General features: G+C 37.0%; 9 protein-coding genes across 13 annotated transcripts; 6 read left to right on the top strand and 3 right to left on the bottom strand.

Moving 5' to 3' along the window:
- Positions 1 to 11,225: 11,225 nt before the first annotated feature.
- On the top strand, positions 11,226 to 15,320 carry LOC125188553 (probable serine incorporator). Of its 3 annotated transcripts, none has more exons than XM_048085486.1 (7): positions 11,226 to 11,361; positions 11,538 to 11,778; positions 12,286 to 12,525; positions 13,049 to 13,160; positions 13,559 to 13,679; positions 14,257 to 14,497; positions 14,838 to 15,320. In XM_048085486.1, the coding sequence occupies exons 2-7, from the start codon at positions 11,595 to 11,597 to the stop codon at positions 15,134 to 15,136; spliced, it is 1,197 nt and encodes a 398-aa protein (XP_047941443.1). In that variant the 5' UTR covers positions 11,226 to 11,361; positions 11,538 to 11,594; the 3' UTR covers positions 15,137 to 15,320. The 3 variants fall into 3 exon arrangements, with proteins under 3 accessions (XP_047941443.1, XP_047941440.1, XP_047941441.1); XM_048085483.1 differs by having other exon boundaries at positions 11,227 to 11,361; positions 13,559 to 13,733; XM_048085484.1 differs by having other exon boundaries at positions 11,271 to 11,361; positions 11,544 to 11,778; positions 13,559 to 13,733.
- A 366-nt stretch (positions 15,321 to 15,686) lies between these two features.
- On the bottom strand, positions 15,687 to 19,098 carry LOC125186506 (ubiquitin receptor RAD23b). Its single transcript, XM_048082877.1, has 12 exons — positions 18,905 to 19,098; positions 18,169 to 18,330; positions 17,976 to 18,014; positions 17,794 to 17,885; positions 17,670 to 17,714; positions 17,412 to 17,589; positions 17,208 to 17,330; positions 17,082 to 17,132; positions 16,879 to 16,926; positions 16,693 to 16,802; positions 16,079 to 16,163; positions 15,687 to 15,984 (listed from the first exon to the last, which is right to left on the bottom strand). Exons 1-12 carry the CDS (start codon positions 18,968 to 18,970, stop codon positions 15,868 to 15,870), a joined length of 1,116 nt encoding a protein of 371 aa, XP_047938834.1. The 5' UTR covers positions 18,971 to 19,098; the 3' UTR covers positions 15,687 to 15,867.
- A 5,735-nt stretch (positions 19,099 to 24,833) lies between these two features.
- Positions 24,834 to 28,313, top strand: LOC125188371 (very-long-chain aldehyde decarbonylase CER3-like). Of its 2 annotated transcripts, none has more exons than XM_048085169.1 (12): positions 24,834 to 25,152; positions 25,272 to 25,367; positions 25,459 to 25,679; positions 25,755 to 25,984; positions 26,083 to 26,302; positions 26,399 to 26,526; positions 26,614 to 26,864; positions 26,961 to 27,068; positions 27,144 to 27,350; positions 27,474 to 27,584; positions 27,660 to 27,833; positions 27,920 to 28,313. In XM_048085169.1, exons 2-12 carry the CDS (start codon positions 25,281 to 25,283, stop codon positions 28,073 to 28,075), a joined length of 1,893 nt encoding a protein of 630 aa, XP_047941126.1. In that variant the 5' UTR covers positions 24,834 to 25,152; positions 25,272 to 25,280; the 3' UTR covers positions 28,076 to 28,313. The 2 variants fall into 2 exon arrangements, with proteins under 2 accessions (XP_047941126.1, XP_047941127.1); XM_048085170.1 differs by lacking the exon at positions 24,834 to 25,152 and adding an exon at positions 25,156 to 25,174.
- Positions 28,314 to 28,563: 250 nt separating this feature from the next.
- Positions 28,564 to 29,742, top strand: LOC125189333 (fasciclin-like arabinogalactan protein 14). The gene has a single exon (XM_048086620.1). It carries the CDS (start codon positions 28,588 to 28,590, stop codon positions 29,740 to 29,742), a length of 1,155 nt encoding a protein of 384 aa, XP_047942577.1. The 5' UTR covers positions 28,564 to 28,587.
- Positions 29,743 to 31,493: 1,751 nt separating this feature from the next.
- LOC125189332 (fasciclin-like arabinogalactan protein 3) lies at positions 31,494 to 32,618 on the top strand. Its single transcript, XM_048086619.1, has one exon. It carries the CDS (start codon positions 31,494 to 31,496, stop codon positions 32,616 to 32,618), a length of 1,125 nt encoding a protein of 374 aa, XP_047942576.1.
- A 247-nt stretch (positions 32,619 to 32,865) lies between these two features.
- LOC125188373 (ABC transporter I family member 17) lies at positions 32,866 to 34,765 on the bottom strand. Its single transcript, XM_048085171.1, has 4 exons — positions 34,588 to 34,765; positions 33,835 to 34,158; positions 33,304 to 33,491; positions 32,866 to 33,208 (listed from the first exon to the last, which is right to left on the bottom strand). The coding sequence occupies exons 1-4, from the start codon at positions 34,604 to 34,606 to the stop codon at positions 32,954 to 32,956; spliced, it is 786 nt and encodes a 261-aa protein (XP_047941128.1). The 5' UTR covers positions 34,607 to 34,765; the 3' UTR covers positions 32,866 to 32,953.
- An 11,114-nt stretch (positions 34,766 to 45,879) lies between these two features.
- On the top strand, positions 45,880 to 49,680 carry LOC125188356. Of its 2 annotated transcripts, XR_007170730.1 has the most exons (4): positions 45,880 to 46,173; positions 46,370 to 48,283; positions 48,827 to 48,904; positions 48,986 to 49,680. XR_007170730.1 is itself a non-coding variant. In XM_048085146.1 (2 exons), exon 2 carries the CDS (start codon positions 46,789 to 46,791, stop codon positions 48,052 to 48,054), a length of 1,266 nt encoding a protein of 421 aa, XP_047941103.1. In that variant the 5' UTR covers positions 45,880 to 46,173; positions 46,370 to 46,788; the 3' UTR covers positions 48,055 to 48,507. The 2 variants fall into 2 exon arrangements, 1 of the variants encoding a protein (XP_047941103.1); XM_048085146.1 differs by lacking the exons at positions 48,827 to 48,904; positions 48,986 to 49,680 and having other exon boundaries at positions 46,370 to 48,507.
- Positions 49,681 to 61,037: 11,357 nt separating this feature from the next.
- LOC125189331 (E3 ubiquitin-protein ligase RSL1-like) lies at positions 61,038 to 61,907 on the bottom strand. The gene is made up of 2 exons (XM_048086618.1): positions 61,876 to 61,907; positions 61,038 to 61,452 (listed from the first exon to the last, which is right to left on the bottom strand). The coding sequence occupies exons 1-2, from the start codon at positions 61,905 to 61,907 to the stop codon at positions 61,038 to 61,040; spliced, it is 447 nt and encodes a 148-aa protein (XP_047942575.1).
- An 874-nt stretch (positions 61,908 to 62,781) lies between these two features.
- On the top strand, positions 62,782 to 63,672 carry LOC125189330. Its single transcript, XM_048086617.1, has 2 exons — positions 62,782 to 62,931; positions 63,180 to 63,672. The coding sequence occupies exons 1-2, from the start codon at positions 62,864 to 62,866 to the stop codon at positions 63,670 to 63,672; spliced, it is 561 nt and encodes a 186-aa protein (XP_047942574.1). The 5' UTR covers positions 62,782 to 62,863.
- Positions 63,673 to 70,137: the final 6,465 nt, after the last annotated feature.

Raw genomic sequence — 70,137 nt, 5'->3', positions numbered from 1 at the left:
ATTCCCCAGATCAAGTACGCAAACATCCAACAAAGTGAATAACAATCAACCTCCGGAACAAACTCCTCAAAACATAGAATCAACATAAATCAACACAGAATCAACACCATCATAACATGAAATAAAATTCATAGATAAACAGCAAGTAGCAAAACGAACAAATCGACTTCGAAACGGCGAAGTTCGACAGAAATCAAAAACATAAACGCTGTAAAGTAAATGATTGTATCTTCGCCCTCCTTGAGGACGGTGTTGCACAGATTTTCCCAAAGATTAGACCTCTATTCTACCCCAGAATTCCCATTTCCCAAGTACGTGTGTGTGTGTGAGCTGAGAGCTATCGTCTATATCATGTGTGTTGCATGCTCCTCCTTATATAGGCGTGAAAGTGGGTCCAGCAGAGGCTTTTTGTGTGAATTGTCTTCTTTGCCCTCAGCTTCGGACTCCCCTCGTCTAGCCATTTTCTTCCTCGATTTTGCTCATTTTTCGCCTTCTTCCTTCGCTAGTCCACTTCCTTCAATTCTTCCTGGACCTGGAGAATTTCCTTCACACGCCTGGCTTAAACAATGTGTTAGACCCAGTAAATGGTGACTTTTCATCATATAACCGATGCATGAAATTAGCCTTATCACCCGTACATGTTTAAAGAAACATAGAATGCTCAAACATAGAAATCCTTGAAATAATACCATTTTCATAACAAGAATCTAGCAACATAGAGTATTTGTTTCTAAATCATCCTTGTACTAGAATTCTAGAGCAAGTGCCAACAACACCAAGCTTTCATCATCTTTCTCAACACTAAGTAATAACCAACCATAGCCACTACCCAATGAGAAAGAACTCAAGATGGAAATTAGATAACAAAGAGATAAAGAACTCAACTTTAGGAAGAAAGGTCGTGCTGCTACTGCTGTCACGAGGCAGCCACGCTGCTGTCACACGGGGGCAGCCACCGCTGCTGTTGCTGTCACTCGGTGGCAGCCACACACGTTCACACGCCGCTGCTCTCACGCACGCACACCCACCTCTTCCCTCACAGCCCAATTATTAATTTTTTTTTCATAAAGTTCAATTGACATTAACACTGTAAGAGGCTTGTATGTAGGGCTGGCAAATCGTGCGTGTCGGGTCGTTATCGTGTCGACACGATAACGACACGAAGACGATAACAACAAACACGAACACGACCCATTAAGAAAACCTCAAACACGAACACGAACACGACCCGCTACCCTCAGACACGAACACGACACGAACACGACACAAACCCATTAACGACACGAACCACTTCGGGTCAACACGACACGATAACAACATGTATTGAAAAATGAGATTGTAAGAGTCATTTAATAAGTATTGAAAAATAAAAATAATAAGAATTAATAATATTAAAATATTATTTGTTGACGGATAACACGAACACGACACGAACGTGCATTGTTAACGGATAACACGAACCCGACACGAACACGACACGAAATTTTCGTGTCCTTAATGGGTCGACAAGATAAGGACATGAACCCAATAAGCTCTGACCCAAACCCATTAATTTCGTGCCGGTTCATGTCGTGTTATCGTGTCGTGTCAAAAATTGTCAGCCCTACTTGTATGATACAATAATAAATAAATAAAAAAGACTCAAAATATTTAGGGAGCCACGAACTTATGATAATATGGCTGAATGTTGTACTTTGAATCTTATAGGACTCTTGAGAAGAAAGAGATAAGTAATACTCCTAAAATACATCTCAAATATCAAATAAAAGATCCGCTTCATAATAAATACAACATTTGAATATTGACACAAGATTTTTATCAATATTGTTTCCGTGTGTTAAATAAAAAGTGGAAATATATTTTATAATATTGATGTGAAAGAAGTTTTTCTTTTTAAAAAAAAATTACATCTTTTATAGAACAAATGAAAAGTGTGAATCTACTTTTGAACAAATGGACTACTACTCTACTACAAGACCGGCATAAGATTCACACAAGTAGTCGACACTGACGTCTTTCTTAAACTAGTGTTAACACCCGTGCTATGCACGGACCAAATAATTTTCGACTAATGAACACAAATTGTAAACAATAATTTTTTATAATCATTACATATATTTTATTTAAAAAAAGAAAATGATCCTGTAGTCCTACTCTTAAAAAAAGATTTTCTATTTGAAACAAAATTTAATACATTTGAGATTTGTGAGAAGAAGCCAAAATTGCTCACACAACTTAGATCGGAAGAGATTGGGAGCGTGAGAAATGAAGATAAAATATTTTTATAGGCTGGAAAATAGTAAAAAAAAAAGAAAAAAAAAAAAAGAAAACCGTAGTTCAGGCTATATCCGCAATGACGGGTTATAGTTCGGACTATACATAGGGCATGTGTATGGGGCGAGGCTTAGGACGTCCATCCGCAATGTCCGGGCAATAGTTCGCCCCATTGCATGCCTGCATAGTCCGGGCTATTTTCCACTCCATTGCTGATGCCCTAACTATTTAGATTTTCAAATATATTTCATTTTATCCAAAAGTCTCTAAGATTACATACCACGTGGTAAATATCAAAATCTTATCACTAAAATAAATGACCTTAAATAAGGGTATTTTATCGAATCATAATATACATTCTAAAATATTTAAATAGTAAGTAAATAAGGTATTTCATCTAATGATTACCTCCAAATAAATTATGGTTATTTTTAATCGTTAGTCTCACACGACGCCATTGAAAAGCCTTGATACTTTGTGTGTGTGTGAATATTCAGAAATAGAGAATAACAGGTTCCCTAGATACAGCAAATCCACTAGATCACGCGGTCTAGGAACTCGTTGAACGCGAGGAATCCCAGTCGCCGGACACACAAGGAACTGCTTTTAAAAACCCTCAACCACTTTACTAAACATAGCATAGGGAAGTAGGGATCGATCCCACAGAGAAGGATGCGTAATACTCATGTTCAAGAATTTGGGTGTGTTTTTGGTGTTGGCTGCTGCCACGCATTTTCTTGGGTTGAGGAAAATCAAAATTAACTTGACTTGGGAACTTTTAAAAATTCTTAAACTAACGGCTAGACCTAGGAAATAAAGCTACTATGGGGACCATGTCTGAAAAAAGCAAGGTACGAATGAAAAGTTGGCAGAATAACTAACTCTCGTACTAACTGACAACGACATCGTCTTCTACAACCAAATTGCATAAAACTTCTTAAGGAAAGCAACATAAGCAAAATTAAAACAGAGCAACTGACTTGAAATCAAATTAATGCATAACAAACGAAGAACTAAACAGATCTGCATACTCTAGACGAAGTAAAATAGAAATCAAGAAGAAAAAAAAGAATCTATCGAACAACTATCTTTCCACACGTCGAATCCAACCTCAGACGCTAAATCCACTCCGGATCCAAGCGTCCGACATGAACTCCAAACAACAGAAACCCTCCATCACGTCAGATTTAAGCCAGGAACTCCGAATACTCAAACAACCACAGATCTGTCACCAAATTCCATATCAAACACCTCAACATCAAAATAAACAGAGATCGACATAACATTTGAAGAAATAAACTAACAACAGAGAGATCTATGCAAATTGACTTGAACTTTAACTGCTAAACGCAGATCAACAAACGGTAAAACAAATAAGCATCATCATCATCAAGGTCGACTCCCAAAAGTGAAGTTCGACGGTAAAAAGAAGCAAGACAACTGAAATTAAAAGTAATTGTATCTTCGCCCTCACTTGGACGGTGTTGCCAACCACGAAATTTTCTAAAAAAAAGTAACCTTCCGTTCCCGACTACCCCAGATCCATTCCCAAGTGTGTGTGTAAAGTGTGTGAACTAAGAAGAGTGAAAAAGTGATGATTTCTTGCGTTGCATGCTCTTCTATATATAGGCGTTTGAGTGGGGCCCAACGAGGTATAGATAAGACTTTGATGCCCTCAGCTATTGACTCATCTGTCACGCCAATTTCCTTGTAATTCCTGCTCACTTTGCTCCTTTCCTTTGCTAGACCATCTCCTTCAGTACTTCCTTGATCTAGCGATTTTCTTCACACACCTGGCTTAGGAAAAGTGTTAGACCCAGCAAATTATAACATTTTTTTTCGCACATTACCGATGCATGAAATTAGCCTTATCAGCCATATTATCATTTTTGTCCACCTCAATTATGCAAGTAAAACCTTCATTTACATTGATATATATCTCCAGCCGAGAATAAATTATTCTTCCATCAGACAATAATAATGAAATTGCATGTCATCGATTTACATAACAGTAATTTTTATATATAATATAAATTTTATGTTTGACGCCTTAGCAAAAGAAAAAAGATGCAAAAATCATACACAAAAATAAATTTAATGTAATTGCAAGTAAAATCACCATTTACATTGATATAAATCTTAAAGCGAGAATAAATTATTCTTCCATCAGACAATAAAAATGAAGCTGCATGTCATCGATTTACATAACAGTAATTTTTCTCAAATAGTTGAGTCATTTTTCCATTTCGGGAAGTTTCTTCGTAGTTGAGTCATTTTCATATATAGTAATTATTTTCTCTTTCTTACTTTACTCTCTCTTACTTTTTTCTCTCTACTTTATTCTCTCCACCTTTTCTCTCTCTTACTCATTTTATCTATTTATTCAACACACTCAACATCCCTTTCTTAAACTCCATGCCGAAAAATTTTGCCTCAACTATAGTGAAACGGAGGGAGCAATAAATTTTATGTTTGACGCCTTAGCAAAGAAAAAAGATGTAAAAATCATACACAAAAATAAATTTAATATTTTAATTAAACCCTACATGTCTGCCGCCTTCCTCACCCCCCTACCCGTTTGCTGAAGGAACTGGCAGCGGAAACGCTCACATAAATCAATTACATAATAATTCTGATCTATTTAGCAGATTATTTAGACAAATTCTATTCGCACAATTATCACATGTATCATGCTCATAACTCAAATAAAACATGCTTTAAATTAATTGGAACCTAAAACATGCTTTTCTACGGTTTAGCCATTATACCTTGATGATTCTCCAAAGAATCGAAGATAGCTAGCGCCTTCTCCACGCGAAGATCTTTAGTACAAAACCACGGATCTTCTGTCTGGTTCCCGGACTGTAAACTGATATCAGGGTGGGCTGATCTCACCAGTATACTAGGACTTAAATAAAGAAGACGGAAAACCTATCCCCCGAAGGAGAGAAAAATCGTCCTCTACTAGAGAGAGAGGGGGACGAAAATTTTGAGTAAAAAAAAGTGTGTTTTCTGTCTCCTTTATTCTCCTATTTATATTAAGTCACATATTGCGCCTAGACAGGGATCTATGGAAGGCTTTGGATATGGGCTCCTCCAATTAGCTTTTTACTAATTAAATTAAACCCAATTTAATATAAGCTTATAATTGGAATATTACAAGCAGCCACTACAGAAGTAATATTGCACTCCCCATCCATATCCGAAATTATAAGTACTCCGGGTTTCCATTGCTTGATATTTATTTCCCGCGCTTAAGATTGAAACATCCATTAATTAATTATTGTCTGCTATGGACTTAATTAATTAATATCTTATTTATTCCAAGAGAGGACTCAGCAAGAAAATCTTATTTATTATTCATAGAGTAATTAAACTCCAACTAGCTAGGTTTCGAATAATAAAACCTTATTTCAAGCTTCTCTTGAGGATGTTATCAAACGAAACTCACCTCGCGCACGATTCAACATAATAGCAATCCTAGCACCGCTAGATATTAATTACCACTACCCAATATATCAGGCTTATTGGGTTGCGAAAAACCCGCACCATTTGGTAAGTCAAAGTAGCGCATAATCAATACCGTATGCTCAATGCTAACGTACATTGATTAAGAAATAATAATTTACAAGACCTCGTCTTTTAGTAGATAGCATAAAGACTGTCTCATTTGTTAGATCCATTCAGTGCAATACCACACCAACGTCATCTTATTTCAGTAAGACTTAGAAATAATTGGACTGAGATTGCAACCTTTCACCATAGGTAGTCTAAGTCTATCTGGGTTGTGAAATTCTTCTTTTTCTTTGTTCAGGAACTGACCGTGTTACCTTAAAGTGAACGACGCCCACAACCGGTCTACTAAAACAAAGACTTAGACTTTGTTAAGTTACTTATACATTTAAACATGTAATAAACATCCATTAAATGTAAAACATAACAACATTATGACAAAATAATTTGTTTATTCATTTGGAAAATAAAATAAGAGTTTTAACAGTATTCAATCACTCGAAAGGTGATTTCTAGTATACAAACTCTAACATTTGCCTAGTCTCTCGCCAACGCTAGTTCCCCCCTGAATCGCTGGCACCCCAGCCTGCCTCGCCGGCGCTTGTTCCGCCCTGCCTCGTAGGCACTCCTTCCGCCTGCCTTGCCGTCCACACATCGGCCGCCTGCCTCTCCTTCCACCATCCTGCTTCGCCGCTCCCTGCTTCACCACAACCGGCCAGGCTGTTTAGAGTGTCCACAATGGTGGCCCTCTTGGGCATGCCCAACAAACTTGGCCCTGCCCATGAATACTTGGCCACTACAATATTGGCCCTCCGGGCCACCAATTAAAATTATTTTTTTTTGCATTTTTTGTTATATTTTTTTAATTTAATTAGAATAAAAATTATTGGACTATAATAATTACAAAAAATTTAAATAAATTTTAAAAAATTTGATAATTACAAGTAAATACATTTATTGAAATTAGGGTGTGAATTGAAATTACAATCCTTAGTTAAAAAGTTGACCAATGTAATAGGGATTTAGTCTTAGAGATTGATTTGTTTCCTAAATTAATGCTAAATTAATGTATACAATTTTTCTATATCTCTCTCCATAACCATCGTCCTCCTCTCTCTCCATATCACTTCATCTTCTCCAAAATTCCTCTCCATAAATTAGCACAAAACTGAAAAAATTAAAAAAAAAAAAAAAAAATCTCACTTGGGCAGGGCCGCGCCTCTCGCTTCCCTGCAGTGGCGAGCTGCACCTCGCGTCCAAGGGCCTCGGCCTGGCCGAGAGCTCGACTCTCTCTCGTCCACCCCCCTGGGCCGCACCATCTCCTCGCCTCCGTAGTGGGGCGCCGCGCCTGGGGCGACTCCGAGCCAAGGGCCGCGGCCCTCCCACTGTGCTCTTATTACCACTTTCTTCACATCCTCTCAATTCAATTTTCTTATTGTAATATGATAGTTGTTGTAAATGCTATAGCAGTATTTATAATTGCTAAACTTCTTTAGTAAGCTATTGTCTTTCTATTGGATTGGACAGCCATTTCGCCCAATAATGATGTTTTGATTCTCAGCATAATTTTTTTGGAAGGTAAACAGAGTCCTCTATATACTATCCCTGATGCTTTTCCATTACTTTTCAGCAACATGCCTCGGATATGGAAAACTTTTCTGTAAGAGCATTTCATGTGTTCCACTTCAGTAAAATCATTTGTTTTATTAATAATTTTTAATTTCTAATTCAACATTTTTCGCCCAATAGATGCGTTTCCCGCCTAAATGCATCATAGTGGCAGTTTGGTGAATATCCACACAACTGCTACTTTAGATAGTTATAGATAAGATCAAACAAACTTTTGTGGAGGTTAGACCGATTAGTTTAGAGCATCCCAAACGCTAGGGGGCGGGCCGCAATTTGCGAGTCCCGGCCCGGGCCATGCGTTAGACGGAGGAGAGTCACGGCCTGGGACGGTCTCGATGTCGCAGTTGCTTCCCTGGGCCGCTCTCGGGATCCGGCCCGGCAAAGGGTTAAGCGAGACGGGACGTGACACGATGCGGTCCGGCCCGACGTTATATGGGGTTCGGGTCGGACCGGGCCTGAAGTTCAATTACTATATATATATTTTTTAATTTGAAAATTTATCTATAAATACCACTCCATCCATTTTCATTCTTATTCAATTTCATTTCTCTTTCTCTCTCTCACACTATAAAATTTGAAAAATGCCTCCTTGCTGTGAAGGTCAACGAGCAATCGAAGCTCAAATGGCTTTAATGTTAGAGTTGGCAATGCCCACAATCCAGGAAGAAATCAACAACGAGTTGGAACGTTTCCAAGCTGCTATTCAAGCGTGGAACGAACAACACGTCCGGGTACCACGTACTCGAATGTATATCCACTGAGACCGTGAACAAGCTGGTTTGCGGCTTTTCACGGATTATTTTTCTAGAGATCCTCGATGGAGTGATCAGATGTTCCGCCGTCGGTTCCGGATGCGGAGGCCTCTATTCTTGCGCATTGTCAATGCAGTTGTTGCTTGTGACTCGTACTTCGTGCAATGCGTTGATGCTGTCAGGCGGCAAAGTGTATCGACTTTGCAGAAATGCACATCCCCCCTACGCTAACTCGCTTACGGAACAATTGCAGATATGTTTGACGAGTGTCTCCATGTGAGCGAGCAAACTGGATGCGATTGCCTAGCTAGATTCTGTCGGGCAGTGGTCGAAGCGTTCAAGGATACATACTTGAGAAAGCTAACGACCGATGATGTTCGCAAATTGGTGAACATGCACGAGCAGACCCATGGCTTCCCGGGGATGCTGGGCAGCATCGAATGTATGCACTGGCAGTGGAAGAATTGTCCAATGGCTTGGAGAGGACAATAAACTAGCCAACACAAGGGCACACATCCAACGATTGTGTTGGAGGCCGTTGCCGACCAACGATTTTGGATCTGGCATGCCTACTTTGGTGTCGTTGTGTCAAACAACGACCTCAATGTGTTGAACGAGTCTCCATTGTTCAACGACTTGTGTGTCGGGCAAGCGCCGAACGTAGAGTTCACGGCCAACAACCGTCGGTACAGTATGGAATACTATCTGGCAGATGGGATCTACCCTCGATGGCCCCGTGTTCGTGAAGACCATCACATGTCCGACAACAGATAGAAGGGCATTGTTTGCCTAAAAGCAAGAGGCGGCTCGGAAAGATGTAGAGCGTGCATTTAGAGTCCTCCAAGCATTGGGCTATGGTGAAAGGAGCGGCCCGTGGTTGGCACCGTCCACTGATCGCCGACATCATGTATGCATGTATCATAATACATAACATGATTGTTGAGGATGAGGGAGAAAATGTCACTTTGTGGAGCGAGATCCGCTCTCCAGCACCAGCAGTAGCTACACTGTCACCGACCCGCTCGTGCAGGGTGTTTCTCTCGACGTGCGCAATGTCATAGCCCGTTCAGCAGTGATGTGCCAAGAAGAACAACACACTCGCCTCCAAGCGGATCTAATTGAAGAAATTTGGACATGGACCAACGTTCTCCAGCATTGACTTTATGTTTTAATGTTTTTTTTTTTGGTTTTGGGAATTTTTAAATTTCAATGTTGTAATTTTCTATTTTTCGACTAAACAATGAATTTTCCCGGTTTTAATTGTTCAATATATTCTATTTTATGAGTAAAATAGGTTGGAGTTGTGAATAGTGCAATTTAATAGTTGTGGCCCGAGTTGGGACCTGCAGGGTTAGAAGAGTTGTGGCCTAGGGCCCAAATATTGGGGAATGATGATGTGAAGAGGACTTAGGGCTTGAATTTGGGATGGAGCTAGGGATTCTCTTAGCATTTGAACTTCAAACAGTTGGGTTAAACTTTAGTGACCGAAACGTTAGGTTGACCCTTTCAGCAGGAACTAATTTTGCCATTTTGATAATGTCAAATACAAGCCAGAAAATGACCATATACTTTATCATGAGAATTTCGGTCTTTTATTCCATATAGGAGTATTTTAGATGACAAGTTTGTGTATAATTCATTCTATATATAATTGGGCCAAATAACATATACTATTGTTGTGTTATACTTAGGGGTGCTTAAACGGTTCTCCGGTTCTCGGTTAACCGAAATCGGAACCGAAATCGGCCGGTTAATTGAGTAATCGGAACCGGAAAAATTGATTCCGGTTTCAGTATCGGTTCCAACTCTTTAAATAAAACCGGTTCTGGTTCCAAATCGGGACTGACCGGGAACCGGATTATAATTCAATTTTATTTTTTTTAATTTAATATACTAATAAATATAATTTAATTGAATTAATCTTGAATTAAAGTAAAATAATTTAAAACATTGAGTGATTTTTAGATTTAAACAATGTTAGATTTGCAAGCTCTGTTTTGTGAAGTATTTAAAATGATTGCACCGTGATACTTTGAATCTACAATTATTTCCACAATCCATTTTTTATGAACTATCTACAATGAGTAGGACATCATAAGTTGTTTTTAATTTCCAAAAGAACTTTTACAACTACAATATCATTTTATATGATAGATATTTAACTTTATAACAAATTTATGTAACAATTCATTTAACATGCGATTTTAACTTGTTGGTGAATAATTTATTAACTGTTCGTTATAAATCTCAATAGTATTGGAAATTTCATTGAATATTTGTTTAGCCCAAATAAAGAGAAACTAAAATTCAATTTTAAAACTCATTTTTTAAAAAAATTGCTAAAGTTTAGAACTCCTATTTTTGCATTATAAATTGCTAACATAAACTAGTCCGACCTACTACACTTGACATCACTTTTATCAATATATGAATATTATTGTATTGTTGATTTGTATTTTTTGTGTATTTATTTAAATTTTTAGGTATTGCAGTATTTGTTATATTTCTAGATGTTAGATTATTATTTTTCTTAGTATTGAACTATTTAAAATTATAAATAAATTCGGATTAAAATTTCACATCGGTTCCGATTCGGAACCAAAATCTACTGGTTCTTAACTGGCCGGTTCCAAACCAGAACCGACCGGTTTCAATTCCGGTTCCGGTTCCGGTTCTAAAATATATGAAAATTTAAAATCGGTTAACCGATCAATCGGTCCGGTTAGAACCAGAACCAGCGAATAAGCGGGGCTAGTTATACTAGTAGTAATAGACTTCAAATAGTGGAGTACTATAATTTATAAAGTGGCGATGTTTTATGAATTTTGCTCCGCGGAAAAATGGGAGAATTAGATAACTATCATAATTTCTTCTAGTGTAGAATTAATTTATTTCTTCTAATGTAGAATTAATTTAGATTTGGGTTTCAAATTAAAATATCTTAAACAATGAAAGCTCAATTTCGAGAGGCTTCTATTATTGCATCGGTCATCCCAAGGCACTCTCTGTTTTTTGCAAAAGGGCCCGTTCTGGGGTCATCTCAGAATAACATAGAAGTTCCGGGGTCCTATGTATTATATAAATACATAGTACATGGAAAACATGATTTGGGGCTATTCGACGTTGATCATATTATTCTTCTCTGCAGCTGACACGCGTTTTCTCAATCTTCCATTCCTCCTCGCCCGGTTAGGTATGATCGAACCATTCAATCTGCGTGTGCTTAATTTCTGGTAGTAAAAATTTGTTGAATTATCCGTTTGGATTTGAATTTGATTGAATTTGCCTAGGGTTTTACGATTCCGACTTATCTTGATTGATGCTGACGAATTGAATTCATGTTGATCGGTCAATTTGATTTTTTGGTAGCTGTAGGGATTACATATATTTGACAAACCAGTTGATCATACATCGCATAGAAGCAAGATGTGGGCTGCTTCATGCCTAGCATCATGCTGCGCTGCTTGCGCTTGCGACGCGTGCCGGACGGTCGTGTCAGGGATCAGTCGGCGCTCGGCTCGCATTGCTTACTGTGGTCTCTTTGCGCTTTCGCTGATTGTCTCGTGGATTCTTCGCGAGGTTGCTGCTCCCCTCATGGAGAAGATTCCTTGTAAGTGCTTCCTTTGTGTCATTGGATTTTGGGAACTCAATTTGTTTTGTATTATTGAATTTTATAAACTCAAGCTCAACACTCTGTGCATTGTTTTTTCCCCTTTTGATATGTTTATGTTGATAAATTGTGATTTTGAGTCAGTCAGTTAAGAGTTTTCAAATTACATGTAAGCAAAAGTTTTATATATAAATTCGATTTATCCATCTGGGTTCTTGTGTCGTCCATGTTTTGATGTTCTAGCTGTACTTCTGTTGGGAAATGATAAGGGAAGTCCTTAATATAATGGGTATAGATTACTTCCACTGCTCTGTGTTTCTTTTAATTTTGGAAACTTGAGTTAATCTATTCTGAATCAAATGGAGCTTAACGGAGGGATGAGCTAAACAAAATTTTGAAGGTTTTTGTAAAAAATGAGGAAGAAGGGCTACATTTTCTGTTAATATGTAGTTTTTTGTTACTTCTTGTGATGCAGTGTTATCTGACAGTGTTGTAAAAATTTTTAAGGGATCAATCATTTTCACCAAACTCCAGATAGAGAGTGGTTTGAGACAGACGCAGTATTGCGAGTGAGCTTGGGAAATTTCTTGTTCTTTACCATGCTTGCCATTTTTATGATTGGTGTGAAGAACCAGAAGGATCCTCGGGATAGTTTGCACCATGGGGGCTGGATGATGAAAATAATTTGCTGGTGCATTTTGGTGATACTGATGTTCTTTCTCCCCAATGGGATCGTGAGCTTCTATGGTACATTTTATGTTTATGGATCATATTATGTATATGTTCCCATCATTGTGCTCTCCACAAAGGTCAAAATTTGAATTTTCAACGCAATTTGAATAACAGACTTTTCTTGTTGCCTTGGATGCACATTGTTATTTGGACTTAGAATTGAGCTAAGAGATCCAAAAAAATTTATTAGAATATCTAGATGATCCTATTGCTTAATATTGTGACAAAACTTGTTTGTGTTGATAAACATTGTCTCTATTTTGCCGAAGACCTTGCTTAAATTCTTTTGAATTCTACCTACAAGTGGAAGGAACATGAACAAGAGGAATTGTTCCTATTGATTACGGAAGTTCTGTTTATAATGATACAAAACTATATGATTATAATTTCTATTCTAATTAATGACACCAATGCAAATAACATCCCTGAATCACTTTATCACTAGACTCAACAAAACATCTAGGTAAAGGAAACCAGTAACATAATAGCTTGTCTAGATGTGATATTATTCCTGATTAGTTTTGAATTATAAATGCAGAGTCAATTTCCAAGTTTGGATCGGGATTGTTCCTTCTCGTTCAAGTTGTACTTCTACTCGATTTTGTTCATGGATGGAATGACAAATGGGTTGGATATGGTGAACAGTTTTGGTGAGCTATTCATTTTGTTTATTTGCATACTGATACGATTATTATTATTATTATTATTATTATTATTTAGTTAGTTAATTAGTGATTTGCCATATCTTTCCATATAATTAGGATATTTATTTCTTGCTCATTAAGTTAGTTTTAGTATTATAAATAGGGCTATTGTTATTCTCTTCCGGCAATCAATCAGAAATACAATTATCTTTCTATTTTATTTTCACGCTTTTCTTTCAATTCTGTATTGTTCTTGGTTTGATCGACGGGCAAAGCTCCCGCGACTACCTTTTATCCCTCCGACGATCGCAATCACGACGCCGGAATCTTGTTAAGGGAATTATCCCTTAACACATACCTATAGCAAATTTGTTTCACTCACTGTTGTTTTCTGTGCTTTTCAGGTTTGTAGCATTACTTGTGGTCTCACTTGTTTGCTACGTGGCATCCATTTTGTTCTCAGCCCTGCTCTTCTATCTTTTTACCCCATCCGGAGTTGATTGTGGACTCAATACCTTTTTCATTGTGATAACATTGATCTTCGTTTTTGTGTTTACTATTGTCACATTGCATCCATCAGTAAGTTTCTGAATTTTATGTAGTTACATTAACCAATCCTCTATAATCAAAATGGTGATCATAAACTATTGCTGGGATTGCATTGCCCTGGGAAAATGTTCAACTGTTTATGCTTTACAATTTGGCCATAGACATATCACATCTGTTCATTACTTAAGATGTAGTGTTCATATTATCTAGACTCTCATGTTGGCCTCAGATATATAAGGGAGACATTGTTCGTCATTATATGATTTCCTATATTGTGTCTTTCCAAAAGCAATTTTTGTTTGAAACACGAATTTCTTTTGGATTAACAATGTTGGCTTTTGAGTATGTCAATTGTGTGGTTGCATGCCGATAGTAAATAAATCATCACATCACTTCATGAATTTGTGCATTGTTATGCTAACTATTCTCCTCATCTCTAGTCGTCTCTCTGTTGCTTTGCATGTTAGTATAGAAATATTATCTATTATAGTTATTGTTTTCAGTATGCAAGATTGCTATGATTTCTGATCTTAATATGCTCTGAATGAAATAGGTAAGCGGAAGCATTCTGCCATCTTCAGTTATGTCTTTATATTGCATGTACCTCTGCTACACTGGGCTTGCTAGTGAACCTAGGGATTATGAATGCAATGGTCTTCACAAGCACTCTAGAGCAGTTTCAACCAGTAGTCTTGGCCTTGGGCTGCTCACAACAGTTTTATCTGTTGTATATTCTGCTGTCCGAGCCGGATCTTCTACAACGTTGCTTTCTCCTCCAAGCTCTCCAAGAGCAGGTTAGTTAATTCTTATATTCATTCACAATAAAATCATGAGTGTTTTTCTACTAGTTGGCCATTCTAATAATTCACATGAAGAATTGTTTCCCATTGGAGTTATTTCCCAGAAAAAAGAACTGAACTTCTACACATTAGAGTAGGTTGCTAATTGTAAATGCCTTTTTCCCTTTCTAGCCACAAGGCATGTTCCAATGCATTTCTCTTGCATATTTTCTGAACCTTTTTTCAGTGGAAAATAAAGTGACTCAGGGGGGTAGACAAGTGGAAACAATGTCTAGGAATTCACTATCTTTTTTTCCTTGTTTAAATGGTTCATTTTTGGTTTCATCATGCTTAGGTTCTGGAAAGCCATTGCTACCATTGGACAAGGCAGACGAGCATTATGAGGAGAAAGAGAAAGAGAAAGAAAAGTCTGTTACATACTCGTATTCATTTTTCCACTTGATCTTCTCCCTAGCTAGCATGTATTCTGCCATGCTGCTGACAGGATGGTCAACCTCTGTTGGAGAGAGCGGGAAGTTGGTCGATGTAGGTTGGCCGTCCGTCTGGGTTCGTATTGTAACTGGTTGGGCTACCGCTGCGTTGTTCATCTGGTCCCTCGTTGCACCAGTCCTCTTCCCCGACAGAGAATTCTGATGAAACCAATGTAATCCAGACGGATGTAAGCGTGTAGATTAACTATGACTTGGTTGTGCTGATTTGTCGATGGAACTTGTACTATTTGGTTGTGCTTTCATGTTGCTCCAGATTTTTATTTTGTTTGTAAATAAGTACCAAGTATTTGGCTTTAAATATATGGAATGGAAGTATTAGAAAGTCTTGTAGCGCCCAATTTAAAACTGCAGTGCTATTATCATCATTCGTTTTGTCATACAACAGAAACGATGCATCAAGCTATCGGCATTTCGCCAAGTTAATACAAAAATGTCCCAATCCTTTCATACTATGACTAAACTAATCAGGAAATGTATATTTTTAGCCACGTTAATGCATTCCAGCTTTTATTCAAGTTTTGTTGATCATAATTAGAATTTAATTAGCACGGTCCAGATGCAACTAAGTGTGCCTCGGATGGAGTAGCAAAGCTCGGTTCAACATATACAGTCGGCTGTCAAATCCGGCCATCAAACAGCGAAAAACAATTTTCTTTTAGTTGATCCATTGTCAAGTATGCTAGGGCGGGAGAAGCAAGCAAACAAGCTTTAGTTGATCAGCATTATTAATAAATTGTCAATCCACACCCTCAACCAACACCAAACATATGTAGTATATCTCTCAAAATGTTGCGACTATAACAAGGAAAAATTCTTTCAACCGTGTTGTGGTTAACTTAAAAAAAAATCTTCAATCTAAACCTGTCAGCGCCTTCAATCTTCAAAATCTCCAGCGTTTTCCAACAAGTAGTTCACTGCTAGTTCTTCGTTGCGGTCACAAGCTAAAAATGCCTCGATCACAAGAGCTCTATCGAATCCCATGGCTTCCATCTAGAAAATGATGCCAGTTTAGTAATGTTACTATGCAAAATACAATTCTCAAATTAGTATATAAAGGAGCCAAGGCATTTGGCATGTTTCATACTCTTTCGATTGCCTCCTGTTCGGCAGGTGTGACACTGACAGCGTGTGGCATGTCCTGGTCCTGGTCAGCTTGATCGAATATATCCCTGTAACATTTTAAAGACTCAGGTCTACATGCATATGTATAAGGAGATGTCCACATCAAAACACACAGGTTACAGCAAGAGATCATGTTTGAAATTGTAGAATGCATAAACTTTTATATGCAAGGAAATCTTACAGCAATATAGAAATCGACATGTGAAAGAGGAGGCCAGGGGAAAACTAAAAAGTGAAACACTTACGAAACTCCATCCACAATGACGGGGGATATAGCAAAACTGATGACTGGAACTACCTCCCAACACTACCAAATATAGCAGAACAAATAGCTCGAAGCATATCAAGCAGATTTTGAGAGGAAAAGAGAGGCGATTGGAAAAGTGGTGTTTAGAAGGGAACATTACTCACGATGCAATATGATGATGTAAAAATACTAATTGCAGGCTCCTCACATAGTACCAGATATCACAGATAACAGATCAAAGCATAGGTCAAGCAGTAAGACATTTAACGTTAATCTTACGGGACCCAAATCCCGCATGCTGATTTATATAGCAATATCTTAGTACTCACCCTTCAGAACCATCAACAGGTTCATTAATTAATTGGAGGAACTCCTGATGGTTTTCTTGTATGAGTCTCAAGAGTGAAGGGTTTTGCTTTCCCAGCTCCTGAAGCATGGGCTGTAAAAGAAATAATTCTAGCTCTAAGAAAAAGAAATCATTTACACAGATAAATATAAAGTCACACAAAGGCAACCTGTAGAATTTGTGGATTAGCTTGAACTAGTGAACGCAGTGCTTGAAACTGGATCAAATCAGAGCAACTTTAGTTACATAGCTCAAAAACATTTAGGATGATTGAGAGGGATAGACAATGCGTTAGATAATAGGATCTCAAAAGCATTTCAGGAATGTCAACAGATTTTAAAGGATCCATTCCATGGTGAAAAATAAACTCACCTGCTGGTTGTTCCTGAGGAAACCAAGGGATCCAGCACCAGCAATAGCCTCCTGGAGGTTTCCAATAGAAGGTGAGAAACACGAGAAAAACAAGAAATATGAAGCAGCCTCAGGATGATGAAGAACCTGAGGAAACAAATTCAATGGAGACGAGTTTGGTCCTCCTAAAGCTGGTGGACCAGTTGCATCTATCAAATCTACTGGAGGTTGAGCCAATGGAACATCGACTTCTGTGCTCTCAGGGATTCCCTGATAGAGGAAAACAAAAATTCAGTAAAAATTCCAGCCACCATAGATAATCGTAAAACATAAAGATAAATCAAGCCATACCGAATATAAGTAATCGACAGCTCGCTCTGGATTATTGTATGCGGCTCGAAGAGCACGTCTCACTGTCTCTTTGTCCCAACTACCACCACCCATATCAATGATTTGTTGAATAGTGTGGTCAAGATTATCAGAAGCAACTAAACTGGAAGCAGCTTCCTCGTATGATCCAGATTGGTTACTGTAACAACAATACAACCATTGCTACCATATATCCAGAAAATTTAAACAAGCATGTAGAAAAAACACAAAGTACCATACTTTTCTAACGGAGCAACAGAAGATGGTCCGGTGCTCTTAGGATCCCTACATAATGAAAGTAACATGATAAATATGTATATATAACCATTATTAATGTAGCAAATTCTGATGTTTTACAACTCACGGTACAGATGGTTGAGCTTCAGCTACAGGAGCAGGAGCAGGATTACTAACTGGCGCAGCTTGATTACTAGATGGTGCAGCAGTGGAAGCAGGCTGCAGAAACAATTAAGTTGTTAACTGTCTCAAAACACAACCAACAATAAAATACAGAGGGAATAAACACGTGCATTCCAAGGTTAACACCTGAGAAGATGTTGACGCACTTGAGCTCAAGCTTTTGCTCTGTATTTGTCAAAAAAAAAGAAAAAAAGAAACAAGGTGTTCAGTGAGGCTCGTATACCGTTTTTTCAAGAATCATATGTTGATGGCACAGACAGCACAACTACTGCAGTATTACAATATGTGCATAGCATAAAACCTAAGTCGAAGTGGTTACCTTGCTTAGCATTACAACAAGAAAGCCATCTTCAGAGACCTTGTTATCAGCTAAGGTACTTTCATCTTTCAACACTTTCCCATTATAAATCAGTAACTGCTGACCACATGGATAATTATCTTTTCCTTGCACATCTTCAATACATTTCTTAACAGCCATTATCTAGAACAGATGAGTATCCAGATCTTGATCAGTCGACAACAATGAGGCAGAACACTAATATAACACGGTAATCAAATAGAAATAACAGATCCATATCACCACAAGTAAAAACACATTACACATCCACCACAATTGCAAAAAAAAATCTCACAAAAAGTTGAAAACTTCAGAGAGTTAATGCACCAAGATGATAACTTTTTTCTAAAGACAACCCAGAAAGATTCACTAGACATCAAAAATTAAAAAATACTCTAAAAACCAAATCCCTTTAACAATTTCAACTTCTATCAATTAGAATCTGAATAAAGCCAATTGACATAATCTATGACTACTAATTTTCCTCTGAATTTCTTTGGCAATTGAATACGAAAGGGTCATCAACAACCCCACATTGTCAAATATAATTTCAAAAAGTAGGGACAAAACCTCAACAACAGAACAACGGCTAGTCCTCAAGCTAAAAGTGTGGAATCAGATGCAGACCCAAAAAACAACTTCGAAATTTAAATTAAATTCAACACTAAAAATGCAATTATTATTGACGTTGGGAAGGGGAGAAAGAGATGTTACTGACGGTATCGGTAGCATGGACGCTAATTTGAAAGTGGCTGCCTTTGAGAGTTTTGACGGTGAGCTTCATATCGGCGAATTCGAACAATTTTAATCTGAAAAAATGTTAGATTATTGAGAAATATACAAACCCTAGAAGCACACTATGGATCGAGAGAGGAGAGAGAAGTGAATTGAGATTTGAGGGAATGAAAAAGTGCACCAAAGAAATCTTGAATGTTTTCAAATCAATTTTACACTGAATTTGGCACGTCCGCTGCACGTGACTTGCATTTTTTTTAATACGAGTATTTTATTTCAATTTAGTTGTATTTACCTTTTTCCCCGCCTAATCTTAATTTTGTGATTGTTTAAAACCAATTTCAATGTTGAACATATTAGTAAAAGAGCATAAAACACTGGAAAATAAGGTTAGTTGCAAGTTTTAATTAAGTGGTTGTGTCTCGCTTTGATTATATTTTTTTTTGCTAAATATTTACTTCTCTTAAATAAAATGAAGTAGATGGTGTGTGGCTGATCCAAGACATAAAAGATGATTGTAATATTTATTTTTTCAAAATCCATTTTCGAAAGTTATAAGGAAAGTGAATGTAATCATTGTATATTTGTATGTATACTGAATGGACATAAAGCCCAGAACAAGCCCACTCACTCACTTCCCTCATGAAATTATGAATACTGGTTTTTGTTTTCAAATTCACAACATGTCCAAGCTCAACCTTTGTTGTTGTTCTAATTCGCTGGAGCTCCTTAGTTTGCAGTACAATTCTTACGAGACCAAGTTGTTTCATAACGACATGCCAAATTATGAGCACTACTCAAAAGTTAAGATGTGTATCTGGTTTTGGGAAGACAGGATTCTTCGACTCAACTATCTACATTGTTTTCATGTATGTTTTGTTTTTTGGTGTGTTAGTTGCAGTTATTTTTTGATTAATTACATTTGTCTTCACACTGTAAAGTAGAGCAAGTATATGAAAGAATATTCTCAATATAAACTAAAGTAGCATTGTTGAAGGCAAGACAAATAGAGATAATAATGTTTCCTTCAACTTGCTAGTATTCTCATATCGCAGGAATATACAAAAATAAAAAATAAAAAATTGATGACGTTTAGATTCTTATTTATTTAATTAATTCTCATTCTCTGTATGAAAATTAATTCTAATTCTCCAGATGAAAATGATATCCACCCTCCCTAATTTATAGCTCATTTAAGAAAAACGGCATATTTCAAAAAAATCATATGACATAGGCTTAATTGTAGTAATATGTTTGTGTGACTATCTGTGTCTAGTTAATCTCGATGAAAACCTGAAACTTAATGAGTACTACTATATAATTGAATTTGACTTTTTGGTATATAAAAAGTATAGCAACTAATAGGCTGGATTGCTCGAAATATAGATGAGGTGGGCACAGTCCTATATATCCTACGGAGTACTTATTTTATGGTTAAGTCGTAGTAGTATAGTACTCCCTCCGTTCCGTTTTAGCAGTTCCATTGACTTTTCTGCCATCTTTTTGTAAAAATGATAAAAAAATAGTTAAAGTGGAGAAATGGTAAAGTAATAGAGACAATAATGTAGATAAAACTTTTCTCTATATTATTCTTTTTCTTAATTTATCATTTCTCCTCTTTAACCATTTTTTATAATTTTTATAAAAAGATGGCAGAAAAGTCAATGGGACTGCTAAAGCGGGACGGATGGAGTACTAGTTTATATTAATATTTTACGAGTGTAGGCATGCATTTATCATAATAAAACTAATTATCAATACCACATCCAATTGGAATATCAAATAAGCTTAATTTTTGTTATAATAAAGAGAAAAAAAGGCCTATGCTAGTATAGAAAGTCGGACAAAATCGTAACAGAACAATTTTCAATCAATACATCAAAATAAAGCTTCCTATAATCCAATAACTAAATCCAAGAAAAAGGGGACTTCTCGTATAATCAAGTTGACACAAACACATCAGCAAACAAAACTATTAGCAATATCCTATTAGGGCTGGGGAAAAATACCGAAAAAATGATATATCGCTCGTATCGTATTGAAAAATATCGAAAAATTATCGAATTTTCGATACGATACGATATTGTATCGTAAGTTTTCGATACGATAACGATATGAATTTCCTTATATCGCGATATATCGTTTTATATCGAAAATACGATATATATCGAAAATTTTCGATATATCGATATATATCGATATTTAACGATATATCGAAATATCGATACAATAACGATATGAAATTTTTTATATCAAAACTTTCGATACGATAACGATATGAAATTCTTTCATATCGATATTTTCGATACGATACACGATACAACGTTTTCGATACGATATATCGTATCGACCCACCCCTATATCCTATAACTAAAATATGAAAGCAGAACATGGAAGCATTGCTAACTTGCCAAACAAAAAAAAAGGGAAAAGATAGCAACTAGGTTAATCCCTTGAATCATTTATCAACGAAAGGGGGAACTCGAACACCTGCTTTAATCCGGATCTAATAGGAAAATAGTACAGTAACTCGCAGAACTATAGTATATGTCTTCTATTGCTTTTCTGTTCTTATTATACCACCGTTTTTGAAAAATAGAAATATTTGAAATGACATGAGTTTTTATATACAATTGGAAAAAAAAAATGGTAAAGTAAGAGAGAAAAAGAAAAAAGTAATATATGAGAGAGGAAGCGGATAAAAGTGAAAATAGAGTTAATGAATTGTGAAGTCCACTTAATAAAATAGAAAATTTATAAAATTTCTGTTTAGAAACAGAAATAATTTCTAGTTTTAAAAGACGGAAAAAGAATAAGATTGATAGATTGAATGAGATATTAAAATTAAATGGACCGAGAGAAAAGTGGGTAATGTGTCCAATCGCCAAAATGATAGACACGCAACAGATCATTACACTACTATGATTACATCTTTTAATTAATAAATCAACTGTTAATGTTCGAAGGTTACGTGCATGAAAATAAACCGATCACACTAAAAATGAAGAAAAATAAACTAATGAAAGATCGGGCACCACGACTACGAATTAAGCAAACTAAGAAATCAAATTTGAATTTCGGTCAGTAACAAATAACAATGCAATACTCACTCCGTTCCACTAGAAATGAAACATTTATTGCTTTTTGGCATGAGATTTCATGCAGTAAACTTGTAACAACCTAAATCTATAATGAGATATTCTAGGACGATTCATCTTGCTTGCTTCCAAGTTAGATCTCTATCATAAATTTTGTTAGATTAGATAGAGTGTTTCGATTTATGAGTATACGCCATGTCACATAGTACTTGTGTCACCTACGAAATTCTATGTAATGATATTTTAAAGGATAAAACATATACAAAAGTAAAAGTTTTCCACATGCATCATCTTTTACTGGAAAAAGTGAAAGATATTTGATTCTTAAATCACTCCAGTTGAATATCTACAAAAATAATATTTCCTCATGAATCGTTTTTTAATATCTTTGACAAGTAGATTACGTGGATTCACATCCTTGTCTCAATTTCATCTATTGATAATCGGAGCCATTTGGAAATGATGCTGCGATTTATATGCTATAAAATTTTGTATAATTTACAATTTCAAATGCGTCGAATATAATTGTGAAAAAAAATTCAGTATAAAGAGTTCTAAAATTTTCCAATTTTCCCATAGTTATAATTACCTAAACTTGTTGAACTAAGGTAGTTAGAGTCCAGTTGTGCCACTCATATATCTTGTGAGCTCTAAAAAATCTAAGTATATAAATCTTCTTTTTATCCACTTGTCGACATAATATATTTACTTTTCCATATTTTTTAAGGATTTTCTTATTCTTGTTATATACTCCAGTATTTACATATCGAATGACAAAAAGAAAAAATTTAAGGGAGTAACACACTGGACATAAAAATAAATTTAATACAGTACTTAAAAGAAAAAAGAATACCATAAAAAAAATCACGTATTTACGAAAGTATAATTATGAGTTGGCTAACTGTGTGGGTGTGACATTAAAATAAATAAATAAAAGTTTGATTTGATTTGTGAATGTGAGCCTTGTTTTCTTAAATTCAGTTGGCAAAGAGGAGAAGATTAAAATCGCTCACAGTATTAACCGTAACTGTTAGTATTTCTTAATTCAATAATAATTATAAAACAAAAACCTCAATTTATATCTCAATTATATATATAAATACTGGTGAGGGTGATGTAAAACAGAATATGGTTAGGACAGCATGACTTGACATGATATAATACGTACAGTTGTTTTAGTATTAATTAGCTTTAAGTAGTTGAGAGGATCAAAAGATGGGAAGTGGGAATATACTAAAACAATTATTAATGTTACTTTCGTATGTGTTTAATTTGTTGAATGAGAATTGATAAGCCATGGGTAAAGAACTCTATAATTATGTCTTGTATATACACGTAACCATGTGCTGCATGTGTAGGCAATTATTCGATTTAATCCTAGACTATTTAGTTTGTACCAAGAATATTATTACGAACTTTAATAATATTCGCACAATACTTAAAATAATTATTAATATTGTACCAAAACTATCCTTACTTTTAAATTATGTATTTTCAACATTATTATTACGCTTTACCATTACCTACTTAAGATTCACAGTTGACTTTTAATTTATTAATTTTAGTCAGTTTTTTATTTAGTTTAAATTTAGACACTAACATATTAAATTATTTAATTATGCATTTTATTCAAATTATTAAAATACTTTGTTTATTGAGATCATTTTAAAATGGAGTAAATTAATTTTTGATTTAACTAAAATTATTAGTACGTTATAAAACCAAAATTACTATATGGTAAAACCTAAATTATCACTCCCTATTAGTACTATTTTACTCAAATCGTATATATTTCAAATTAACTTAAATTAAATACTTTATGATTTAGTTATAAGCAAATTTAAAATTGTCTCATTAGGATTCTGTTACTTTAACAATTTGAATAAGATATATAAATGATAAACCAAAGAATTAATCTGGGTAATGACAGTATTTTATAAGAAAATACTAAGATACTGACCAAAACCAAATTCCAAATGTAAGATATCGACATTGATAGTTACTTAGTTAGGTCGGTCAGAACTTTATCAATTTCCGCATATTCTATGTTTAGGTAAATTTAGGATGATTGTATTTGGTATTTTATGTTTATATTAAATAAGTTGACATTTCGAACACTTAATATTTATACACGTCCTTTCACACATATTCAAGTACAGTGGGCAATGATCTACATTTCATATCATCATTCAATGAAACAAATAAATAGGGCAGCGTAGCAATTGCTTTAATAAATGTGTTAAATACATTAATCAATTGCTACAAATGCCAGCTCATCAAATCTCAAATCGGATCACGACACGTACTAAGTACTAACACAATTGTATGTCGAATTCATCGAAATAAATTAGATTGAGACACATTTATATATAGTGATGATACATGTATATTTCAAAAATGAATAATAGTACAATAAAAAGAAATCTAATTAAATTATAAAAAAAGAGTGAGTATCCCAAGTTTATGGGATTGTTAGGTAAGAAATCGGTTAAGACACAATAACTATAGTAATCTAGTCCCAACCCTACAAGCCTTAGGCACCACACAAAATCTATGAACAAGAGAGCTTCAACATCACAAGTATCGCCTATGTTTCATGACTTACATGATTAATTTCTGACATATTATTTAATGTTTGCTCTGAACAAAGTGATCTCATTAATCCTAGAGAAATCTAATGTCAAAGTTGTACACAATGAATTAATGGGAACAAAAAAAAGAAAAAAAAAGTAGTAGAGTAATTGAGATGATGATGATGAAAGCAAATAGACTTCATAAAAGGATTAGGACGGTTACACTAAGTCGTCCACATCTCTCAACTACAATCTGTAATCCACTAACTACAAGTTTAGAACTCCCATAAAAGCTTAATGTCTGTGCACCCAACCATCTCAATTTCTTCTCACTCACATTTAATTTTCTTTGATTTTGTGGTGCCAACCCCCAGCTGTCAACTGTTTAATGAGTTATATCTCGGCATAGATCATAAAATAATCTGTTAGTTTCTGCATATTGTCAATGTTTCAGTAGGTTCAATTACTGTGGAATTCAAGAAAAAAAAGAAGAGGAATTGTCTATATATATATGTACGTGTGTAATAAGGCCTCTATAGCTTTGAGACTTCAAGGAAAAGGTGAAATGATATTTGGGAAAATGTACTTGTATATTAAATGTACTTGTTTCCTTGTTACAGTCCAAGATTCATTTATTACAATCCTCCAAGATTCATTTTTTTTCAAATGTTATTTTCAGACAGCAAACATGGCAAGTGAGAAAGATTGCAGTGTTTCATGTAGGAATGAAGCTTCTTTGTTTTCTTGGCCATGGGAGAATTTGGGTACTTTAAAGGTAAGAACTTTTCATTTCTGCAAGAATTTCACTGTTTATGATTATTGTCAAGAGTTTGATTTTTGTGTTTTTTTTTTATCTATTTGAGCAGTATTTGTTGTATGCTCCATTAGTTGCAAATGCCCTTTATGCTATCTATAGAGGTGAGATCAAGAATGAAGCTTGGTGCTTGCATATTCTCATCTTATTTGGGGCTAGAGCCCTTGTTCATCAGCTTTGGGGGAGCTATTCTAGCATGCTTTTCCTTAATCGAAATCGAAGAATCGATCAAAAAGGCTTGGAATTCAAGCAAATCGATGCAGAATGGCATTGGTATAATACAATTCTATCAAATTAGGATAAATTTGGTTTCTTGTGCTTAAATCTTGAATCTTGATCATGCAACAGGGACAATTTCTTGATGCTTCAAATGATTGCTGCTTCATTACTGTGCTTGAGTTTGCCTTTATCCGATTTTCCCATCTTCGATTCGAGGGGGTTTTTGTGGTGCCTAATTCTCCACATAGGAATCTCAGAGCCACTGTATTACTGGCTGCATAGGTTGTTACATTCCCCTGCTTTCTTCCAAGACTATCACTGGCTCCACCATAGCTCAAGAGTTCTCCATCCTTTCACATGTTAGTAAGCATACGAGACAAGCTGCGTTGCTCGTGTCCTTTATCTTTGATTTTATCAAGAATGAAAATGTATGTGGCTGATTTGTGCTTGTCTGCAGCTGGACATGCTACATTCTTGGAACATCTGCTGCTTTGTGTAGTTGTAGGAATCCCGACTTTGGGAACGATCTATATAGGATACGGGTCGATAAGCTTGATGTATGGTTATCTTTTGGCCTTCGATTTTCTTCAGTGTTTGGCTCATTGCAATGTTGAAGTTTTCCCCAGCAAATTGTTTGATAATTTCCCACTGCTCAAGCATATCATTCGTACACCTACGTAAGTCCATCATGTTTTCTTTGTTGAATCCTTGCACATTTTGAGCTTCATAGTCTTGCTTGTCTGATCAAAACCATTTTCATGCTCTTGCTGCAGATACCACAGTCTTCACCACACCGACATGGCGACTAATTTCTGCCTCTTTATGCCCTTCTACGACAATTTATGGAAGACGACGAACGCCCAATCATGGGAGCTCCAACGAGAGATAAGTTCAAGAAAAAGTGAGGTTTCTTTTTTATCACAAAAAGTAAATGAACACTTTTATCAAAAATAGTTCTTTAGAACTCAGAAAAAGTGGAAATTTGCAGAGAGCAGAGTAGCAGATTTTGTGTTTCTTGCACACGTCGTTGATGTTATATCAGCGTTACACTCTCCTTTCGTTTTCCGATCATTCAGCTCAATGCCTTTCACTATAAAGCCCTTCTTGTTTCCAATGTGGCCTTTTACCTATTTGGTGATGCTTGTTATGTGGGCAAAGGCTAAAACATTCTTGTTCAGCCTTTACTGTCTCAGAGGTAAACTGCATGAGACATGGATCGTCCCGAGATTCGGTTTTCAGGTGAATTTTGGTCCCCCTAATATACATATTTCAATATTGGCATTTGGCAAAGATTAAGGAAAGTCCCCTGATGTTTTTTTCAATTATTTTTGGCAGTATTTCTTACCTTTTGCAACAAAAGGCATAAATAATCAGATAGAAGATGCTATCCTTAAAGCAGATAGGCTCGGAGTTAAGGTTATTAGTCTTGCTGCACTAAATAAGGTGAGCCTTGTCCTAACGTTGGCCTCGTCTCTTGACATCGTGGACACAAGGGTGATACATTTGTTGTTTTGATAGAACGAGAGCCTTAATGGAGGAGGGACGCTCTTTACCACCAAGCATCCCAACCTCAGAGTCAGAGTGGTTCATGGCAACACCCTCACAGCGGCTGTGATCCTACATGAGATTCCTAATGATGTAGACGAAGTTTTCCTAACCGGTGCTACCTCTAAACTTGGGAGAGCCATCGCTCTCTACCTTGCTCGTCGCAAGGTTAAAGTCTTGGTAAGTACACAATCACATTTTTGTACATAGATCAGCTAATGAGGCCATTAGCTTCTTACTATAAGCTCATTATTGGTCCTAGAAACCCGTCGTCTTTAAACTGAAAAACATGTCTGAACGCAGATGCTGACGCTGTCGACAGAGAGATTTTGCAAGATTCAGAAAGAAGCACCAATAGACTGCCAAAGACACTTAGTTCAAGTCACTAAGTACCAGGCAGCACAACAGTGTAAGGTGATTCTTGGTCCAACTCAACTCTAGAATTTTACATGAATTCAACCTCGTACTGATCATTCCAGAATCTTCTAGACATGGATAATCGGAAAGTGGACGACGCCTAGAGAGCAGTACTGGGCTCCATCAGGAACACATTTCCACCAGTTTGTGGTTCCTCCCATCATCCCTTTTAGAAGGGACTGCACTTATGGGAAGCTGGCAGCAATGAGGCTGCCTGATGATGTCGAAGGGCTCGGATCATGCGAGGTATGCACCTGAGAACACGTAAAACACGATCATTCTTGAACCTTTTACTACTGTCCTAACACTAAAAACTTACCTTTGTTTTTAAGTATACAATGGGAAGAGGTGTGGTGCACGCTTGTCATGCAGGAGGAGTTGTACATTTTCTTGAAGGGTGGAAGCATCACGAGGTTGGGGCGATCAACGTCGATCAGATTGATATTGTGTGGGAGGCGGCACTTAGACATGGCCTGAAGCCATTGTAGAATATGCCAAGACTGAAGAATTATGTACACATACAAACAAGAATTGTATGCTATACCAGTGGAATATGTAGCATACTACTCACTTTTCCACTTTTTTTTTTTGGTTTCTTTCTTTCTCATGATTTTTCTACCCATGCTTTCTTTTCTGGTATTCTTTTCCCAAATAAAAGTGGAATTACAGGGTAAAAGATTATATACACGATCAAAATGTGATATATCAAAGTCTTATTTCACATGACATGTTTATATTAGACTCTTACTTGAAGTTATTATTAGTGTAACTCATGGTTTTAAGTAAAGTACAAATTTTGATACAACCTATTTCAAGAATCGGTTAGTTATAAACCTTAGATCCTCAAATTAAGGAGAAAGAGCCCTCCTCCATTCGTCATCAACCTACACTTGTGCTCAATTCACACACCTTACTCACTCCACTATACATATAAATACACTCCTCAATTCATCATTACTCATCATCACCTCTCTCTATTTCCCACAAGCAAAACAAGAAGATGAAAATGAGTGTTATTCCCTCTTTCATGATCTTGATTCTCCTTCTGTTGATCCATAGAAGCAATGGGTTTGACATCACCCAAATCCTGAACCAATACCCGGATTTCAGCAACTTCAACAGCTACCTCACACAGACCAACCTAGCGAGCGCCATCAACAGCCGCAACACGATCACCGTCCTGGTCGTGGACAACGCCAACATTGCCTCCCTTTCGGGCAAATCACCCGAGGCCATCAAGAACATCCTCAGCGTACACGTCATCCTCGATTACTACGATGTCGCCAAGCTCCAACAGCTTGCGGCCACCTCACCCCTCCCCACCACCTTGTTCCAGAGCAGCGGCCTCGCTCTAGGCCAGCAAGGCTTCTTGAACGTGACTCACCCGAGTGCAGCCAGCGTTACATTCGGCTCTGCCATGCCCGGCTCCACCCAAAGCTCCGCCCTTGTCAAGTCTGTCACCTCAGAGCCTTACAGCATATCAGTTCTCCAAATCAGCAGTCCCATCATTCCCCAAGGCATTGATGCTGTCAAAACCTCAGCCCCCGCGGCTACCACTGCCGCCACGGCCACTCCCCCACCCCCAGCACCCGCCACTGCCAACGCCACCACCACCACCACCACCACTCCCCCACCCCCAGCACCCGCCACTGCCAACGCCACCACCACCGCCACTCCCCCTCCCCCAGCACCCGCCACTGCCAACGCCACCACCACCACTCCCCCTCCCCCAGCACCCGCCACTGCCAATGCCACCACCACCACTCCCCCACCCGCCAATGCCACTGCCACAGCCACTCCTCCACCCGCCAATGCCACGGTCACGGCCCCACCAACCAAGGCAACCCCTCCAACTAAGGCTGCTGCCCCAACCAAGGCTGCTGCCCCAACAAAGGCGGCTGCGCCAACAAAGGCGGCTGCTCCAACAAAGGCGGCTGCGCCAACCAAGGCTGCTGCCCCAACCGTGGGGGCCACTCCATCTGCTGCCCCCGGCTCTGCCTCGTCCCCTGCTGCATCGGCCGATGATACTCCAGCATCAGATGAATCGGGTTCGAGCGAACCTGCAGCCAAGGGTGCAGCAGCGGCGCTCGAAATTGGCGTGGCCGTGGTATGCACAATGGCGTTGTCCACCCTCCACCTAGCATCAACAATTTGAGAAAAGAGTGGAAATTTTGAAAGGATTTTGTAGAGTTGTTAGCACATACATACTACATAATTTTGTCGGATCATTATAGGAGGCGGGCAACCCCTCAACTACAATAAGTCATTGAAAGATGCAAATCTTTCCTTGATGAAATGAAATTGACAATAATCAGCCTTTTTTAACTTGTGTTTCCCTTTGTATTTCGATATACTATACTATGCTTGCTTGCATGCATTTTTTTGAGCATAACACTGTCCATTAGGTGGAAAATCTGATACACCCAAAACAAAATTATAGCAAGTGTGATAGGATGCAAATTGCAAATCATCCACTTTCAACTATGAAATTAAGTGTAACCAAACTAAACTTTATCTCGTACCTACTACTAATTAAGTTAATCTTGACAAAATAATTAATTAAAGTTCAAACTTGAGTTCAGAAATACTATCGGCTATCTAGTCTAATTACATAAAATTACACTAGTACATCTTAATCTTGCAGGACTATATCTTCGTCAAAGGGAAATTAATTATTGAAATAATGAAATGGGATTAACAATATTTACGCTGAACCGGAACCGGAACCGCCTCCTTCCTACACGGGCCGGTTACGATTCTTACCTTTGATGAACTGTAACCACCTATTTCGAATTGCAACTACCAATTTTTCTACCGTGTGGATAGATAAGGCTTTCATGTGCAAGGTATAACTATATTTTCATAGTAATAGTTTTCATTAAACCAATTACAATCCTTTTAATCACACCTAAAGAAATTCGTTTTAAACCAGTCTTACTTTCATATTAAGGGAAGTTTCGTTTAATATCGTAAAATCGAACAAATAAAAGAGTATTTGATTATAATAAAAAGTGTTATTTGATTTTCAGAAAGCCTTGTTTATTTTCATGAAAAATATAATGAAAATGTAATTATAGAATGTGTAAAAAATATTTTGTTTTAAAAAAATTCTTATATGGTGTAAATAAAAGTTTTTTTTTTATTTATATTTTTTATATTGCAAACATCTATAAGCAGCTCAATCGATTAGTTAATACTGATTTTGCTTTATACACTTAGTTTATTGTAATATCTTCAAAGTTGTTATTAACATAGTAAGTTTATAAATTATGGAAAAATTAAAGTTTGATATGTTGTTTTATTCAAATATTTGCAGTTAAATCGATTAACAAGTTAGAATTTAGATGTTATGCAATTTTGAAGAATTATCGGTGTCAATAATAACTTGTGAAATGTTTGTATAAAAAAGTTCAAAACAAATACGAGTACTATATAAAACAAAATAGATATGGCTGACGCAGCTTTAATAAGATGTATTCCAATAGGCAATAGATGTTCTTAATCAAAAGATCAAGCCAATCTATATATTAAGCCATTGCTAGCATTTGAAATATTAAGATTGTTAAATATTAAGCGCTTGACATTTGAAACTTTAAGATTGTTAAATATTGAGAAAATTACTAGTAATAAAATTCAAGAAATTCCACAAAATAAATACTACTCCTACAACCTAGTACAACAAAAGCAATGTAAAATTGAAGAAAATCTATTTTAAGAAATGAGAAGTTATACCAATTCTTAGACCACCACCTCCCAACCAAGCATCTCCAGCTTTTAAGGAGAGCGAACCTTTCTCCTACAAAACACCTATACTCATGCTCACATACTCATATACAAATACCATTTCCTCCCACTCTTCACTTCCATAACATTATTCATCACTCCTCTCTCAAAATGAACATGAAGATGGCTCTCCCCCTCTCTCTCCTTCTCTCTCTCCTCACCATCTCACTCCACACTGCCAACGCCCACGACATCACCCAACTCCTCAACCAATACCCCGAGTTCGCCACCTTCAACAGCTACCTCACCCAGACCAACCTGGCCGCCGAGATCAACGCCCGCAACACCATCACCCTCCTCGTACTCGACAACGGGAGCCTCTCCCCCCTCTCCGGGAAGCCCGTGGAGCTCATCCGGAGCATCCTCTCCGTGCACATCCTCCTCGACTACTACGATGCCCCGAGACTGCAGACTCAGGCCACCAGCCGCAACCTCATGACCACCCTCTTCCAGACCACCGGCCTCGCCCGCGGCCAGCAGGGCTTCGTCAGTGTGTCCAGCCCCGCAGTCGGCAGCTTTGCCTTCGGCTCAGCCATGCCCGGATCGCCACTCGACTCGAGCCTGGTCAAATCTGTTCTCCTAGAGCCTTACAACATCTCAATTCTCCAAGTGAGCAGTGCTATCATACCTCAGGGGATTGATGGCTCCAAAACTTCGTCTCCGCCGGTCACATCCCCTCCCGCCGTTGCAACCCCTCCTGCTCTAGCCACGGCCGCTGCAACCCCTCCTCTTCTAGCAACCGTTGCTGGAACCCCTCCGCCTCCAGCCACCGCCGCTGCAACCCCTCCGCCAACCACTTTACCTTCTCTACCGATACCGCCACCACTAGCAAGCTTGCTTCCGATCCCATCAACGCCTCCACCAACACCGAGCGCAGCCACTGTCCCAGCCCTGGCTCCACCAACACCAAGCACAGCTGCTCCCCTTCCATCTACCGCCGCGCCAAAGGCGAGCACTGCTCCCGTCGCAGCTGCAACCACACCAACGCCGAGCAAGGCCCCTTTACCTTCAAAGGTCCCGGCACCAGTTCCTTCCAGGTCATCTGCAGCACCAGTCACAGCACCAACAGCAAAGGCCCCTGTTTCAGCTTTGGCTCCAGGTGCAGAGGGACCGTCATCAGAGGTTGGAGGAGCAACTGCAGCCGGAGGTACACCAGCAGCGAAGAGCGCGGCCACACCTCTTGAGTACGGCCTTGGTCTCGTGTTTACAATGGTGCTGTCCAGCATTTACCTGGCATCAACAGTTTGATACAGCAACCAGTATCGAAATGTTTAACTTTTACGACTCTGTTTTTTCAAGAGTTGTTCGGATCTGTCATGAGGTGGGGAGCCCCTCAACTAGAATAAGTCATTGAAAGAGTTGTAATTCTTCCCTTGATAGCATTCACAATAATCAACTTCTCTCAACAATGTATACTGTCAAATTCATTCCTCTAGCTAAAGTGGGAAGATTTCAATGTAAAATTAACATTGACAAAATAAAAGTGGACTACAGGTGATCATCAACATGGCATATTATACATATTGCACAAGTTTATCGGTACAACTTTTCGTGGCTGACTGCTGTGACAAATATATAAAAGTTTAAGAGCTAAGCTGCAAGAACCTTTGTGCCATGGGATGCTTAGCCTCGGAGAGGCGATCAGGTTTCAAGATTTCAACAATCTCCCCATCTACAACAAGGCACACCACATCGGCAATCCTCTGTATCTGTTTGATGCTGTGAGATACTATAACGATTGTCATTTCCTGTTCTTTCTTCAGTCTCACCAGAGCATTTTCTATGTTCTCGGTTGAAATCGGATCCAATGCGCTCGTTGGCTCGTCAAGCAGCAAAACCTTCATAGACAAAAGGGGTTTTCCAGATTAAATAGCAGACCAATTATCTCAAGCACAATGCACTTGAGAGTTACTAGAAGCTTGTTTGAGGTCACCTCTGGCTCGTTAGCTAAAGTTCTTGCGAGAGCAACCCTTTGCGCCTGACCAACAGATAGCTCTCCGCCAGACTTGTTGTAGAAAGAGGAATCGAGATCTGAAAGAGCCAATAACTTGTATACCTCATTGTCGTTTAGTTTGTTTCCCTTTAACTGTGGTCCATAACGCACGTTGTCTGCAACAGTTCCTGCAACAAGTTCACTCCATTTTACTCGATATGCAACAGAACAAGGAGCGTATGAGTTACCAATACTACGTGGAACTTAGAACAAAGCATGCCACTGAACCACGTTACTCAAATACTTAACATATCTAGAGCTAAAAAGCTAGCTTTTAACAAGAACTGTGACAGTAGACTTCACGTTCAGTGCACTCATTGCAATAACCGAACAGCGTCAGGCTGAAAAGCAGCCTTCCCCTTGCTTTCTTTCTAAATGGATCAAAACACACAAAAACTAATCAAGTTTTATGATCATCTAGCTAATTCACTGCCAACTCTAAGCAATTCTCATTGATACAAAGATATTTACCTTCAAACAGCACAGGAAGCTGGAACAGCATACCAACTTTTCGACGAAGGCTGAGAACATCAAGCTGACAGATATCCACACCATCCAAGAACACTGTAGCAGAGGCAGGCTCCCATAACCGGTTGAGGCTGCGAAGAAATGTGGATTTCCCGCTGCCACTCGGCCCGATCACCCCCATGATCAGTCCTTTGGGAATGTCTAGGTTGAGTTTGTTCAGTATTCTTACACCCTTGTCAGAAACCCTTGTCAGATCCCTCACCTCTATTTTCATTTCAGGAGAGTGCCCATCTACCAAACCTAGCAGGCGCTCTCCTCCTCCATCCACTGCATCAATTCACAATACATTCAAGAACAATTTAAAGAATCCAAGAAAAAGAAATCTTTCATCATTTCAGAGTTGTAGTACAAGATTATCCACAAATTCTAGAACAAGAAATGAATATTATTTCAAATTTTGATCTTTATTTAATTCCTTGGCAGATAAACTCACCTAGAGGCCTAATACACAGACAGTTAAGCACACTTTCATTACACAAACAGATTGAAATTACTATAATGATAGTAAGAATTTCATCAACATTACACTGGTAACAGATATTACTGTTCACTAATCTACCAAAAAAAAAAAAGAAATTCTACAAACCAGTTTATTTTTTAGCATTCGAGTGTAGCAGAATTAGTTACTCTAGTGGTAAGAAACAGTGAAGCTTAAATCATCGAAAATTCAGAAAGTGGGGATGGATGAAATGTAACCTTCAAAAGCTGCTTCCATTTGCTGAAGCAGAGAGTTTGTAGGAGAAAGATTGGGTTTTTTTTCGGTGTCTTTAAAGAATCGTGTAGCCAAAAAAGTAGAGGTTCAGTAGAAACCTTCCTGAGATGAACAAGAAAAATGAGTGGGCACTGGGTAGGGAATCAAGAACTGGACAGCAGTTTAGTGTGTAACGACTACTACTTTGGCAAAATAATGAATTACGATTTTTTTTTAATTAAAAAAGTTTGGACCTATAGATGTGTAGGAAGATATTGCACCTCATCCTATTTTAAAAACACTTTACTAGCGTGTACTGCTTCTCAATTTACTACTACTAATTAACTTGTCAATATGCATATTACAATTACATAAATTTTGTGCGTATAAAAAGTCGTTTGGTAAAAGCTTGATTGAGTTCAACCCAACTTGAGAATTTATATAGTTTGTACAAAAGTTTAAGCTTATTTGATTTGACATATATGTTTGATTGTTGGACGAAATGCAACTAAATTATTAAGAAAGTGCTTAGTGATTTAGAGATATAATGTCTCCAAGCCATAATACACTTATGTCTCTTTGACATAAGATTAATTCAAATATGGACTAATATACCCTAATTGGATTATACATGCCAAATCAAATTAGATATATATCCGTATTGATTTTAGCTAAATTGTAATATTCTGTTTTCATTAATGCATTAAATTAGACATTATTTTTACAAATATTAGGCATATTTTTATATTTTATTAAGTAGTAGTATTAGGAAGCTAGTATATTTTATTACTATATTATATTTATATCTTAATTATATTCGTAATGTGCTTTGTATAAGTTTGATTTTCTTTCTATTTTTAATACTTTTTATATACCATTAGTTAGTTTGTATTTTAATTTTTATATAAGATATACTCCATATTTTGTATTTTATTTTTTATTTTGTGATTATAATATTGTTAGTTTTACATAATATGACTTGTTTTCTTAATTGTGCTATAAAATAAGTAACTATTTTAATTTTATAATATGTATGACTTTGAAGTTGAATATTATGGTGATAATAACTCAATTTTTTTTAATTTTAAAAATAGTAAATAATAAATGAGTTAATAACATATGATTATATTTTTTTATTAAGATATGACTATAGCGTTTCAAAAATGAAGAATTAAATGAAATTAAATTTGGGATTGTAAAGAATTACAATAAAATCTATCACAAACTTAATTTATACCAATAAATCAAAAGTGTGAACAAATTTCTGCAAATAAAAAGGGTACTAATTGTAGTGGACGGACCAAAATTTATATGTCCGAAAGAGCAAATATTAAATTTTTATTTTTTGTAAAATTATTAAAGCATTTGATTTTTTAATATTTTAAAATTGTTTGTTTTATTATTTTTCATATTAATGGAAAATAGCTAAAAATTGATAAACTTTTACTTATACATTCATTAATTTATTTTTCCAGCAAATTAGAAAAATAAATAAATCAACTATGTATAAAAATTATTCCCTTAGACAAATAATCTTCGAACTTATCTAGGAACAATCCTTATCTTCCATATATATAGTTCCCATAATGAAGTCATCTTATTTAAATCATACGTAATTAATACCCCTTATTCAAATTTTCCACTTTCTAGATGCAGGGGCAAAAAAGAATCTTTATAAATTATAAATTTTATTAAAAATAAAATATAATGTAATATTACTATTTAACCCTCATTATGGCATTATAGCTTGGAGACATTATATCTCTAAAACATTTTCCCAAGGGAGTATAGTTAACAGTACAAAATAATGAAATATATAAAAAAGATTAGATCAAATAAATATAATACTATTAAATAACATCTTCTAGATTTATGCAATAAATTAGAGCGTGCTAACACCAAATTAAATTTTAATATTGTATGGAAATAAATATTCATCAAATTTTTTCCGAATTTTACTACTACTACTGCAACATATTTTGAGAATGCGTAACTAATAGTAATAGTTATGACTATGCTCTAATAAAGCCTAATTCAAATCTGACTTGTTAAGAAAAGCCTCAACTCGAATATGAGCCCGACATGCTACATTCAAATTTAACTACGACGACTCACGACACGAACTCATTAACGATACGATTTAATATGTGTTGATACGACACTATAATTACACGATAACGATCAGAACCCGATTAACACGATCAAAACTAAGTACATGACTAAACATGATTTATATGATAAAACTCATCTACACGTTTTAAACTTGATTTATACGAATTTAGTGAATAAAAGTAAAGGTTAATTAAGTTGGGAATAAAAATAATAATGTTATTTTTAATGGGTTATCCGACCTCAATTCAACTCAAAATTATCAAGTTCTTAACGGGTGAATCCGATAAGGACCCAAACCCAATAAGGATTGACCCAAATTCATTAAAATAAGTATAAAAATATATTTACAAAAAAGAATTAGGTGATCTTTTCCAATTTTGTTTACCTTTTGATCATTTTGTGAAATGACAACTATTGGATAGAAAAAAGGCAGCTCTTATTAAGTAAGCAATAGTGGCTTCTCAAATAAGATTAACATTTATATATACCCACAACTAATTGAATCTGCATTTTAGTGGACTAATTATCTAATATTTTGATTTTTTTTATTGCAGTCAGCAACGAAGCTGAACCACGGCAACCATACGCCGGCGACGACCAGCTCCAACGGCGGCGGCTAGGCAGTGCAGACCCACCAAAATCCAACGCAAAACCTCCGATTTCCCCCCCTCAAATCCGTCCTTCGCGTCCTCTCAGCCTCCCTAAAATGGCGTCTCCAGCCGCCACTTCAAAGATCTGATCTTTACCTGCCGAAGAAGAAGAACATCAGAGGAAACAGAAAGAGAGCTGACGCCGGCGACGTGGCTGTGCAGGCGGGATGAGGCGGCGCTACAAACGGGACAACCGCCGAGGCTGTACGGAAGGAGAGCTGGCGAGCTGTGCTCTGGCCGGAGAGATGATTTCTGCCGCCGATTAGAGAGAGAGAGATACGGAGGGTAGGCCGCATTTAGGGTTTAATAATGGTTGGACTTTAGTCTAATATATTTAGTGGGCTTTTTGGAGTATAATTTTGATTTTAAATAATGGTATAAAATTATGCAATTTATAGCAGGGGTACATTTTTTTTAATAGAATATAGTTTTTTTAATTTAAGTGTCGTACTCTATTATTATATTCATGCTAACTTTTAATTTGAAATTCTAATTTATTGGACTTTACATTTTTCGAATTATTTTTTGAAATAAGTAACTATATATAAGTGTTAATCTGAAATGTTTCACTGAGAGTGGGTTGAGAGGAGTACAATTGTACAAATATTTTTTTTGTTGTTGTTTATAATATTACAAATACTTATTTTAATTAGTTTTTATCTGTAAATATATTTTTATGCTTATTTATTCTCTATTCTTTATTTTAAGTTAATATATCTTCATTATTTAAAAATCTTTTATCTTGTGTATAGCACAAGTGTTAACACTAGTTGTACTAATTTCAAAAGTTGAAAATAGAAAGTGATATTTTGTTGGAGTTGAATGATTATGGGCTGCATGTGGCCTTTGTCAATCGTCGTTTATATTTAAAAGAGTGAACTACGTGAATGATACCTGATCTTTCACTTTCGCACATAAATGTAACCTGATCTTTATTTTATATCGTTTTTGGTACCCTATGACAAAAATAACCCTAGGTACCAAACATGTGATTTTTTTGATATGGAGGATATTTTTGAAAATTTCAATTAAATAAAACCAAATATGTGATTATTTTTTCTTCTTTTCTTATTTCTTTTTTTCATCTTTAGTTTATTCTTCTTTCTTTTTTCTTCATTTTCTTATTTCTTTTTAGTATTTTATCTTCCTTTCTTCTTTCTTTTTCTTCATAGTATATATTTCCTCTTTTTTCTTTTTCTTCATAGTATATATTTTCTTTTAGTATCTAATTGCAATTCATAATATAAATCAATAACAAAACACCTAATTAAATTAATTATTTAAAGTAATTAAATTAATTAAATATTTTTAATTAAATTATTTATACTCATTTTAGGGTTGAAACACCTAACTAAAAATATTTACTCTTTATCATTATGAATACAATTCACAATTTTAAATTTTGATTAAGGCTATATTGATTAGTTATAAATTTAATATAAAATTATTATTATTATTATTATTATTTATTAATTACTACTAGTTTTTACTTTTATAACAATAATATAATTATAGTAATTAAATATAATTACAACTATAATTATGATAATTATGATTAAGTATATTTAAATAATAATAAAAAATAAATTAATTATTAATTTATAACATCAAAATAATAATATTAATATTGATTAATAATAATAGTGTAAAGAGTGAGGAGAATGAGAGAAGATATTATAATATCACTTTTGGTACTAGTTTTGTCAATACCTAAAATATCCTTTAGGATACAAATGGAAAAATGAATTTGTTTAAATGGTATTTTGGGGTGAAAATTGCATCAGGTACCAAAAATGTGATTTATAGATACCAAAAACGATATAAAATAAAGATCAAGTACCATTTATGTGTGAAAGTGAAAGATCAGGTACCATTTATGTAGTGCACTCTATTTAAAAAGGGTGCATCGATCGTGTCAAGATTTCAAATATGTGGTCATCGAGTACATAAATAGAGAATAGAATTTTGTTATTGATTACTTCCGCAGAGGAGTTAATATTTGGAAACATCCCAAATGGATAGATTAGATGATTTTGTTAGAAAAGGAAAAGATATTAACTTGGAGGACAAGAAACACATTAGCTTGGTGCCTAAGAAATATATTAGCTTGGTGCCCAAGAATACTTGGAGCACAAGTTCCACCATATTTACTTGTTTGTAATCCCTATTTAAAGGGTGCTTTATACAATGAAATTATCATCATATTCTACACAATTGTTTCTTCCCCTCTTCCTTTCCACAATGTTTTCTGCACCATTTAACATGGTACCAGAGCAGGACTCAGAAAATTTTTATCACAGTCCCTAACCTTTCTCGACCTTAAGCCAAATCTGCAGAAAACCATTCAAAACAAACCATGTCAGATGAAAAAAATCCATCCCAATCGGATGAAATTGCTCGGCAAATTGCCGAAATCATGAGCAAAAGTCTTGCCATGATGATACCATCAACACCCAAACCAGAGAACATAGAAAATCCACCAGAAAAATCCATTGTGTACAAAATCGATACACAACCCCTCCACATCGGAGGAAGCAAATTGAATGGAGAAAATTACTCTGAATGGGTTGTCCTAATGAAGACGGCTATAAGCGGCAGGGGAATGGTTTCTCACGTAACCGGAGTGCCACCTCCCCCGCCACAAACCGATCCAGCCTTTCCGCAATGGCAACAAGCTGATCACTGCGTGTTCACATGGCTCACACAGAATATCGAACCTCGGTTGATCAGCCGAGTGTTGAAACAACCGACAACCAAACACATATGGGATGCGTTGGCTATCACGTACGGGAGCGGAGGAGATAAACTCCAAATATACGATTTGCATATCAAAGCCAGCATGGTGAAACAAGGAAGCCAATCGTTAGAGGAGACATGGAGTACCCTACAAGATTTGTGGATGTCAATAGATCAGAAACGGACAAATCCTATGAAGTACCCGGAGGACATGGAAATACATGATAATTGGATCCAAGAACAGAGACTCTATACGTTTCTGACTGCAATAGACGGCAAATATGAAACAACCAAAAGGGAGATAGTTAAAATGGAGCCACTTCCCTCGGTTGACCTTGCCTACAATCTGATCAAACAAGAAGAGACACGGTCTCAAGTGTTACAGTCAGGAGCCGGAGCCACAACAGAAGGCATCGGAGCAGGACTTGTCGTCCGAGGAGGATCGCACCAGCACGGCAGCGGCTCCAGGGGCGGCGGCAATCGCGGTAGAGGAGGCGGCTGGAACCGGCGGAACAATGATGAAGACAAATCGAAGCTTGTTTGTTCTTATTGTAAGAAGAAGAAGCACACGAAAGAATCGTGCTTCGAATTGATCGGATTTCCCGATTGGTGGGAGGAGAAACACGGCAAGAACTCATCCGCATTGCCACCATTCGCGCCACCACGCGCTCCCTGGAACCGCGGCGGCCACGGCGGCCACGCTGCTGCAGTTATCGGAGGGCAACCGAGAGACGGAGGAAATTACCCTATCGCCACCGCCGAAGGAAACAGGGAAGCTGCTCAGACTCGGGGCGGCGACAGGGGAGCAATCGGTGCTGCTCAGCCGACGGGTCAGATGGGAGCCGCCAACTTCGCCGGAGGAACGGTGGTGTCGAATTGGTCAGAGGAGGAATTTGGGGGAGATGAAGAAACAACGGCGACAGATAACGTAGGGTTTGTGGGTTCTTTGGTTAAAGAACCCCAAACTTTACATAAATCCTATTTTTCACCCCAGCAATACAATAAATTACTTAATGTACCCCATTTATTGCCTAATGACCCCTATTCTCTTGTGTTGTGCGAATCTGACCCCGAACTAAGTAATTTCCCTATTAGTACCCCGATTGTGTGTAAAAATAGATTTCAGCCCCTAGAAAACACTGGAATTGCATGTCAGGTGTCTAGTGGATATGAGAAAAACGATAGATGGATATTTGATTGTGGGGCGACTGATACGATAACTTATGATGCTTCAGATCTTACAGGGATTCAAAAACCTCAAAAATCCCATATTCAGACAGCTAATGGAGAGTTTACAAAAGTTGAGGGGGCGGGAACTGTGAAAATATCACCTACCCTTCAATTATTTAACTGTCTTTACATTCCTTCGTTGTCTCATAAATTGTTGTCTATTAGCCATGTCACGAAGGAATTAAATTGCACCTTATTGATGCAACCTCATTTCTGTCTGCTGCAGGATATCCAAACCGGGGAAATAATTGGACGTGGCACTGAACATGATGGATTGTACTATGTAGATGAGATAACTCAAAAAGGGACCGCCATGCTAACTCACGGGTCTGCCAATAGGAAGGCTTGGCTTTGGCATCGATGCTTGGGACATCCTTCTATCGGTTACTTAAAATTATTGTTTCCTAATTTTGTTTCTAAACATGATGAGTATTGTGAAACCTGTTTTTTGGCTAAAAGCCACCGAACCTCTTATCCTTTGAATAATACTCGTGTTGATCTTCCTTTTTCATTAATTCACTCTGATGTTTAGGGCCCCACACCTTTTACTGGGGGGGCAGGATCTTAAATACTACTTAGTTTTTGTTGATGACTGCACTCGCATGACTTGGGTATATTTCATGAAACAAAAATCTGAGGTTTATATACATTTTTCATACTTTTTTAACCTTATCAAAACTCAGTACCAGTCTTCTATAAAAATCTTGAAATCAGATAATGGGAGGGAATTCGTTAATTCAGCATGAAACAATTTTTTCAAGAAAATGGTCTGATTCATCAAACCAGTTGTGCCTACACTCCCGAACAGAATGGTGTAGCCGAAAGAAAAAACCGTTCCCTCCTAGAAATGACCCGCTCTATGCTCATTGAATCAAAAGCCCCAAAACACTTCTGGCCCGAAGCCATTGCCACCTCAGCCTATCTCTTGAACAGATTACCCACAAGTATCCTCAAACACCAAACACCACTCCAAGACCTATCCTCATTCACCAAAATTCCACCACCTTTAACTCTTGAACCGCGAGTCTTTGGGTGCTCCGTTTTTGTTCATACCCCAAAACATGAACGAACCAAACTTTCTCCTTGTGCAATTAAGTGTGTCTTCGTGGGATATGGGATAAACCAAAAGGGGTATAGGTGCTTTGATCCTAAAACCAATTGAATGTTTGTTACGATGAATTTCAATTTCCTTGAAACCGAATACTTTTATACCCACCTTAGCAGTCAGGGAAGGATCCGCTAAGTTGGATATCAGCGCCGATGCCAACGCCAAGTAATCCCGAAGTGGGCCTAACAGAGGCGGCAGTAAGCGATTCCGCTGAGCAAGTCTCTGAAGTAGGACAGTCCGTTCCTGAAGGTGACACTCAACCAACTACTTCCCCGTTGAGGCTATCCAATGTAAGTCTATCCAATGTAAGTATTGATAACCATGTTCCTCCAATTTCCTTTACTACTGATGGTGTAAGTGTAGAGGAAGAAGAAGGCCCTGTTGTGGAAAACACAGATGGAAACACTAGTGAAGAAGTCGAAGGGATTGACCCCGACACAGGGGGGTACATTCTTCCACATCGGGAGAACAGAGGAGTTCCACTAAAAAGATATACACCTGAGAGGATTAACAGGAAGGCTCGCTACTCTGTTGCTTGCCTAGTTACGAGCCATATGTCAGAAATGGCTCAAGCATTTGAGAAGGCACTGTATGAGGAGGAAGAGATCCCACAGTCATGGGAAGAGGCTATGCGGCATAAGCACTAGAGAGAGGCAATGCAAAAAGAAATAGATGCACTGATCCGGAACAACACTTGGGAAACGTGCATCTTACCTAATGGGAAGCGACCTGTAGGATGCCGATGGGTCTTCACTATCAAGAGGAGACCAGACGGCTCAGTTGAGAGGTACAAAGCACGGCTAGTCGCGAATGGATATACTCAGACATATGGGGTAGATTATTCAGAAACTTTCTCCCCAGTAGCCAAGATGAACACAATTCGAGTCTTATTGTCTGTGGCGGCAAATAAAGATTGGCCACTGCATCAATTCGATGTGACGAATGCCTTTCTTCATGATGAGCTAAAAAAAGAAGAATAGGTGTATATGGAGGCCCCTCCAGGATTCGCAGCAGACTTCAAGATAGGGGAAGGATGTAGGCTGAGGAAAACTTTATATGGGTTGAAGCAGTCCCCAAGAGTATGGTTTGGGAAATTCGCCGGGGCAATGATTAGTTATGGATATAAACAGAGCAACTCCGATCATACTCTCTTTTTGAAGAAGAAAGGAGATAAAATCACTTGCTTAATCATATATGTCGATGACATGATTATCACAGGTGACGACTTGGAAGAGATTGAGAGCTTGAAGAGGAATCTGTTTCGGGAGTTTGAGATGAAGGACTTAGGGGATCTCAAATATTTTCTTGGGATCGAGGTGTTAAGATCACAGAAAGGGATTTTTTTGAGACAGAGAAAATACATCCTAGACATCCTTGTAGAAACGGGTCTCCTAGAGTGTAAACCGACAGATACGCCTATAGCGGTTAATCATGGATTGCAGATTAATGATAAAGCCGAGTTGACCGATCGAAGTCGATATCAGCGACTAGTTGGAAAGCTTATCTACTTATCGCATACTAGGCTAGACATTGCCTATGCCGTAGGGGTCGTGAGTCAGTTCATGCATAAACCACAGACGAACCATATGGAAGCAGCGCTCAGGATTTGCCGATATCTGAAAGGGACAACAGGAAATGGAGTGTTGTTCTCTAAGAGTGATAATCTTGGCATTCATGGGTACACCGATGATGATTGGGCGGGGAATCCTAATGATAGAAGGTCAACCGTCGGGTACTTTATCTTTGTTGGAGGTAACTTGGTGACTTGGAGAAGTAAAAAGCAGAAAGTAGTCGCCCTCTCGAGTGCTGAGGCAGAGTTTCGTGGAATCAAAAGTGGACTGACTGAGATAATGTGGCTAAGAAGACTGATGAAGGAACTCAGCTTAGCTCCTAGCAGAAAGTGTCGACTATACTGTGACAACAAGGCCGCAATAAGCATCTCAGAGAATCCAGTTCAACATGATCGAACCAAACATGTTGAGGTGGATAGACACTTTATTAAGGAAAACATTGAAGGAGGCATTGTAGAGTTGCCATTTGTTCGCTCAGAAGATCAGCTTGCTGACATTTTGACAAAGGCAGTCAACAAGAGGGTTTTTGAAGATGCTCTTTGCAAATTGAGTATTGGAGACCCCACTACTCAATTTGAGGGGGAGTGTTAGAAAAGGAAAAGATATTAACTTGGAGGACAAGAAACAGATTAGCTTGGTGCCTAAGAAATATATTAGCCCAAGAATACTTGGAGCACAAGTACCACCATATTTACTTGTTTGTAATCCCTATTTAAAGGGTGCTTTATACAATGAAATTATCATCCTATTCTACACAATTGTTTCTTCCCCTCTTCCTTTCCACAATGTTTTCTGCACCATTTAACAGATTCTTATCTTGGTTATTTCACGATATCCAAGATTAATTAACCACTTTCTTTACCAAAAATATAAATAAATATAAAGCAAAACATGTTAATTATATCTCCTCCTTCTTTGGGGAGGTTCAGTTGACATATTTACAGTTATAAGTTGACATTTCATTACATTATATTCTCAAAATCTAAGTCACCTAGCGTTTGTTGATCATGCATTTATATACTACTAGTAACATTCATTGTTAATATATGTTTGTCAATAAAAATAATACTACTCCGTATTTGCTAACCATTGTGTTTTGTGTATTTATGTAGTAAATTAAAATAAATTCAATGATTAAACATTTGAAAATGTGTTCATTGTAATACGTTTTACTTTGTGTGATAAATAATATATTGACGGAACATATGATCAAGCATTTGAAAATGTACTCACTTTAATATGTTTTACTTTGTGTGATACTATAATATATTGACGAAACACATAGTTAAACATTTGAAAAATAAGATAATCAATAAGAAATTAATTAATTTATTAAATAAATGGCTACATTAATTCAAGTAAACCTCTTTTCATACAGTACATAGTAAATTCATAAAAGTTATAAATAGAGAATTTCATAGAACTAGTTGATTGGTGAAGCAATTAATAAAATTGAGTACTTTTAGAGTTAGTTATTTACAAATAAATTTAATCTCCCCGCGATGGAATTTTATCTGAAATTTTATGTCAATAGTATCTAATTTCTCACCCAAAGAATAATAGGAAAATACTAGTAATACATAAAAATCCACATGAGTTACTTTTCCACATTCGCAGTTGAGGAGAGTCTTTTTTCGGTGCAATAACATAAGAGCACGTCACTTAAGACTTACCAATGATACGGCGAGTAGTGATCACGGATCTATACCAGCGTGGCATCCAAAACCTTCTAAAAGAAGAAATTTATAATGCCAAACTGATATTCCCTCTGCCAGATCAAAATACAATATCTACTGCGCAACGTACAACATTCATATGTTGTATACCGTGCATCAACGATTGTACCTCTCCACGAAATTACACAAAAAACACATTTACTTTCTACAGACAGAAATCGAAGAGAGAGAGAAAGAGCGAAGAGAGAGAAAGGGTGTATCGAAGAAGAGAGCGATCAGAGAGGAAAACAAAGAGAAGGGTCTTCTCAAATTTCTGATTCAGAATCATTCTGCAAGAAATTTGAAGAGAGTTAATTGGGGAATGCGAAGCAAGAATTTGAAGCAATGGTGGGAGAAGCTACATGATGGGTCAGAGTTAGTAGTTAAAAAAAGATTGAAGAAAATTAAGGCTGGAAGTGTTATGTGATTAAATTTTGTGTTGAATCTGAATTTGGGGAGCTTCAATAAGGTCAGCCCATTTGTAATCTTGTTGGTTTGAACTCAAATTTTTGTCCAAGTTTGAATCTTTATGCTTAGTTGATTCAATTTTTTGGTTCGAGTTTGAATTCTGAGCGTAAAAATCTGAGCTTGAAGTTCAGAATTCAAGCTTGAATCTTTCATTGAGGGAGTGGCATTTTGGTTATTGTTGAATTTGTATAATACAGGTGAAAATGGTGGGCGGTTTACTTGGAGTTGCATGGACGTATCTGGATTTGGGGGTCTAGTTCAATAAAGGGGATGTTTGGATGGTAATTGTGAATTTCGTGGTTGGTGTAAAAGAATTTGTGAATTATCTTGAATTTGGGGTTTTGGAGGGAGACTCAATTTTAATTGGAAGTTTGAGATCTCGAGCCTCAAATTACTTTAGTGTTTGAAATTGAGGTGTTGGAGATGAGCCATAGCTTTGACCGTTTTAGGGTTGTTTTTAGAGGGATTGGATGTTTGGAAACTGGGTTATTGGAGATGTAGCAGCTAAAAACCCTAACTCATTGAAGGTGCTGTAAGGTTGTGTGCAAGTGTGTGTTTCTGTTATATGGATTTTTAGTATAGAGATAGAGAGATAGAGAGATAGAGAAAGAGAGAGATGCAACCACCACATCACTATTCGCGGATCAATCTTGCTGAATTGAAAGCTCAGTTAGTGAAGAAACTTGGGCCAGAGGGGTCAAAGCAATACTTTTATTTCCTTCATATGTTCTTGAGTTTGAAATTGAGTAAGGTTGAGTTCAATAAGCTGTGTCTTAGAATTATTGGCCGGGAGAATATTCCATTTCACAATCAGTTGATTCGATCGATACTGAGAAATGCTTGTAGTGCAAAGACACCACCGCCGGCCAATCAGAAGGATGATGTTTCTAGACATGGTGTGCACCTTACCGGAAAGGATATGTCCACTGACAGTCTCCTGCAAAACGGGTCCCACACCAATGTAGCTCAGGCTTCTGGTTCACCCTGTTTATCAAATGGAGGTGGTGACATGCTGCTACCTCTCTCGCCTCGAAAGGTCAGGACAAATATCCGTGACCGGAAAGCTGGTGACCGTCGTAGTGCACTTGGACCTAATGGGAAGGCTAGTTTTGCTACTCAGCTTCCTGCTGCTACTCTGTCAAGTGACTTTGGTGCTGTGTTGGAGAATGGAGATTTGAATCCACCTGATATGAGAAGTCTACTGAAGCAATCAGGGAGTGAAAACGAGATCTTGGCCCCAAATGCTGCTAAAATGTCCATCGTTAGGAGATCTCTGGATGTTTCAGCTCCTTCGTGTAGCAAAGATCAAACTGAGTTAGTTGTCAGTGATGATGGGAAAGAGGCTTCGGCTAGGAGTCCACTTCGAGCTCCCCTTGGGGTTCAGTTACGTCCTGTTAGCGTTGGTGGGGCACACAGAGCTCTGCCTCTATCGAGTAGCAGTAGATGTCTTGGCTCATATAACAATGGTTCTTTGTTGGACTGTCTAACATTAAGGGAACGGATGGAGCAGATTTCTCTCGTACAGGGTCTTGAAGGGGTTTCAGTGGATTCTGCCAACATACTGAGCCATGGTTTAGATGCTTACATGAAAGGATTGATTAGATCGTGCATCGAGCTTGTAGGGTCAAGATCGGGGCATGAGTCAACAAAGAACAAAACCAATAAGCATCCCAATTATATGAAGTTGATAAACGGTGTAAAACCAGGTCATCAATTTCTGATGCAACATAGTGGAAAGACGATGGAAGTGCAAGAACAAAGAAGTCAGTCCCCCATTTCGTTACAGGACTTTAGAGTAGCCATGGAGCTGAATCCTCAAAAACTTGGCGAAGACTGGCCGATGTTGCTGGAGAAGATATGTACACATGCATTTGAAGAATAGCGGGGAGCTCACATTTTTATGGTTCATAGTTGAGTAACTGGTCCTACTGGATCTCAAGGCATGCTTGCGCTGCCGCTCTTCTGGCCCTGGTGTGGATTTAGTAGCTCAAATTCATGATGGGCCCAGGGCAAAAGCAGGAGTATCTATTCCATTCTGCTTCTGGCTTTTCTTCAATCCAAAAAACCTATTATTAGCGACCACTGTGATGAGCTGAATGCACGAATCTAAGGTTGCGCTCGCTGTTGTATCACTAGCTTGATCCCAAGTTCTTTTTTTATTTGTTTCTTTGTCCTGTAATTTACAGTGAGAAATTTGTAGAACAGTTTTGCAGGAATAATTTGTGTAGCTCAGTGGAAAATGTGGTGGGGTTGCATGATACAATAGTCATGTGTATGTACCATCAAGATTGGTTGGGATCTTAATATAACAATACAGTTTAACCACTTCCTTCCACTATGTGCTCAGTCCTCTCCTTCTTTGATAACATTTTACCTTACTGTTTCCAAAAGTATGATTACTTATACGTTTCTTACTTGTTTAGTTATGTCGTCTTGATCAGAATCCGTGATGATGGTCGTTGATTCATTGCTAAAGATCTGGCCTTGCATTTTATTTGTCTGTATTCATGTATATAGCATGCCAATTTCATGTGCACCTGCAATGCTTTTTTGTTATAGAGGATTCATTTATAAGTGAAAACATGAGGAAACTAGTTTACTCCATTATGCTTTATCTCTTCCCTTGAATGGTAAGGGCATACTTTTTTTTGCAGACCAGTCTCTCTAGGTATTTTGCAGGTTGCTTTGCCTCTTGAAATCTCTGATGGATTACTCCAAGAACAAAGATATTGGTCAGTGCCTAAAATCTTTGGTATATATGGTATTCCTCTTCCTCACTTCTCTCGTTGCTACTTCTTGTTACTCTTCTGCAGGTCAGGGAGCATTTTATTATAATACTGATCAGGGCTGGTGCTAGCATTCATGTGCATGGGCCTCTACGAATAACACAGGTCCGTGGTGGCCGGTGTTTTATGATGTTTATTTTATCATATTGTGCATTTGACACAGGCGTGGAGGCATTTTCGTACCATGGCAACACTCTCCTGATTTATCAGAACAAGTATTAATAATGCAGCAGTTTTTTATGAGGTTTGGCCAATAAAGAAAAGTTATTTTCAATCCTTACAGTTGCCTCCAACTAAATCGTAGATACTAATTTTTTTTTGTCAAACCTGAATCTAAATTCTCCTAATTTTTTATGTAGTGGAGTATCTAAATAATAAGAACTGAGGTCCTTCAGAAAAGATTCTTAATCACTATTTTTTCTTGGCATTATCTGTTAAGTGCACGTTTGTTAGATTTTGATTTGTGGATAAGTTATAGTAGCTCAGGATCCCACTACTTGCCGTAATGGAAAAGAAATGGAGCACCTACCAATGCATCTTCACAGACCATAAACTACGAGATCACCCCCTTCATTCTAGGTGACAGTTTGTTCTTGGTGTTTTTGGTTTAGTGATTCTAATGATTACCAAAATGTGGTCTTTGCCACATATGTTCATTGTTAAATGTCTTAAACTTTGTTTTGCTGGTCTTCCTTTGGGATTGAATTGTTCATTGGGATATCTATTGTAGCTTTAGCTGTCTTCTATTGCTTCATGTTTGGGACTTGCAATTATGATAGAGAGTGTGTGGGGAATGTATAAAGTCAAGAGATTGTTTTTGTGACTGTAAAACTCCTTGGAGCAAGGATTGATGATGGATGGCAAAAGCCATATTTACAAATGAGTTTCACAGCAATAATGAAGTGATTACAATCCTAAAGTGAAGATGCACATTTTCTGTAAAACATCAAAAGGGGTGATGTGATGATGATGCCATTATTTGCAACAGCTGCTGCTGCTGCACCCATGAATTGCCGACTGTTTTCCCTTATTGACTTTGATTCAAGTTCCTCAAGAACCAGCGCTTGCGCTTGCTGTGGTTTGACATCACCTCCGTCTCGCTCTTCTTCAACATCTCCCACATGATCTGCACATCCTCATACCCGCATGTCTGAATGTCATCGTGAAGTTTCAGCAGCCCCCCACCTACACAACAGAGTAAAAGCCATCATCAGTCATTTTCATTCCCTCACATCAACGGCCAAAATTCCTCAGACGAAGCGACATGAACATGAGCACACGTTAAAGCAAAAAAGAAAGATGCATATAGCCATCTCATCCACAAAGAATCTGATTCTTTGGCTGTTTCTATAATCTTATCCTACTAAATCGTCAGAGCCCCACTTCAAATCACTCGATTTTTAGGATGATTACAACTGACAAGCATCAAAGAGTTAATATACATCCCATTCCCATGTGATCTTTAGTGCCACAAAAATCTGAAGAAAAGAACAGAAACCGAAAGCGAAGCAGGCAATATAGAGAGGAAAAAAGAATAAAAAAGTGGGAAATTGCTTTAGTTTTGTCATATTAAAGGGGCCAATTATCTCTTAATCTATTGTTTTCTTGAGTGGAACTAACTACAAGCACCTATAAGTGGAATTTTTAGGTATAATGAGCATATACCATACAATAAACAAATGCAACTATATTCCAAAAGCCATCATCAGTGCGCGAAAGAATACCGTTTTCAAAGGCTAAGACTGCACTAATCCACAAGTGGATGACAAGAACATCATAAAATACTTCAGCCAAATTGTGTCCAAATCAGTAACCTATCGTTGTCATACATTCTAAATACTTCATTTTGACCAGATAGCTACGAACAACATCATCCTCGTTTGGTCATTCTCCTTCTCAATCACTAGCTTACATCATACACTCGTATAATCTGCTAATGTTCATTACATACACCAGGGGCTGGGAGCTCTACTCAGTGCTTGTGTAGTCATCTTCCACCAAGCACTATCAACAGCAACAACTAGTACGAAAGCTTAAGCAAAACGCCCCATCTAAGTCAACGGAACCTTTATATCCTTCGACACACCAAGCCTATGCCTCCTAATTCTTTCCATATCGACCCAATTCTTTCTAGATTCGGAAACAGACTTTTGGTAAAGGCATCCAATGATAGTTAAAGAAACAAGCAAAAAAGATAAGTGGCACTTTATTAGTGAATGCAGCAAGGAATCTTCCTACAGTGAGTGAAACTGAGATGAGATAATCCTCACATTTTTAGGATTATTTAGAGAAAGTCTCACAGATGCTATACCAGACGGATTCCATTTTGCACGCGACATCATTCAAATGAACGATAGATACTACATCCGATGGAATCCATCGAGTGACGTGAACTATATCCTCGAAGAACAAGAAGGTCCCCAAACAAAGTGTTTCGCTTTAAACGTGTAAAGATATGTGAATGCTTTATTATTTAGCAGTATTAAATTCTATGGATATAACTCTATAAAGAAGGAAAAAGGGAATATCACCCAAATTTCCAGTAAAAATCTAAATCATGCATAATTTCTTCAGATAAGCACAGAAATGAAAACAGAGGACCAAAACTTGAAGCCCTCGCAGAAAGGAAATTCATGAAAATCTGCTCCTACCAACTACCCGTAAAAGGGGGAAAATATCAAACTGAAAAAATGGCAAAAACAGAAAGAAATTAAACCAACTTTTTAAATCCTCGCAAACGTCAGTCCACCAAATTATTCACACGCACGCACATAGTGTATATTGATATTACAGGGCAGCTCGAAAATCACTTGAAACACTCCAGAAAACCTCAATTAACTACACTAATTTCATAATTGAAAAACGCATTTGAGTGGTAATACAATGAAATTCCACCCCCATAGGAATATAGGAATATCGAGAGAGAGATAGATGAGAGAGTTTGACCTTCTTTTCGGGCTTTAACGCGGGCGGAGACGGCAAACCAAGCCCGCCTAACCGGGAAGACGATTTTGTGCCACCAATCCATGACCTTGATTTTGACCTTCCGCCGTCGACAGAAGAGCCTTAACCCGGCCAGAACTATCCCCTTTTTCCGTTCTCTATCTAGCTACGCAAAAGCAGAGGAGTGTGTAAAATCAACATGCAGAGGAACACACAGTGTGTGAGAGAGAGAGTTTTAGAGAGAGAGAAAATAAAAGTTTGTTGGGTTTGAGTTAAAGCGAAGGGTTTAGCCGTTAAGGGCAGTCGCGGCTTATTTTAATAGGAGTCACCTCACCGACATGTGACGGATTAGCGTGCCTTTCTCCATCAATTATTTTATTAATATGCTAAATCATATCCCGACACGTTGATCATGTTTTCACCTCCCTTTCCCACTTTGTTTTGCATTGCATGACGTTTTTTTATATTGATAATTCATAATTGGGTGATATTTTGATTTAATCTTGTTAGGTACAGTAGTATGTTCAGATGAATAGTTTAGCACAAATTTAATTTGCTGTTTACAAAATTCGAGTAATCATACCATGCCGTCTTATGGAAAACTGGATGACTTCGAATATGATTTATAAAAAAGGAGTGTCGATGTGTGTTATACTGTGACTAAAGTAATTATTGTTATGACTTTGAATAAAAATGATCGTTATATTTTAAAAATTAGGTTGATAAACGAAACTGATCAGTATGACCACTTATTATAAAACTCATTTCAACATATTATATTTAAATAATTGCTTATTTTTGGAAATTTAACAAAACATGAAACAAGTTCAAGGAAAATAAAAATAAAAGAAACGTACCAAAAAAAAAAGGAAAATGCTTAATCATCGTGTTATATGACGATGTGCTACTATATATAATTCCTATTCTATAGAGGAAAAGACTTACTCTTTTCTAAAAAAATTCATAGGAGTACATATTTTAAGTAACCCATTCCAACATTAATTCATCGATGATTCATGTTTCATGATGATTTATTTTAAAAAATTTATGAATAAATGGAAACATGCCAAGGAAAGTATTAAAGATAAAGACAAAGCCCGAAATTAAATTACAAAATAATTAAATTAAAATTGATTTTAAAAGGAATATATTAATATAACATGTTATAATAGGAGTGTGATTTTTAAAAAATAAATTTAGTAACTATGTTACATGTGTGTAAATTAATACTACGATAATTAATGGAGTATATAATCTAAATCAATGATTTTTTCTAAATAATATATTTAAATTCTATAGTGAAGATAAATTAATCACAAAAATTATATCCCTAGTCATAAATTATCTTCAGTTTTGGGCATTGTTTTATTCATTGGTCGACTGGATCTCATTTCACATAAATTTGACTTTGATTGGCTTGTGTTCAAATGAGTCGCCACATAAGTGGCCAAAATTTCTGCAGACAATTGTTTTAATATATCTAGGGCGGTTTGACTTAAATTCTGTTACCTCAAAAGTACCCTTATATTACTCCTAGTTTATAAGACCCATTTTATGGGACTGTTATTCAGAGTATTATTGTTTTTATTAATAAAAAAACAGACCATTTAAGAATATAACTAATTACTACTAGTACTACTAATTAATACTCCATCCATCTCAGGGTAGATGTCACACTTGAGAGATGACACAAGATTTTAGGAGATGTTATTTTGTGTGTTAAGTGGTGAAGAAAAATATAATTTTATAATTGATGTGAGAGAGAACTTTTTTCCAAAAGAAGAAATGTAACATCTTTTGTGGGACAAACTAAAAATGAAAGTGTGACATCTCTCTTGGGACGGAGGGAGTACTGCTTAGTAGTATGTTTATTCTATCCTATATAAGCTCCCTCTCCATCCGTCTCAGCTTATATATGGTGTATTCTTTTCTGGGATGTCCCAGTCTAAGCTTAAATAAGACATTTTTTTTACAATAATTAAATTCATTCGTTTTCTTATTTTATCCTCTTATCTTTATATTTTACTCATCTTATTGTACTTTACTCTCTTTTTCTCTAATTTCCTTCTTTATTATTTCGCGTACTTTAATATTTAAAATTTTATCACTATTACCCAAATTCTTGTGCCAAAATAAAAAAAAAATCAATTAGGTTGAAATGGAGGAAATATTACTTTTGATTTGGGATAAATTTTGATAAAGTACATAAGTGTATGTTAGAAAATTGAAAGTTTCATTTTTATTAGAGTTTTAAATTAGTTAAAATGTAATGTGAATGAAACAAGAGTCTGACTATTATATTATTGCAATAATAGTCATTATGGTGAGTCCAGTAATGACATTTTTGGTAGTTACAACTTACAAATGTAAAATTGACATATAGACTGGATAGACATGATAAATAATTGAAGGTATATTTACGTCATTGAACTTGAAAATTATTTGTGCTCGGACATGTCTATTATTATAATCTGATATATGCCTATGTAATTATCTAATGGTTTAGTGAGTAATTTTCTAAATCTCGTCGAAGTTCTAAAGTAATTAAAGTGTTCAAATATTTGCATCTCTTATGACAACGGAAATTAATCCAAAATTTGATAATGGTCTAGTTGAAAGCTAAACACTTAGCCGACGACTCTGTATAATGATTGATATTGAAATAGCCAAGTTGGGAAGTGGAGAACACTATGAGATATTCGATAAAAAAAAAAAAAAAAAAAAGTACAAGTCCACGTTGATTTGGAGTATATTTTAACACTACTAGTAAGACTTATTCGGTGAATTGAGTGAAAGGTTAATTTGTTTGGGGGTGACGGTGGCGGTTAAAATATATACTCCACTAAATTTAATTAATGCGCTACACTATTGAAATAAATCAAACAAGTAGTCACTTTTGTGTAGCTTTGAAAGGACAAAGAATTTGTTGAATAATTTTAGATTTTTTTGTTTTTCTCTCTCTTTCCATATTAGTCGTCGAGTTTTGTTTTTATCAGGGTTTTCCTTCCTTCATACCAATATCAAATAGTAGTATAATTATTCATAATTTGAACATCTATCACCACTATTGCAACTATAATTCCGAACGATACAATAATGAAATATGCATGTACGTGTAGTATAAACTAAAAACTTAGCTGTTAAACACCATAGTAATTTAAAAAACTCTACCTAAAACGTGCTTATTTTTTTTAGTTGAGCTTATGAGTGGGGATGTCAATAGGCCAAATCCATTGAATTTGGGTCTTTCTAAAACTATGAGCTAGTTAGTCAGATGCGGGTTAATTGTGTTAGGAATTTCAAACTCTAACCATAAGTGTTTGAATTTTGGATCAGCTCAGCGGGCTGATCAGATTAATAACTAAATATTTAATAAAATTAATTTATGTAACTTTTTATTCATAAGGATCCTATAATTTTCTTTATCTATAATTATATTCAAAATTAAAGATATTAATCACATAACAAACATAAACTCATATTAATATAAAAATTTTAAAATATGACATTAGATATAAATAACACTTCATAAATCATGAGTTGTTGAATCATTTTACATAAAACTATAAGTTAATGAGATAAAAAAAAATGACATGTTAAAAATTAAATTAAAGATTTATTGAACTAAAAATGAAACATCAACACATCTCGCCAAATTTTAAATCATAGTTTAGAATTCAGAAATTTTTTAACAGTAAACTTGAACTGCCAGATCTTTTGGTCAATTACATTACAGTATACTAATAAAAACTAATGCCGTTACATTAAATATTAAATTGAAGAATTTTTTTTTTTTTAAATTGTCGTTAAAGTATCATATTATTTGTCAAAATGTGAAAAAAATTAGGCAATAGGTGCAGTTAGGGCCAACCTCTGGGATTTTAGGTCAGCTATGTTCAACTTGAAATTTTATCGAATCAGAAATTTTTAACTCTAATTCTCAAAATTTAATAAGTTATTCAGATGCATTGACATCCCTATTTATCAACTTTAATATCTTAATTGCCAATTATATAATGCATCTACGGATAAATCTTTTTTAGTACTCCACTATTAAGTTTTCTGAAATAATTTTATATAATAAAAATTAAGTTTAGATTGTTTTCTATCAGTGCTTAACTAGTCCTAAATTCTCCGTGTTTCTTTGAAACTCAAATGTTACACATTAATGGAGTATATATCATAGATTCAAAGTAGTATTTCTCTTTATATATCTGATCAAAGTAGTATAAAGATTAGATTTGATCAATTTCCAAAACTTCAACAAATTGATTGCCATTGGAAGCAACCTTTATAAAATTGAAAAGGTATAGTAAATTGCCAATTATTCGTTGAAACAATGATTAAATTGGTCTACACATATAGTAAATTAATAATAGTAGGGTAAGGGTGTGAAGAAAAGTGAACGAATTTTAGGCTGAAAGATATTTTGAAATTTGGTCGAATTTGAATTAGTATTGGCGGTACATACCTTTGTGTCGGTAATTTTATGGACCACGTGACTTTAATAAACTAATGAAAGGGTCTATAATTCTCGTCTTTGTCCAAAAAAATTTATAAGCTGAATATATTCAAAAATATACATACCGTCTAATTTAACTATATGTTTAGCTATCGTCATACGAAACATTAACTCAAATACAGAGTTTTATATAAACTTTCTGATGCTTGTTAAAGTTAAATATTATAATACTAATAAAATATAAAAATATATATTGTCGTATAAACTCATCTTTTACATCCAATGAAATTTTCTATCCCCTCGAAATAATTATGCGCGCGTTCCACTAGTAACTGTTTATTTTAATAATATTTATTAGTATACCAAAAGTTTATTTTTACCAACAGATGATTAACATTTAAAAAATTACTTTTACCAATAAATGATCAATCAAAATAATTTTAAAAAATTTAACTGTTTATTATATAACTGATAAGGCTAATTTCATGCATTGGTTAAGGGATAAATTCTGTGATTTTCCGGGTCTAACAAACCTTTTTGAGTCAGGTGTGTAGAGAAAATTGTCAACCCCAGGAAGAAGACAGAGATCACCTGGTGGAGGAAGCCGACAAGGGAAATAAGCTGAACAAGGAAGAGCGCTAGACAAAAGAGCATTGAATCGAAGGGCAAAATGGGCATTGCAAGAACAGTCTAGAAGCTCTATCCATTATAAAAAGGAGCACGCAATCAACATGAATCATCACCTTTCAGCTCCTAGCTTAGTTTTCCACTTTTTCTCTACACACTCACACACTTGGGGGAAATCGTAGGGGGGTTCTCGTTTCATCGGAAGTTTGGGTGCAACACCGTCTCTGCGGAGGCGAAGAAACAATTGTCTTTTAATTTTCTGTCTACTTTTGGTACTCGCCGAGTCCTCGCTGTTCGAGGCTCGGCTTTGGTGTTGTTTCTATCGTTGGATATTTCGTATTTTGCAATGGATATGTTTGTTTATGTTCCGTTTATCTTATCGTGTTGTTTTGGGTTTGATTTGCTGATTATTATTGAATGATCTGAGTTGGAGTTGTTTCGCAAGAAATTGTTTGTGATCGGTTGAATCTACGTAGACTTGTGAGGATCGGAGGTGGAAATGATGTTTGGTTGTTGTGGATGGCTTGCGTCCGGAGTGGATTAAGCGTCCGTGAATGGATCTGTTTGTTTTCGCTTGATTTCGTTGTTTAAATTCTGCATTCTCGTTTTACCTTGTCTAGTAGCCGTAGATCTGCTTTAGTTTTAACTGTTCTTCATTTCTATCGGTTTAATTCCGTCTTCTTTGATTTGATCTTCGTTCTTGTTCTGTTTTAACTGGTTGTTTCATAATAAATGTTGGAGAAGATGATGTCGCTGTTAGTTAGTCCTTTAGTTAGTTATTTTGCAGCTTTTCAATCGTACTCTACCTTTTCAGAAAATGGTCCCCACATTTAGTTGCTTTCCCAGGTCTAGGTTAATTCAGGAAATTGTTCGTTCGATCTAGTAATTGTCTCGCTCCATTTTGATTAATATGCATGTTTTTATGTTTCTACCTAGATCTAGCTGTTAGAATAGAATATTTCAATTACCAAGTCTAGGAATTAAAGCTCAACTCCAAAATTGTGTGGCAGCACCCAACAAAAAATAGTTTCCGAGTTTTTGAACATGTTTACTTGCACATTCATCTCTGTGGATTCGATCCCTACTTCCACGCACTAGTTTTCTTAATTAAAGCGGGTTGATGGTTTTGAAGAGGGAGTTAAGATAGTGATTGTGTGCCCAACGACAGGTAGCTCAAGGTTCTTTGAGTTCCTAGACCCAATGTCTAGCGGATTTCCTGGACCGAGGATTTTCTTCATTAATTTTTAGAACACACTTTCACTAACCATCATTAGCTTCTAAGTCAGCCTCTTCAATAACACATGATATTTTTCTAATTAGTAAACAATCACCAAAAAGAAAGACAATGGCATTCTTTAATTCGTTTTAGGAGGCTAAATTGTACACTATTTACGCTTCAAGCACTGTTCTCATTTTTTATATCCCAACTAAAAGTAAAGGACATAAGTAGAAGCGTCCCACATAAAAATTAAGACGCAGTTAAGAACGATTCTCATTGTGTGCTAAATTTTAGATTTTTTCCAAAATTTTCTAATATAAATAATTGTGTCCAATATTTTTTTCCTTGATGAATTTATTGTAGTGAATTTTGGATATCATTTTCTGAATACAATGTTATGTTTCAATGTTTGTGTACATTTTTTTCTTGCCGAGGAGCTAGGTGTAATCAAAGGTAAGGCACCGAAGTAATATCTCTTTCAAGATGTCATTAGCTAAAGTTTCACCAATTTACAAATTGTTTTTATTCTAATTCGATATTTCGTCCAGTCCATTATTGTCCATACCTGCTTGATTTTTTATTTTGATATATTTGTGCTTTTAGCTAGTACATAGCTAATTAAACGAAATTGGTAATATGAATTTGAGTTGATGGTACCTTAGTATCATAAAAACTTTATATGTATGGTTCTCATGGTTTGCTTTACAACAGGAAATATGAGTACGTATCTTTACCAGCATATTACATCAAGATTATCAATGTTCACACGGCGGACGTGCTGGCTCAATTCTCACCATATAACCAAACAAATATAGATATTATGCTATATTTAGTTTAGTCCACGTTTACATTAATATATTTTTTTTTGTTTTTTGATTTGATTTAATTATAGATTAGAATTAATTTTAAATGGATAAAACCAAAAAACAAATACTAATGTAGATTAGTGAGAAAGGTGCTCGCGGATGGGGCTACTATTTTCAGATTTAGGTAATACAGTGTATAATTGGTAGTGAGAGAAATTCATTATTAATCATAAAGTTGATTTATATAATAAGGTTTTGGACAAGTCTTAGTCCACGAAAGGTAGTATGTCATTCTTGATCTTGATGAGCATGATGGGTAGTGATTTGTGATTCAACAATATATAGAGTGATTGGACTACTATTAATTGGACCCATGCCATGACTTAGAGTTCTAATAATTGCCCCTTTTGTATACTACCCTACAACAACTTAATTGTTGAAAATATTATACATTTTCTAAGGTGTGCCACTCAATTTTGTCTTCAACGTGACACTACTTTTGGAAACTAAATGAAGGACATGGTATCCCTAACTTTGTTTGATCTTAACTTTTTCAACATGTTCTTGAATCTTCCTCAAAATTGAGTCACTCAACTACATTAGTTGGTTATTAAGCCTCGTCGATTAGAGACTGAGTTATCATCGACTGAGAATATGATTAATTTGCTTGCATTATTTTGTCTAGTGGAGTATAATTTTTTTAATAATGTAGAAACTATAAAGTAAATCCAAACTAGTACTCCATATATGTTATCCTGCAAAAATATGTTTCCTTGTTGCTTTGTATTTATAAATCTTTATTTAGAAAAAAAATATTTGTTTTTAATTAAATTTATAGAAATTGATAACTTTATATGTGATAATTAAATAAATGAATCTTTTTCTATATCCTAATAGATTAACTCATGTTTACCAAAAATTCTTCGGTCAGTATTTTGTACAAGTGATTGGATAATATTCACTCTCTAAATAGACGTGGATAATCTATCGTAATTCGTGAACTGATGCAGTGATTTTGAATTGACTTCCCATCTTGGATGACAGAGAACATTTGGTGTGATATACATCCATGTTGGTTAAACTAAAATGTGCGGTCTCAGCTATTATTCATTTTAATTTATTCCAATAACATTGAGCTTACGGTAACGGTTCTACACTACTTTTAACTTATTAGATGGTAGTGTATAGTATAAACTTTTGCAACCATCATATATATACAGTCTCCAATGCATTCCACCCACTTTCGTCCGAACAAAATAGAACCTTTCGTTGTAGACACTATAATAATAATAATAATAATAATAATAATAATAATAATAATAATAATAATAATAATAATAATAATAATAATAATGATAATGATGATGAGATGTCACTGTCAGCTTAGATCGAGTTTAATGTCTAATCACTCTCCTGTATATGCATATATTACTTCATAGTTCATATACTATAATTAAGATGGTGACGACGCCAACGTTTGGGAATTAAGATGGTGACAAGTGCATGCATGTTATAATACGTTAGAATAATATAAATTATACGTGGTAGTCGTTATTTATAGTTGTTAAATGATTAAGCATTTCATCACTCATGAACCATACCCATATGGCGAAGAGTAATAACCTCAAATTTAAAAGCCCATGTGTGTATGAATTAGTGCGAACTCAATTAGATAAGCCCAAAGAGCTAGTTTTCCTATAAATAATGAATCAACCACAGCTGCAAAAACAGAAATTGAAAAACAGCAACTTATGTAAACAGTCAACTGAAATTGAAAAACAACCAATTTATGTCATTTCAATCTCTCTCAGAGAAATAATAGAAAATTCTAGCTTAAGGTATAATCAATGAAGATACATTGTACTACTACTTTTTTTGTTAAATTTTTGTGCATGCGGTCTTATTCTGATGATTAATTTTGGCAGCATCAAAATCACACTTGGCAACCTCCATGTGTAGAAGTCCAAGCTTTTCCACAGGCATAGCAGAACTCATACCTACACCTGTTGAGGCCTTAACAATTTAAGAGGTGGACGGGAAAGAGAAATAAACAAAACATAATAAGAAGGCATACCTGCACGTAATGTGCAGGCATCCTTCATTCTTCTCGACGTAGAAGTTGCAGCCGGGGCACCTCCGCCACTTGTTGGACTTGGCAAGATCATGCACCATCAAATCCCCTTCCTCTCTCTCGTCCTTCCCTAGCTTCGCGAAGCCCTCGCAGTCCATCCCGGTGTGCGACGGCGCCACGTTGCAGCTCGCGCAGAAGAGCCTATTGCAGAAGGGGCACTCCGCCAAGGCGATGCCCCCGCTGCCGTCGTCGACCAGCAGGGCCGAGCAGTCCTTGTAGGGGCAGTAGACGCGCTGCCCCACCCCGATGGCCGCCTCGCACAGCACCTCGTCCCACGCCGCCGCCACCTCGGCGGGGAGCACGGCCCTGCACGCGGCGGTTGCAACACCTCAGCGGAGCTGGCCTCTTCCGCCGTCGGTCACAAAATCACCTCTAGGTATCAAACCTTGGGTCGTGCCACGCCTCCACCTCGAGCCACCACGTTTCGACGGAGAGAATGCCCCAGATTGGATCTGTAGGATCCAAAAGTACTATAATCACCACTACACACCACTAGATGATCGTCTTTATCTTACGCAATATCTCTTCGATCACCCAGCATCAGATTGGAGAGAATATTGGGTGGAAAATAACAAAGGAAAGGGTTGGGATGACTTCTTGCTAGCCGTTAAGCAGCGATTTGATCCCGATTTATATGACTACGTCGGTCGATTGGCTACTCTCAGGCACACTTCTACCGTCGAAGCCTATCAAGCATCGTTCAAATCATTGCTACAAAAGGCTTCGCACATCGGGGAGGCGACGCTATCCTCTTTGTTCATTGCGGGCCTCAAACCCCCACTGAAACAGGTAGTACTGATGCGACGGCCTAGCACACTCAAGGAAACTTTCGCCATCGCACAGCAATTAGAACAGCGGCAACCCAATTGCACAACAGCGTTTCCTGTCGTGAACCAGGAGCCCAATTGCCTGCCATCGCAGCAAAAGGAGGAGGTCACACAAGAGGTATTTGCTCCGAAATTCTCTGAAGAGGCAGTTTCATGTGTGGTTGAGAAGAATATGTTAGATGTTCTGCCTTCAATTGTTGACAATCAATTTGTTGCTCGTCCTTTGAACGCGGAGTCTAGCAATATTTTTGCTAATGGGAGTAGTTCAAATTCAATTGTGTGTGATGGGAATATGGGATCGGCAAATTGTGGTGTTTCTAATGAACTTGGTTTTGATCCAATGGATGCAATAAGAGATGTTGATCAATTCCTTGGATTTGGTAGCCCAAAGTTTTATTCTGGGTGGAGTTTTGATGCTGAATTGCCACTTCCAAACTGCAATAGGGGCGACGGCAAATTTCCGGTTGAGGCTCGGTATATTCGGGATATTTCTGGCGAGGCAATAGGTGTTCCTGTGGTTTATAATGATAATCACACGGAGACAAATTTTTATGAACAGGCAGTGGCGATAGATTCCTTAGCCACTGCACAATCTAATCTTGATGATGCTGCAACAATTTGCCTCATGAAAGAGATGGTGTTCGCTATGAAGGGGGACGGACATAACATGGCCCCAGATTCTCATTTTGTTGAGCACATCGCTGGTGTAGTAGATGGTTATTTAGTTCACCACAAAGCAAGTCACTCTGATGATCCCAGCAACGTTTCAAAATCCCAGAAAAAGTGTCACTGCTGCCGGAGAGTGAGCAGGCAACGGACATCATACGTCGCGGGTGAGAAAGTTTCGGCTAGTGAGATTCTGGTCAATCCAATAAGACATACACCGCAAAATGCCTCGTCCACACGCACATGGCGCCCGCCACCGTCACGCACCGAGGCAGCAGTGCGCATTGCTGAGGTAAATTTCAGCTCCACCTTCAATTGGTCGAATTTGCTGCATTTGGACGTTTCTGAGAATGCATTTAGTGGGAGATTTGCGATCGGTTTAGGCTGTGATGTGAATCTTAGACACCTTAATCTTGCACACAATTGGTTTAAAGAGCAAGAGCTCTTGCAAGCTGTTATGCTTTCTGGTTTTGAGTATTTGAATTTATCAGCTACTAATGTGATTGGTGAGATTTCTTGTAATGCCTCTCATTTGAGTAGTTTGAGGATTCCGGATTTATTTGTGGGGCTGCTCTCTTTGGCAATTGGGAGTCGGAGCAAGGCCTCAATGTGGGCAATGGAGCAGAGTTCTAGTACAGAGGAGCTCACTATCTCGAGTGCCTTCTCGTTCCACACAGATGTGATGCCACCTACGGTGGATGTGAGCCGGGTTGGTGTAGAGGTTGCTAGGCCATTTACCCTTATTGAAAGGATTGTGCAAATCTATAGTGCTACTGCCAGAAATTGGGAGAAAACACCTATTGAAAATGCTGTCAATGTAGTATTTGCTTACGCCAAGTTGATAGAAGAATACAATAATGTTAGCAATGATCATTCTAAATCCACAGCTACAGCCAACCGAGTAGGCACTGCCTTAGTTCTACTCCAGTTACACTTTCTCGTCGCAGCTTTCCCTACTGGCCACTGCTATTATGATTTCCATTTTCACTTTGAGGACGAGCCGCCTCTATTCTTCTTTCATGACCCACCTTGAGGGCAAGGTGGTTTTCAACGGCGGGAGAGTTGATAGGGTCCTCGAGTTAGCAAATCTCGCCGAAGATCATCTTTAATATCATATCTTTTATTTTAGTTAGTTATTTGATTTACATATCTTTTGTAATCTTTTTATTTATTTATTTTGCTTGCTTGGCAAGATAGGTTTTAGAGTTTAGAATTCTATAAATAATAGAATTCTCTATCATTTTGATTCATTGAGAATTAAGAAATAAAATACTTCTTTTCTCATTCTTGTTCCAAAACCCTAGAACTTCAACTAGGAAGTTATCTTCAATCTTCGAGTGCTCTACAAATCTCTTGATAGGGAACTTAAACCCTATCATACGGAATCAGGTGATTCTCCTCAATCTTCTTCCTTCGAGTTATACATTTGAAATGTGTGTATTTATAGTACTAGAAAACCTGATTCCCCTCAATCTTCTTCCTTCAAGTTATACATTTGAAATGTGTGTATTTATAGTACTAGAAAAATGCATTGTGCAAACATAGGAAAAAGTTAGGGATTTAGCTTCATAGATAAAGCATATGATAGTTTTGAAGGATTTTAGATTTGAATATTTGCATAGTTACTTAACACTGACCCTGCATTTGCCTATGTCACCATCCACAGGTGCTCAAAGTTTACGTGCCTTCGTACCAGACCTATGGCCGGATGTGGCCCCACATGTACAATCGCGTTGCAGTGTCGTTGCTCTTGTATCAAGCCTACAAACTTTGACTATTTTGTCAAAAATTTTATCCCACATCGGAGGGAGTTAAAAGCTTCGGGGAGAGTTGCCCATAAAAGGAACTCTCTTGCCCCATTTGTAAACATCCCAAATATTGTATTCTCTTCTACTTTTAAATATAAGCGAGCTCTGCAGAGGGTGCTCGGAGATGTTGGCAATTTGGCAGAACTTCGTTATCAAATTTTCGGTTGTGTTCTTTCTTTATTAATTTTGTTTCGCATTTATTTCTGGGTTTTATTTTCTGTTGTGATATTGCATTCAATATTATTTGCGGGTTTGGTAGTAGTGTTTTGTACATCGACTGATAAATTCCGTTTGGAGTCTGGTATTTAAGAGAGGAAAATGTCGCCACCAGTCTTTCCGGAGAATTTATTTGGGAAAGTAATTTTATCGAGGTAGACCCCATTGGGTTAACTCTGAAATTACTGAATCGGTTCATTTCACTATTTGAGAGAAAATTACACAGTTTTCTCAACAAGTGGTATCAGAGCCAAGATTCGTCCTTGGTTCTGTTTGTCTGTAATATTGAATACTCCCTCCGTCCCATTGAAGATGACCCACTTTCCTTTTTGGTTTGTCCCAACCAAGATGACTCATTACCAAAAATAAAAACATTTTTATCTCTATTTATTCTCTCTCTTACTTTACTCTCTCTACTTAACACACAAAATAAAGTTGCATAAAATCACGTGCCGCCAAAGGAAGGGGTCATCTTCCTTGGGACGGAGGGAGTACTTTATTTTGAGTCTGTAATGGCAGGCAATGATCAAGAAGTCAAGGCTAGTTCTTCGTCATCGTGGTCGAGGTTTCCACTGTCAAATATGAAATTAACGGTGGAGATATTTGTCGGTACTGGCCATTTTGGTATGTGGCAGGGAGAAGTTCTAGACTCTCTTTACCAACAGGGTCATGACATTGCTATTGAAGAGAAGAAACCAGAAGATATAGATGATAAAGATTGAAGTACCATAAATCGGTTAGCTTGTGGAACAATTCGGTCGTGTCTGTCCAAGGAGCAGAAGTATGCTGTCAAGAATGAGACTTCTGCACATAGATTATGGAAGACACTGGAGGACAAATTTCTAAAGAAGAGTGGTCAGAATAAGCTCCTTATGAAGAAAAGGTTGTTCCGTTTTGAATACCGACCAGGTACCACTATGAATGAACACATTACTTTGTTTAATCAGTTAGTAGAAGACCTGCTAAATTTAGATGTGAAATTTGAGGATGAGGATCTGGCATTGATGTTGTTGTCGTCCCTACCTGATGAATTTGATCATCAGGAGACCACATTACTCCACGGTAAAGAGAATGTGTCTTTAGATACTGAATGTTCTGCTTTGTATAGTCATGAATTGCGAAAGGCAGATAAAATGAAAGGCAAAGCAGTTACAGATGAAGCATTAGTGGCAAAGGATCGTCAACAAGGCCGATCAAAGGAGAGAAGATGAAGGTCCAAATCGAAAAGACGAGCTGCCAAAGATGAGTGTGCTTTTTGTTATGAGAAAGGACATTGGAAGAAAGACTGCCCAAAGTTGAAGAAGAAAGAAAAAGCTTCGCAGGATGCAAATGTTGCTGAATGCAAAAATGATGTGGAGTCGGATTGTTCTTTGACGGTTTCACCTACAACATCGCATCCAGACGAGTGGATATTGGATTCAGGTTGCACCTATCATATGTGTCCCATCAGGGAGTGGTTCTTTGGCTTCGAAGAATTCAATGGCGGACTTGTTTACATGGAAAATTACAGTCCATGTAAGACAGCCGGGATAGGCTCAATCAAGCTACAAAATCAGGATGGATCCACTAGAATTTTGAAGGATTTGCGGTACGTGCCCCAGTTGAAGAAGAATCTCATCTCATTGGGGGCCTTAGAATCTAAAGGCCTAGTTGTGATGATGCGAGATGGAATTCTTAAAGCAACTTCAGGAGCATTGGTGATGTTGAAAGGCGTGAGGAAGAACAATTTGTATTACTACAACTGCAACTTCGAGTAATAAGAAGGATGCAGAGGCGACGAAGCTTTGGCATTTGCGATTGGGACATGCTGGTGAGAGATCATTGCAAATTCTCGCCAAGCAAGGATTGTTGAAAGGTACGAAGTCTTGAAAATTAGTGTTTTGTGAGCATTGTGTTCTAGGAAAACAATGAAGAGTGAAATTTGGCATTGCACTCCATAATACAAAGGGAATTCTGGATTATGTGTACTCAGATGTGTGGGGACCTGCCAAGACTCCGTCACTTAAAGGTAGATATTATTTTGTCATTTTTGTTGATGATTTTTCCAGAAGAGTTTGGATTTACACTATGAAGCGCAAAATGAAGTCCTTGGGATTTTTCTAAAATGGAAAGCTCAAGTTGAAAATTAGATGGGGGGAAGATCAAGGTTCTCCGATCAGGCAACGATGGAGAATACAAGAATGATCCTTTCCAAGATGTATGCAAGGAGTGTGGCATAGTTCGGCACTTCACAGTGAGAAATACACCAAGCAGAATGGAGCATCAGAGCGTATGAATCGAACACTAGCGGAGAAAGTTCGTTGTATGCTGTCTAATGTTGCTAGACAGGAAAGTTTGGGTTGAGGCCATCACATACGCTCAACACATTGTCAAACGTTTGCCATGTTCTGCCATTGATGGCAAGACTCCTTTAGAGGCATGGTCTGGTAAACCTGCAACTGATTATGATTCTTTGCGTATTTTTGGTTCTGTTGCATATTATCATGTAATTGAATGAAAATTGGATCCACGTGCAGGATATCAGTTATGGTGTTTGGAGTCTAAGAAGACAATTGTAAGTAGGGATGTTACCTTTGATGAATCTTCCATGTTGAATAAGGTAAATCCAAATAGTAGTGATACTTCGCAGCAGGTGGAGTATACACCGAAGCAGGTGGAGTTCGAAGAAACAGTTGTGATCCCAACTACGAACACCACAAATGACTCTCCTACGGAAGAAGAAGAGTCAGATGATGAAGAGGTTCCACCCCAAGAACCTTCGCAGCAATCAGAGCCAATTGCAGTCAGGCGAACGAGGCGGGAAAATAAGAGACCTGCTCGTTTTGTGGATATGGTAGCATATGCGCTTCCAGTTGTTGATGATGTTCCATGTATCTTTTCGAAAGCTGTTGAAAGTTCAGAAAGCGATGGTTGGAAAGGTGCTTTGGAAGAAGAGATGCAATCTCTTCAGAAGAACAAGGTGTGGAAGCTGATGCCATTGCCGAAAGGCAAGAAGGCAGTTGGATGTAAAGATGATGTTCGCTACAAAGCAAGATTGGTAGCTAAAGGCTACGCCCAGAAAGAGGGAATTGATTACAATGAGGTATTTTCTCCTGTTGTTAAACATTTCTCCATTAGAATTTTGTTGGCTTTGTAGCGCAATTGAATTTGGAGCTAGCTCAACTTGATGTGAAGACCGCGTTTTTACACGGTGATTTGAAGGAGGAAATCTATATGACCCAACCGGAGGGATTCAAGGTTGCTGGTAAAGAAAATTGGGTTTGCAAGTTGAACAAATCGTTGTACGGATTGAAGCAGTCTTCAAGACAGTGGTACAAACGATTTGACAAATTTATGAAGGATCGGATGTATACAATAAGCAAATACGACCACTGTGTGAATTTGCGTGACTCGACTTATTTTAACACAAGTAGGACCTGCAAGTGTACGGGGACAGTGTAGCAATTAGCAAGCAAGAGTATCGTATCTCACAGAGACAAATTTGTATCAACTTAACTACCACGAACAAATGTTGACTACTATCTACATAATCATGAAAGGTTTGGTTGTTTTCTAACACTACGAAAAGCATGTAATAAGCAATTAAACAAGTAAAAACAAGTAAACACGGAGTGAAAAGATAATATGGAGAAAATTGTAGAACTCAAGGATCCGATGCACAATTCCAAGCTCTTATCCAATCAAATTGTCTTACCTTTTGGTGTCCCTAGAGTTATTAAGTCGACCACAATTATAGATTAAACCCCCCCATGTGAGAAACCTGTAGATTAGGTGCTAGGATTGAAGTCCCCTTCTAATCCTAAATCCCCTAACTCCCAAAAGCTCGATCAGGCCAAAGACCTCACTCAAAACCTCAACTCTCTCGAGTTTTATTGTATTAAGGTGTGAATTATTCTTATTTCCAGATTAATTATTTCATCTCCCAATTAATCTAATTAATCCTACACAATCACATGGTGATCAAGCAATTGAAAGGAATAAAACTCAAGAATAATCAAATAACTATGAAATTAGTGCATCATCACCAATAATTCTACAAGAAAAGTTTAGCTACTCATGTTCTTCACAAAAACCATGTTTGAAACAAAAGATTCTATGAAATACATGGAGAAAAGATTAAGATACTCCTGTGAGAATGAATCTATGGAATGACAACTTCAATCTTCCGATTGGAAGTCTTCAATCTTCAATTCTCTCTCTCAAAGTGTTCTTTGGAGGTGTGTATGAGTGATGGAGGCGGTGGGTGTTGAATGATATGAACCCTAGGCGTTCTTCCTTTTAATCCCCAGTCAAAAATCGCGTTTTTGGCATAAAAATACGCCAAAATAGCATACCTTGCCGGATGGAATTATAAAGAGTAAAATTCACCCGGCCGGGTGGTAATTTTCGACCAATTTCGGACTCTTTTCGTGCAGAAACACAGTACCCGGCCGGGTGGTTAATTCACCCGGCCGCGTGAAATTTTCTGGAACGCGCAGTGTTCTTATAACGGCCATAACTTCTTCTACCAAACTCCGATTGAGGCGTGCAAGATACCCACGCGAAGCTCTTTCGAAGTCGAAGAGACTGATATGCATATGAGGCTGATTGGACTTCAAAATCTCCAGTAAAAATTGTCTCAAACCAAGGCTGCTGCACATCCACATAGTTTCTACCTTTTTCTACACATTCTTAACAAAATGGTCAACATACCAACATAATAGAGAAGTATATATAAAAACGTCCAATAATAGATAAATATGTTCAAATTCATACAAAACCACCCTCTAAAACCATGTAAAATCCAAGTATGTTATTGCGCAGACCTCAAGATGGTTCCTACATCTACCTACTCTTATACGTTGATGATATGATGATAGCATCAAAGAGCCAAGATGAAGTGGACAGATTGAAGGCTCAGTTGAGTAAAGAGGTTGAGATGAAGGATTTGGGGGAAGCCAAGAAGATTCTCGGCATGGAGATAACAAGGGATAGAGATGGAGGCAAGCTTTGGTATAAATGATGATTCCAAACCTGTAAGTACCCCACTTGCTCCTCATTTGAAACTTAGTTCTCAGTTATCTCCAAATACGGATGAGGAGCGAGAATATATGGCGAAAGTTCCCTATGCTAACGCAGTTGGAAGCTTGATATATGCAATGGTGTGTACAAGACCAGACATTTCACAGGCCGTTGGTACTGTGAGCAGATACATGCATGATCCAGGAAAGGGTCATTGGCAAGCTGTGAAATGGATTATGCGGTATATCAAAGATACTGTAAATATTGGTTTGTTGTTTGAGCAGGATAAATCACTTGGTCATTTTGCAGTTGGATATTGTGATTCCGACTATGTTGGTAATTTGGATAAGCGAAGATCTACTACTGGCTATTTGTTCACTTTAGCGAGTGCACCAGTTAGTTGGAAGTCTACTTTGCAGTCAACGGTAGCTTTGAATACATGGCCATTACTGAAGCTGTGAAGGAGACATTTG

The sequence above is a fragment of the Salvia hispanica genome, chromosome 5 (assembly GCF_023119035.1).
Source record: "Salvia hispanica cultivar TCC Black 2014 chromosome 5, UniMelb_Shisp_WGS_1.0, whole genome shotgun sequence".
In the NCBI taxonomy this organism is placed as follows: Eukaryota; Viridiplantae; Streptophyta; class Magnoliopsida; order Lamiales; family Lamiaceae; genus Salvia; species Salvia hispanica.
Note: the sequence above shows the minus strand (reverse complement) of the source record. Positions and strands in the feature narration are given on the sequence as shown.

Excerpts from the sequence above, each read along its gene's own strand:
- LOC125189332 (XM_048086619.1), top strand. The coding sequence starts at position 31,494 with ATGGCTCTCCCCCTCTCTCTCCTTCTCTCTCTCCTCACCATCTCACTC.
- LOC125189330 (XM_048086617.1), top strand. The coding sequence starts at position 62,864 with ATGCCTCGTCCACACGCACATGGCGCCCGCCACCGTCACGCACCGAGG. Across the intron at positions 62,932-63,179 it reads CAGCAGTGCGCATTGCTGAG|TTTGAGGATTCCGGATTTAT; the intron begins GTAAATTTCAGC and ends TCATTTGAGTAG.
- LOC125189331 (XM_048086618.1), bottom strand. The coding sequence starts at position 61,907 with ATGAACAAAGAGGATAGCGTCGCCTCCCCGAT. Across the intron at positions 61,453-61,875 it reads GATAGCGTCGCCTCCCCGAT|GGCCGTGCTCCCCGCCGAGG; the intron begins GTGCGAAGCCTT and ends CGCCGCGTGCAG.
- LOC125189333 (XM_048086620.1), top strand. The coding sequence starts at position 28,588 with ATGAAAATGAGTGTTATTCCCTCTTTCATGATCTTGATTCTCCTTCTG.
- LOC125188371 (XM_048085169.1), top strand. The coding sequence starts at position 25,281 with ATGGCAAGTGAGAAAGATTGCAGTGTTTCATGTAGGAATGAAGCTTCT. Across the intron at positions 25,985-26,082 it reads AGTTCTCCATCCTTTCACAT|CTGGACATGCTACATTCTTG; the intron begins GTTAGTAAGCAT and ends GCTTGTCTGCAG. Across the intron at positions 27,351-27,473 it reads GTCGCAAGGTTAAAGTCTTG|ATGCTGACGCTGTCGACAGA; the intron begins GTAAGTACACAA and ends GTCTGAACGCAG.
- LOC125188553 (XM_048085483.1), top strand. The coding sequence starts at position 11,595 with ATGTGGGCTGCTTCATGCCTAGCATCATGCTGCGCTGCTTGCGCTTGC. Across the intron at positions 11,779-12,285 it reads CCTCATGGAGAAGATTCCTT|GGATCAATCATTTTCACCAA; the intron begins GTAAGTGCTTCC and ends AAAATTTTTAAG. Across the intron at positions 14,498-14,837 it reads TCCAAGCTCTCCAAGAGCAG|GTTCTGGAAAGCCATTGCTA; the intron begins GTTAGTTAATTC and ends CATCATGCTTAG.
- LOC125188356 (XM_048085146.1), top strand. The coding sequence starts at position 46,789 with ATGCAACCACCACATCACTATTCGCGGATCAATCTTGCTGAATTGAAA.
- LOC125186506 (XM_048082877.1), bottom strand. The coding sequence starts at position 18,970 with ATGAAGCTCACCGTCAAAACTCTCAAAGGCAGCCACTTTCAAATTAGC. Across the intron at positions 17,886-17,975 it reads GTGCGTCAACATCTTCTCAG|CCTGCTTCCACTGCTGCACC; the intron begins GTGTTAACCTTG and ends TTGTTTCTGCAG. Across the intron at positions 16,164-16,692 it reads CCTGTTGATGGTTCTGAAGG|GGATATATTCGATCAAGCTG; the intron begins GTGAGTACTAAG and ends AAAATGTTACAG.
- LOC125188373 (XM_048085171.1), bottom strand. Across the intron at positions 33,492-33,834 it reads GCTTCCTGTGCTGTTTGAAG|GAACTGTTGCAGACAACGTG; the intron begins GTAAATATCTTT and ends AACTTGTTGCAG. Across the intron at positions 33,209-33,303 it reads CTTTAGCTAACGAGCCAGAG|GTTTTGCTGCTTGACGAGCC; the intron begins GTGACCTCAAAC and ends TTGTCTATGAAG.